Raw genomic sequence first — 72,089 nt, forward strand, 5'->3', positions numbered from 1 at the left:
AACAGATGGTGAGAAATATCTGCAGAAGTTGGTGTCCAGAGCATGTGGCAGTTAACTGGGTTTGGCTTTCACATTGGATTAAATCATCTTGACAATGACTAGGAAATTTTGGCAAACACATCTGAGAAATATCTCATACAATGATGGTCTTTATTCAGTAGACTATCACCAGCTGTTCTTAGAAAGGTATTATTTCAGTTGCTATATTATCATATCAATTATTGTATCAAGGTATTATCAATTGCTGTAGAAGACAATAACTACCAGAATACTAGACTGTGTGCTTACTTTATTTATAGTCCTCCCATCTCACTGAGACTCAATGTGAATTACATACTGTAAACTAATATAATCAACAGCATAGGTAATCCAGTAAACAGTGCAATAGGGTTTTGATTACAGAAATCTGAAAGCAGAACTGAAACAAAGCGGAAACATTTAAACATTACATGTTAAATGATGCAGAAATTACACAGTAGGAGCATACATATAGCCACAGACAGTCAACAGTCCCTATCCTTTTACCAAATCATCTTTCCGGACTCCATTTTATCATAGTACAGACCTATACTGGTACTTTTTTTTTTAAAAGCCTTCCTGAATAATTCAATTTTACATAATTTGCAGAAAGTCAGGAGAGTGGGAGCTTCTTAACTTCAGCCATTGCATAGGCTGGGGGCCACAACAGAGAATGTATATACATGGGTAGCTGCTAAGTTTGCTCATTTAGAGCAGGGGTCCCCAACCCCTGGGCCGGGGCCCAGTACCGGTCCGTGGCCTGTTTGAAACGGGCCACGCAGCCTCGACGTCCTCCCGCAGACTTCCCCCCACCGTGGCGCCTCCTCTTCCCCCTGTTTCCACCATTTTAAGGTTGGGGAAGGGAAGGAGTCAAGGGCAGCATCACTCGCTGCTGCTGCAACAGCGGTTTCCCCCCCCATCAGCTTATCACTCTTCCCCGTCCTTAAAATGGTGAAAATGGGGGGGAGAAGGAGGCGGTGAGGCTGTGCAGGGGGCAAAGGAGGGAGGAACCTTGGGGGGGGGGAGGCCGAATTGGGTTTCCCCACCCTGTCGGCCCTGGGGCCGTGGTTGGCAGGCCGGCCCTAGGGCCGATCCCTGGGTCCAAAAAGGTTGGGGACCACTGATTTAGAGGGTGGTACCTGAAGAAGGCCCTGCTCAGATGAACCAATCTGTCATGGCAGGGCATAAGGAGGGAGGCAGTCCTGCATAAAGGAGAGACCATATGTAAAAAATAATAATAAAGGAGGCGCCTTGTATATGATAGCTAATATCTTGATCTGAGCCCAGTAACAGATGGGCAACCAACACAGTGACTGTAGAGTGGGACTAATATGCATGTTCCATCTAACTCCTGATATTAACCAAGCTGTGGTGTTCTGCAAGAACTTGGGTCTCTGAGCTGTCTGAGCATTGCAGTAATCTACTCTCAAAGTTATTGTGGCGTGGTGTGGATCAGCCATGTCAGGTAGTGAGCCATCTTCTGGGCCAACTGTTTTTTGCAGCTGCATTAACTTGCTACTCACATAGCAATGCTGGATCCAATATAAGGTTCTTAACTGTCAGCAGGTGTCAGCTGAACTCCATCAAAAATTAGAAGCAGTGAAACACAGTGTCCTTCAAGATCTCCAGCTTCCCAATTTCAACTAAATTTCAATTAAAATGCAAGCTTTGTTTGGGTTTTTGCTAATTTGTAGCTGATGATTATATATGGCTATACACAGTGAATTATTTAGCAGATTAAATGCTAAATAGTATCCATTGGGTAATATAATTACATGATGTAATGCCTATAGTATGACTTTGCACAATACTTTATTATTACATTATTGTCTTCATGAACAGAAATTTTCCTAAACTATAATTAGATATATATATATGGCATGGGTTAGAAAAGTCACACCTCATCTAACTATCAATTACTGTGCATAGACTACTATGCTTCTGTATCTCTCACTCATTTTAATGCAGTTATCTATTAAATAAAATTATCATCTGTCAGTACTGCAGGCATCTTTGTAACACATAAGCATTTGCCTAATAAAAAATTTGGTTATACTGTATTTTTAACCACTAAAATTTCAAATGTACTTCCTTTTGATTCCACCACATTAATGCTAAGAGTTTTAAAGGTGCTTATTTAAGTTTATTGTATTGCCAATTTTGCATTAAGTGGATGTGCCGGTGGTGTGTGATTTTGGTTCTTTGGCCCAAGATTAATGCTGGAATAATATGAGGATAAACAGCTATGAAAAAATGTAGGTAGCCATGGAAAAATGTAGCCTATAAACCCAAAGTATGACCTCAAACAAAATCCATAAACTGCCATCAACATCATCTCTTTTAAAAATGAATGCTTCTTTACCTTGTTACTTTGAACTTGAAGCGAAAATATTGGTGTAGTTTCTTCTCAAGGCCTAGCAACCAAAGAATATGAAAAACAAGTTGGATTCTGTTTTTATATCATTTTACAAACTTGAATCAGGTTCTTCAATGTTGGAATAAAGATATTCATATTGAGAAATGAATCCAGCAGTTGTTTCATAAGAACATAAGAACCCTGCTGGATCAGACCAATGATCTATCTAGTCCAGCATCCTGTCTCACAAAGTGGTCAGTCAGTTCCTCTGGAGGGCCAATAAGAGGACACAGAGGTTGAGACCATCTCCTGATGTTGCTTTCTGGCTCTAGGATCCAGATGTTTAGTGCCTTTGAATGTGGAGGTTCCTCTCAGTCACCATGGCTAGTAGCCATTAATAGGCCTATCCTACATGAATCTTTCTATTCCCTTTTTAAAGCTGTTTATTCCTGTGGCCATGACTATGTCCTCTGGCAGTGAATTGCACATTTTAATCTCTCTGTGTTAAAAAGTCTTTCCTTTTGTCCATCAGCTTCATTGGATGCCCTTGAGTTTTAGCATTTCAGGAGAGGGAGAAAAATATTTCTGTCAACTCACTCCATGCCATGCATAATTTTATAAACCTCTAGCATGTCCTCCCTTAGTCGTCTCTTTTCTAAACTGAAAAGTCCCAGTTCTTCAGCCACTCCTCATAGAGAAGGTGCTCTAGGGTTTCCAGGTTGTTGTCTCTCACCAGCCGGGGGGGGGTGGTGGTGTTAGAGCTGTTTAAATCAATGGTGCAGCTTCATATAGAGTACTGTGTACAATTCTGGTCACCACACCTCAAAAAAAAAAGATATTGCATTGGAAAAAGTGCAGAAAAGGACAACTAGAATGATTAAAGGGTTGGAACACTTTGCCTGTGACGAAAGGTTAAAACGCTTGGGGCTCTTTAGCTTGAAGAAGTGACGACTGAGGGGTGACATGATAAAGGTTTACAAGACTATGCATGGGATAGAGAAGGTAGAGAAAGAAGTAGTTTTCTCCCTTTCTCACAATACAAGAACTCTTGGACGCTCAATGAAATTGCTGAGCAGTCGGGTTAGAATAGATAAAAGGAAGTACTTCTCAGCCAATGAGTGATTAACACATGGAATTCACTGTCATAGGAGGTGGTGGCGGCTATAGCATAGACGGCTTTTAGAGGGGATTGAATAAACATATGGAGCAGAGTTCCATCAGGCTGGAAAACTGGGCTACAACCAATAAAATGCATTTTAACAGGGATAAATGTAAAATTCTGCATTTAGGTAGGAAAAATCCCATGCATAGTTATAGGATGGGGGAGATTTGTCTTAGCAGTAGTATGTGTGAAAAGGATCTAGGGGTCTTAGTGGATCATACACTGAACATGAGTCAACAGTGTGATGCGGTGGATAAAAAGGCAAATGCAATTTGGGGCTGTATCAACAGAAGTATAGTGTCCAGATCACATGATGTGATAGTATCGCTTTACTCTGCTCTGATAAGACCTTACCTGGAGTATTGTGTTCAGTTTTGGGCACCACATTTTAAGAAGGATATAGACAAGCCGGAACGGGCCCAGAGGAGGGTGACGAAGATGGTGAGAGGTCTGGAGACCAAGTCCTATGAGGAAAGGTTGAAGGAGCTGGGGATGTTTAGCCTGGAGAGGAGGTGGCTGAGAGGTGATATGATCACCATCTTCAACTACTTGAAGGGCTGTCATATAAAGGATGGTGTGGAATTGTTTTCTGTGGCCCCAGAAGGTAGGACCAGAACCAGTGGGTTGAAATTAAGTCAAAAGAGTTTCCGGCTCAACATTAGGAAGAACTTCCTGACCGTTAGAGCAATTCCTCAGTGGAACAGGCTTCCTCGAGAGGTGGTGGGCTCTCCTTCCTTGGAGGTTTTTAAACAGCGGCTAGATGGCCATCTGACAGCGATGAAGATCCTCTGGATTTGGGGTAGGTATTTGTGGGTTTCCTGCATTGTGCAGGGGGTTGGACTAGATGATCCTGGAGGTCCCTGGAGGTCCCTTCCAACTCTGGAGGTCCCTTCCAACTCTATGATTCTATGATTCCAGTAGTTATCAGCCATAAGGTATAGATGGAACTCTCTATCTGGGGCTAGTGATGCTCTGTATTCTTGGTGCTTGGTGGGGGGTGGAAACAGTGGGAGGGCTTCTACCCCACTGGTCCTGACCCCACTGGTGGACCTCCTGATGGCACTTTGTTTTTTGATCACTGTGTGATAGAGTGTTGGACTGGATGACCCATTGGCCTGTTCCAACATGGCTTCTCTTATGTTCTTATGTCAATATTCTAAAAATATTAAAATACTCACCTGCAGAGTAGAAACAGGGTAGGGTTACCAAACTCCAGGTGAGCCTGAAAGTTCTTCAGAAATTCCAATTGATCTCTAGAATACAGAATACAGAGACTTCATCTATAAATATGAAGTATGTGGGTGAATGCAAGGGATCAGATCCCTTCCTCCTTTCATCCCTATGTTGCTACACTCCATTTGTTATCAGCATCATGCCACAGGTGATTTCTATAGTATGATTAGCATATCTAGGAATATTATTAATCTCTGATTGCTCTGGAAACTTAGAAGCATGTTCACCTTCTAACAGGAGAGTACTATCAAAAGAGTACGCCTCTGAGTCAATTGACTTCAGTGGACTTGGGAAAGTTGAAAATCTTCTTAGAATAGCATTTACAGTGTCATTTTCAGAACATTTTCCTGGGAGTAAACCCCACTGTTTAGAGTTGTTCTCTCATTTTCCTGTGCAATCTAATATGGATTTAAATAATAGAGGTGTGCCAGTTCGTATTATAGAAGCAGTCATCACATGTAGTATCAGGGATAAGCATGAAATATAGTGGTTGCCACAAATAGATGGTTCACACTGTCGTTTTAAAATTGTAGGTCAGTTCAGGAGAATCAGATGTGTGTTGTTATCCATCAGAAGAATACACCACTACTATCAGTTTGGTATGGGATTGTATGGACATTAACTAATTTTTATCATAAGCAGTAAAAACATCAGTTCCTTTTCTGTATCCACCGGGTCTGCAAAGTAGACCATTTCAATGTGGGGAACTGAGGAGAACTGAGGAAGGGGAGCTGCAGCCTTTGCCCAATCTGCCCTCCCTGTCTGCTGGCTTAGAGTCCAATGGCAACTTTAAGACCAACACAGTTTTATTCAGGGTTTGAGCTTTTGTGTGCACACACACTTCGTCAGACAGAATGGAATGAGACTTACCAGTCTAACATCTAATTAGCATGCAAGCATATAATAACAAGCTACATTTATAAGGTCATCATTATTTCGATTTCATTCTGGGGAAAAACAGACAAATAAATGTGTCAGATGTGTTAATTATGGAGTGTTAAGAGTAATCATCTGAGCCTGTTGTCATGCTCCATTTGGATTTAGATCATTTACTTTATGTATGAATGGATGTGATTGTTATTTGATTGTTCCAACTATACACACCAACCAAAAAGGATATAGATTGGGCTCTCAGTCATTAGATTGAGAGATACATTCCTTCAATATAGTCACATATGAACATATATATGAAGTGTCTTATACTGAATCAGATCCTTGGTCCATCAAAGTCAGTATCTACTCAGACTGGCAGTGGATCCCCAGGGTCTCAAGCTGAGGTTTTTCACACCTATTTGCCTGGACCCTTTTTAGTTGGTGATGCCGGGAATTGAACCTGGGACCTTCTGCTTACCAAGTAGATGCTCTACCACTAAGCCACCATCCTTCCCCAATCAGAAATAATGTGCTCTGCTTTGGCCTTTGAAATCAGGGCCAGTACTGGCAGCAACCTCTGGTTGACTTGATACCACCAGACTTGCATGACTCCGCTAGATCTAGCTACTTTCTACTGTTCAGCAGCAGCTACCCTATGAAAGCCAGTGGCCGTTTTCGCACTCACGTTTTACTGGCGCCACAACCCTCCTCACGCCGGCGAATCTGCATGGATTTCGCACCAGAAGCGCCGGCGCACCCAGAAGCGCCGGCTACTTCCGTCGCTAAGCCAGCGCAAACGGAAATCGCAAAGATGCAGGAAAACGTTTGCGCTGGCTTAGCGACGGAAGTAGCCGGCGCTTCTGGGTGCGCCGGCGCTTCTGGTGCGAAATCCATGCAGATTCGCCGGCGTGAGGAGGGTCGTGGCGCCAGTAAAACGTGAGTGCGAAAACACCCAGTGTGATGTAGTGACTAGAGTTTCAGAGTAGTGTCTAGAAGACTCAGGTTTGAATCACCAGTCTGCCATGGAAATTCACTAGGTGTAGTTGTGCCAGGCACATATGTTCAGCCTAACCTATCTCACATGTTGCTGTGAGGATAAAAAGCAGGAGAGAAGAATGATATAAGCTGCTTTGATTCCCCATTATGGAGAAGGGTGGGGTATAATTGAAATAAATAATAAATATAGCTGAAGACAGGAGGAAGAAAAAAGATAGGTTGGTGCATGGCTGAGACTGAGGCAGGAAAAGGGGAGATAATATGAGGGTTCTCAGGAGGAGAGAGGGGGGGAAATAATATGTGGAAGGCAACACAGAGGAAAGTGATGCACCTCCACAAAACTTTGAGTGTTATCTATTATGCAAGTGGGCCAGGCCTAGCAGTCAGCATAGGGTTCCCAAGTCCATCCCCAGAAATATCTGGGGACTTTGGGGGTGGAACCAGGAGACTTTGGGGGTGGAGCCAGGAGACACTGGGGTGGAGCTAGGGGGAGGGGGGGAAACGGCGAGCCCCGGCCGGCCTCCATGTCCCCGGCCCGCCTTCACCCCCCCTCCGCTTCCACCCCAGAAGCGGAGTGGGCGAGGCGGCAGCGGCACGGCGGCCTTTTCTCCGCTCGCCGTGGCTGCTCCTTGCGCACGTCGAGGCCTTGGGGGCGCAGCTGGGGCTCCAGCGCCTCCAGGGCCAGGCTCAGGGCGGGTTGGACGCGCGGCCAGGCCCAGGGGTAGCCAATGTTGCGCTCCGGCAGCAGCACCCCCACCGTCACCTCCACCGTCGGGGCGGCGCTGGCTTTGGCAGCCACGGAGGAGGGCACCCCCAGCAGGGTTACCAGCAGGGCCCCGAAAAGCAGCGGCCTCCGCGGCGCCATGGACGGGGCAGGCGAGGAGCTCTCGGAGACAGCAGCTGCAGAAGCCAGAGAGAGCTCGTCTGTGGGGGAAAGGCACCCCCCCTCCCGCCAGATGTCTGGGCAGGGGCGGGGCGAAGTTGGACGTGGCCACCCCTCTGCGCCCTCGGGCGCAGCCATCCCGGACCCAGGACTGGCTGAGGCAGGCAGGACCCAGAGCTGAAGGCCGAGCAGCGCTCAGCCTTCTGAGCCCCCCCCCCTGCCCACTGAGCTGTCGAGGATTGTTAATAGATCCGCCCAGGGTAGCAGCCACGGCGAGCGGAGAAGAGGCCGCCGCGCCGCTGCCGCCTCTCCCGCTCCACTTCTGGGGTGGAAGTGGAGGGGGGAGTGGAGGCGGGCTGGGGGCGTGGGGAGCCGCAAGTCTGGGTTGTAGAAGGGCCCGGATTCGCGGCTCGCCATGCTCCTGGCCTGCCTCACCCTCCCCTGTGCTGCTGCCGCCTCTTGGCTGCTCCTCTGAGATGGGCTCAGCCTGGGCTCATCTCGGAGGAGCAGCTGCGGTGGGAGGGGAGAGGGCAGCAGCGGCGCAATGGCCTCGCCGGCTCCGGGATGCGGCGGCTCGCCATGCTCCCTGGCACCATTTCCACCCCCTCCCCCCGCTTCCGTTTTTTGGGGGAGCGGGGGAAGAGGGTGGAAATCCTGGGGTCCCCCGCCAGGGCGGGAGGGTTGGGAAGCCTAAGTCAGCACCTCACAACTGTGCCACAATTTTCCTATGTAAAGGCTGCTGTGGGAAGGGGGGGAGATGGAGACAGAAGGGCAAATAAAGATAGGTTGGCTATTGGGTGGGAAAGTGAAAAGGAAGCAGGAAAAGAGGAGAGGCTGTGGGGGCTTTCAGGGAAGGGAAATAGGAAATAGTGGAGGAGGTGGAAATAAGACCCCACCCTGAAAGTTCTTTCGGGTTCCTGTTTGTTTTTTTGTGATAAAAGTCTAGTATAGAGAAGCATAACTGGCTTCAGAATGTGGCATTGTGGACCCTTCCATATGTCTTATTTGCAGGACAAAAATCCAAGGGACAGTTTTCCTCTTGCCAAACTTAAGCTAATCATTAAAACAAGCAACCACTTTTCACTTATACAATCAACAAATATTTTAAAAATCATGGCAAAAGTCTCATGAAAAGGTTTAAAGCATATTTCAAAATGTAATTGGTCAGGCAGTGAGTAAAGTGTCCAGTAGGTGGCTGGCATTCTCCAGCTAAAGCCAACACTTCCCTATAACTAACAGCAGCCTTCATTTAAGGAAGCTTGTGTTGTGAGAAGCAGGGAGAGAGCTGACGTCCCAAAGATACTGCTTCTAGGATATGTGTGCTTAAAAGAGCAGCTTTTTACTTTTGCTGAAAACGGAGCTTATTCCAAGTGCAGAAGCTGAAAACTGGAACAAAACTAAAAAAGAGCAGCAACTACTAAAAGTTCTTACAGGATGTAATCTACTTGTTTAATCCCTGAAATCACCAGCGTGTCAAACTTGATACTGGACTATGGACTCCATCTCTCAGTTGGAAAGATCAGTTCTGCAAAGTAAGGGCATCCTTATTCCAAGACCTATTAAATAGGCAAGAGACCAAAGTTTTGGAACTGGACTAATGCTGAAGCTTTCTTGTGTGAATGGACGGGATTTATTTTGTATGTGGCATTTCTATCAGATATTCCAGTTGACAGCCTCCAAGGCGGCACAAAATCAACTGAAGAGAATTGATGTGGGAATTTAAAATCAAGCTGTCATTATCCAGTTACACCAAAAACTGGCAATGGCTTCTGAGGAATGCATTTTACTAGATGTGGAATTGGATGACTTCATTCTTTGTAACAGCTCTGCTATTCAACATGCGAATCTCTCCCTCTTGAATGAAGACTTCTTTTACTATAGATTCTTGTATGCAATTCCAACGATTTATGGGATCATCATTTTGATAGGGCTTGTTGGCAACATAACACTGATAAAAATCTTCTGTACAGTGAAGTCCATGAGGAATGTCCCCAACTTGTTCATTTCCAGTTTGGCCATTGGTGACTTGCTTCTCTTGCTCACCTGTGTTCCTGTGGATGCCAGCAGATACCTGTCTCCTGAGTGGCTGTTTGGTCGGGTTGGATGCAAACTGATCCCTTTCATTCAGCTCACCTCAGTGGGGGTGTCAGTCTTCACACTCATGGCTCTGTCTGCAGACAGGTAAGCATCCCTTGAACTACAGTGTCATTTATATAGACCCAGAACATGGGATATGATGAAAAGCAGTTGCTTCTAAATACTTAGTGTTTTTCCAGTGCTTCATTGTTCTGACAGATTTACAGAGAAGGATAAAGATACTTATCTGGAACTGTTTAAATCAATATCGAAAGCTGTATGTGTGCCATTACAAAATAGCCACTTGCTATAATTTTCACCTTTAGTAGGAGTTATGATATAACTTTCTAATGTTCTTGATTTTGTAAAAAACTGTTAAAATAAACTTTAACAATTCATTTTACTTCTAGAAATTAAAATAAGTCAAAAGAGCCAAAACTTTATTATTCAGGACCTAATAGATCTATTTTTAAATGCATTGACAATACAATCTAAAAACATTGACAATTGCTTTGGAAGCAGGGAGATTTCATTCCATTAAAAATGGTGAAATATAGTTAATCTGCACCCTTTATAAAGAACTGAAGATACAGTTAACAGTTCATTCATTTATCATTCTCCTAACTTTTTTCCTTTCAAATTTACCTGATGAGAGATTCTAGGTAGCCACATGAGATTTATGCAAGAAAAAAATTCATTCTGAAAACATCAGAAAGCTTCAGTACCTGGCTAAAGCTATTTAAAACATTCAGAATATAGGGTATGAACATAAGATATCAGATTTTATGTTTTCTTGGTTTTGCAAAGTTCAGTATCTGTGAATGCCTTTTGTACAGAGGGTTTACACATTTTTCCTATATATACTTGCTGCCTCTAGGGGAAAAAACAAACTACTGAACTTTGTGAATACTGTATTTGCACTAGCAGCAATTCTGTAGTTAACAAGGTCCTTAGACAACAAGAAAAGTAATGGACTAGTAAGAAGTGGGATAATTAGACATAATAGCTGTGAATCATCTCACTGAATTCCATTCTAGAAAAGGAAATAAAAATGTCACAATTTTGCATCATTCCTTTATATACAGCTGATTTCTTTGCCATGCATATTAATTACATTTTTTCAATAATCTGTCATTATAAAACTGGATTCTCTTTAAAACGTTTTTTTAAAAATTATGTCCTTTCTATTATATGTATGTAAGTGCCGTTAAGTTGCAAACAATTTATGGTGACTCAAGCAAGGTGTTTCAAGGCAAGAGAAAGCAGAGCCTTCCTATGTGGTCTTCCATTCAAGTACCAGTGCTTTGTATTAGAATACTAGAATATTCTGTAAACTAGAGTTTATTGTCCAGAACAAATGGGATCAAGAAAAGGATAGGTTGTGAGCTATGATATATCATATGCTAGTAAAAAACCCAACAGTGCGGGGGGAGGGGGGGCGGTTAGGCTGAGCAGTTGTGAACAAGCACTTATACTAAAATGATGTGACATGGCAAAAAAAGGTAGCCACAACTATTTCCTAGAAACTCCTAGAAGCACCAGCCCCAGATGAATGCCAAGGTTATTTGTAAAAGTCAGATAATCACCAGTGCTGCAGTTTCTTGGATGGGGGTTAAAAGTGGCTCAAAACATATACGGACTCATTGACAACAAAAGAAAGAATCACCAGGCCATGAATATGATTTAATGTCTGCTTAGCTTCACTTTGGCAAAGCTGATTCCTCAGGAAAAGTCACAGACAAAGCATGATGGTGACTGGATTCCAACATCTGTAGTCATAACATGCAAGTTGTGCTTGGCTAAAGCTAACATCACTAGCTGAAGATACCTTCTGTACTTACCATTAAAAAAGCGTGTCTGGTCACCAGCATCACATCTTTATGCAATCAATTCTGTGAACTGATTGTGTGCCATCTGAAGAAACACTCTTGGCCACTCTACAGATTATACAGAATGAAGTGATAGAATACCATGCTGCACCAGTTTAGACTACACATTTGAATATACATATAAATCTCCCTGGACATAATAAGACTGTACACCAGGAAGGAGGCTACATAAATCTATTTTCCCTCACTCACTCTGTCCACACTACTTATATTATAAATGGCTATCATTTACAGCTCCCATTTTCTTTTTGGTAAGCCAAGATATCTCAGGTTCTGCAGCTTTTCACCATAAAGCAGATGAATGCCAATAGAGATTTTACTGGGAAGACCCAGGATTAGGATTTTTCCATAGTTTTTTTAAGGCTAAAAGTGTCCACGAAAGAGTCAAGATTCACAGGTCTCAATGGAGGAATGGAGATTAATCTTTTCCTGTGAAACATTAAATTGGGTCCGCATGAATGCAACTTAACCCTGTGTAGGGCTGCCAGCTCCAGGTTGGGAAAGTCCTGGAGATTTGAGAATGGAGCCAGGGGAGGACAGGGACCTCAATGGGGCACACTGCCATACTTTGTTTATGATTTTTTTATCCCTGCCTCCAGGGAGCTCAGGGCTTCATATATGGTTCTGCTCTCCTCTATTTTATCATCACAACAACCCTATGAGGTAGATCAGGCTGAGAGAGAAGCACAACTCAAATTCACCCAGGAAGCTTCATAGCGAGTGCTGATTTGAACACCAGGCATCCCAGTCCTCATCAGGCATTCCACTCAGGCTTAATCCTGAATGTGGCAATACTGCAGTTGGCTGGGGAGGGTCAGTGGTCTGAAGAGCAATTTCTACATCCTTATTCATCCCAGACAGACAACAAGTCATACATTATCAAAGATTTCAGGTTTTCACGGCTGGTAACATCATTAGGGTTTGTAGAATCTTTCGGGATCAAGTGCCGTGTTCTACTGGAGAAAGTTTTCCTTCCAGACGTTTTGTTCTCAGCTGCTCCGGCTGCAACGCCACTGAGGATGTTCTCCGCAGCTGAGAACGAAACATCTGGAAGGAAAACTTTCTCCAGTAGAACACGGCACTTGATCCCGAAAGATTCTACAAACCCTAATGAAGTCATACATTATTACATATTAATATTATTAGGGGAGGCGTAACCTTCCTAAAAAATAAATCAAGTGTATGGTAATACTGTCCAAATGGGAAGTGAATAGGGAAAAAAAAAGAAAGGAGCTGAGGTACCTGTACCCTATTTGATAAATTATCTTGGAGACGAAGTGTCTACAGTGAACTAACTTTCCTCAGACAAATCTAGTGAAAGTTAAGGCAAGATTATGAACCCTTACAAAGAATAGCACTGAAACGTACATGCTTCATCTTTTCTGGATTGCTCTTCTGGGATTCCAAATATTAACTGTTTTATGTCTGATTTTTAAAAAATCTCAAAAAAAAAAAAAAAGAGAGAGCAACAATGAAAGCACAGAGTGTGGCGTGGATACATTACCATAGAAAATGACCTTTCTAACCTGGCGGCTGGCTGTTTCTGAATCTTTTGATCCTTCTCAAATGACCTTTGGGCAAAAAGGGATCAAATCATGACAATGATGGAAAATTTGCTTCTGTGGAAAGAAACACTTAATGTTGAGAATGCACATTTATGTCTCCACAACCCAATAAGTGCAGGGAGAAAGAGCAAAAGGAAGGATAGTTAGTCCCATTCATTTAGGGAAACAAAATTAAGTAAAACATAATGGAAATTAATTAACCTCAAAAGTACAAAAATGAAATTAAACAAATAGTTTGCATTTATTTACCTTTGCATGTGCAGAGCATTCCCTTACTCAAGAAAGAAAGCAGGTAAATCCCAGCCATAGAAGACAGGAATATTGAGTTTGGAAGGAACTAATTGGCTACATCCAGGCTGTTTCCACATGAGGATTTTGCCCCATGTGGCTAGTGAAATGGGCCTGCTTTTGGGGAGACCTTCTTCATGATGTTATGCTCCTTTTGAGCACAGCATGACTCCCGTACTTTTCCGTTTTGAGGTCAGATCAAGACACAAACATACAAGCAACCCCCCCCCCCCCATCTATCTCAAAGAGGAAAATGTAAAGTGGCTATGTGTGGCGTGTCCATGAGAATGTTCAGCCAATTCACAGAGGGAGTGGAAAAAGCTTCACATTTTGCTCCCTTAAACCCTTTAATTGGTTTCCCCCCTCAGCTGAGTTGGGACACTTTGAGCCCTGCACCTCAGCTAGGAAGGGGAAAGGGAGGAGGGCTACCCAACTCTTGTGGCCTTGGAGCTTCTATGCTAGTGCAACGGGTTGCAAAGGGCAGGGACAGCAGAGGAAAGGTGGGACAGCAGCAAGCAGTGCAGGAACAGGGTTTGCACCATAATCCCTACCCACATCCATCCTGTTTGCATTCTGCTCCTGTGGGGAAGTGGCCCTGGATAGCCCTATGGTGTCCTACAGGGCAAAGGGGAGGTATGAGATTGTTTCAGTCAAAGACATTCTGATGGTTACTTTTTGGGAAATAAAACCTGACATAAGCCATTGGTAATGTCCAGAAACCTTCTTTCCCATATTTCTCCCATATCTCAAATATGAGGCCAACAATGCATCAGATATAAAAGGGAGAAAATGAATTTATCTGGCAGATAGCTGGCTAAAATAGGACTCCCTGATAGTTTTGGAAGGGTTAAAGCTGTAGGATACCATTCAGAGCTCCTTGTTCAGGCTATTCAAATGCTGATGTGCACAGTGATCCCCCCTCCCATGGTGTGTTCTATAAACTTAAGCAATAACAATTCCCTGTTCAAGAGGGATGGATCAAGAGTGCCTGAAATCAATCAGCTTCATGCCTCTCAAGACACAATCAATGCAGCCAGAGGCAACAACACAGACCATCTGTTCAGTAGTGGCCATGAGGTACAGTATCAATATTGTGAAGCTGTAAAAGTGTCTACAGGTTTGCTTTTTCAAGCATGTACTGATCTGATGACTTCCTGCATTGCTAACGATTAATTTTCAGAATGCTACAGGGTGCTTTTTAGAGTCTCCATTTCAAAGTTATTGGCCACCAAATCTCTGTGCACATGTCACCTAGATTCTCCACCTGTCCTTGCAACAAATGGGCGACCACACAGCTTGTAAATTATACAGTCCAGTTAGTGAAATGGGCTCAGCAGGCCCTTCACCCTGAGCAATTTACATGAAGCTCACCTCAGAAGCAATGGAAGTTTTCTGTGCAGATGCTCCCTTTAACGGGGAGGGGGGGAGGGGGACACAACCACCCTGAAGTCTTCCAAGTAGGTTCAAGGCTGATCACTTCCTCTTTAAAGTGGAGACTTCTCCACTAATTTTATAGGAAGCTAAACAAAGTTTTAGAGGATCCTTTCCTGGCAATTGTTTCTGAATAGGTCTCATTGTCTTATATAGTGCCTAGTGTACGTGCAGCTAGATATGCATATCTGTGCCATTTGCTTTGCAGAAAAGCACATCCTGTGCTACCTACCACTGTGTCAATACAGTATGGGACTTCATAACAATCACAGGTTCAGTTTGCCCTTCTTCACCCGCCTTGCCTATTTGCAAGCAGTCTCAGTGCAAATGCGTGAAGTTTACTGAATTAGTTTCCCAGTGAGATGTTTGAAGCATAACAGGCTCAGAGCTCTGATGAGCAGTGTGTGTACTTAACTCCCCTTTGGCATTTGTGTCGTTTGTGGATGTAAACTGAAAGAGTGCAGTGGTTGCAATGCGCTAGGAAGGATAAATATTTCAGTTAAGAAATAGTAATGGTCATATATTATTGCCTCTGTTTAGTTGCAGTGGCTTTTGATCTCAGTCATGAATCAGAGTTTTACTGCAGTAGATTAAAATAAGTACTGAATGGCATTGCAACAATAGTCCTGCCTCCATAAAATACAAAGCAGGGAAGAACATGAGCTGAGATAGACTATGTCATATTTTAATCTGGAGCACAATTTCAATTGCTAAGGTTCACTGCCAGAACATGCAAATAATATCAATGCCTATCTTTTGAAAATTTCTTGGTGCAGAAGATCTGTCTCCCCACCCCCAAATCCTTTAATTGATATAGTAAAGGGATTTGCAGAGAATCGTGCACAGGGCTTGAGTTAAGATCTGAATAAGACTGATTTGGACCACTTGGGGTCATGAGCCCAAAACTCTTAGCCTTTTTCTAAAGCAGATTCAAGTTCACTTGACTTCTCTGTTCTTGTAGTTCTACTGCTGTAATGGATCATAGAATCTTAGAATCCAGGGCTTTTTTTGTAGAAAAACAACTGCTGTGTCAATTAGCTTACATAGCTTGGCAGGGGGTTGGACTCATCATTATACTGAACAAGGACTTTCTCATATATTGCTTCTGTTGTGATGTAATCATTGGACTGTACAGTATGCAGACAGCAGCATATTCTTGTCCATTTCTTTTATGGATGTGTGTCTGGTATAGAGAAGAAGTATAGTTCATGGGTCAGATACAAGTATTAGCAGTCCTGGCTTCACCTTTGCTGAAATGTCTTCCGATTTTATAATTTTTATTAATTTTAACTACAAAAAAGAAAAAGCATAAACACAAGTACAGAAACATCAAGAGGGAGGGGGAAATACAGAGTGGGAGATCAGAATCAAAGAAAGCTGCAAATATATCAGTTATATTTTACCTTAAAACCAAATACCTAATCCTTTCTACCTGCAAGTATTGAGTTTTCCCCTTATATTCTACCATCTTCATTTTCCATTGTCCACTTTTTACTAAACTATTACTTAAAATACAAGTCGGAACTATTCTTTTTCAGCAAATACAGATATAAAAAAAAAAAAAATCACCAAGGTCTCAACACAGAACTAACTGGATAAGCTTAACCATATTAAAAATACAAACTGACTTTTATTTTAACAATGTCATCATTTAGATAGGCATAAGAAACAAATAAAAACTTATTATAAATATAAATAAAACTTATTATTATTATTATATATTTCTTTATCCTTCTAACTTACATATTTCAAACGGATAGAGAAAAAGACCAAATTTAAAATAACGTAAAAAGTGGAGAGATAAGAAAGAAAAATGGTAAACAAGGAGCATATTTGTTTATCTATCTCAATATAAGCAATTTCTCCAAACAAACATATTAAAAGCATATCTACCAGATTACAAAATAATTGTGTGTGTGTGTGTCCTTAAAAATTAATCCAAGTTAACTGTTTATTTATCTAAATTTCTTTTCAGAACTTTTCAATCCTTTAGCTCTTATGTCCATATTAATCAGAGAGGAGCAAACCTATTATGTCCCAAAGACCTCGCTCTGCCTTTTAAAATTGCATATCTTGCTGAGAATTCCATATTATCCTGTCACCTACAGGGAGGGAAAACAATTTAAAATCCCTTCTTCCTGAAAGTTTTCCACGTTTTGATTTTTTTTTTATGAAATGTGCATCCTCTCTCCTTAATGCAAGCACCCCTTTCAGTAACGATAGTAGAAATCCCACGCCATTAGATCCTCTCAAAAAAACTTCAAACAGCCTTAACTTCCGTTCTTAATAACTGCGCCCTAAGGTTCCATTTTAGTTTTCTTCTTTTTGTTTCCTGACAGATCTTTTTCCATTTCTAACTCCACAGACATCACCAAGATCTCTTTGTCACTCTGCCTATGTAGATTCAAGTTTTCGCTAGCTTTCAACATAAAAGCTCCCATTTGCTTTTTTATCAACTCTGCTAATAAACAAAGGTCCTGCTTTAGAGAAAATATGATATCTATTGTATCTTTTTTATGAAACATTTCGCTTTGTGATGCCATTTTACTTCACAGGATAACTCACTCTAATAATCAAAGTTGAAAAGTAACTCAGACATCCAGTTAGTCTATCCTTCCAAATCTCCACCAGCTGTATATCTTGATTGTTGCCATTTCAGTTGCACTCCGATGACAAATACCAGTCTCTTTGGAATATATTTCATTTGTTCAGACCAAATTATAACCAAATAATAGTCTCTTTATAACTTATTCAATCATAATCCGGGTCGATTTAAGTATCTATATTCAGTCAAATTCAGATTGTTAATGGTATTCAAAGTTGTTCTTTTTATCTTTTGGAAGCCGGATTCATGGGAAAGTGGGGGAGGGGGATTCACCTCTCTCCCTTGCTTTTAACTGACCCGTTTGTTGTTATGTAAAATGACCCATTAGCCAATGGTATGAAAAGCAAACTTACTTGCAGAATAGAATTGCCGTGTTTGAGGCAGGAAAGCAATGCATCAAAGGCTTGTTAGCAGAAAAGAAAGCAAGCGGTCGGGTGTTCACCTCTTTCTGCCGTAATGGTGATCATGGCTGTGGAGCACTGGAGCACACAAGAAGGACAGGAACAGCCGCTGCTGTATCCCTGTCTCCCTGCAAAAGCCACATGCCGAAAGGAAACCGGTCCAGGGTCTCCCCTAGAGATGCCACAAATATAGGTTTTCCACCCATGTAAAATGCTACTGGGAGCTACTGCGTATGGTACAGTGTCAGGAAAAAGTAATATCTTATTTCATTATGTACTCAGATATAGTCATACATTGGAATGTGTGCTAGCAGACCCTATAACCTGAATAAATTGTAAAGGTAAATTCCATTAATTGGCACCAACAATTTAGCTGCTCCTTGAATACACATATATCAAAGATGTAGGCAGCCATCATACACTTTGAGGGCAAATAGGCTTGCCAGTCCCCAGGTCCCAGGGGGGATCTCCTGATTTGGCAGGCTGTTTTCTGCCCCCAGCCAGCTGGCTGGCAGGGGAAAGCCCCACCACCACAGTCTCCATGTGCCTTCAAACCTTGGAAGGCTTAAGAAGATGCTGAGAACAGTTTGCTCTTCGGAAATGTGTGTGCCTTTAAATCTTCAGCTAGGCTGAATGGGGGCAGGGGGAGCCTGCAAAACGACATGGGAAGGAGGAAGGGAAGCAGCCTAATCCCTCCGTTTCTTGTTTACAGAGTAAATTGGTGAGTAAATTGCCCCAGTGAGACCACAAAATGTGTGCTTCCAAACTGCATTTATTTTGCCTGCTTTGTGTGTGTGTGTGTGTGTGTGTGTGTGTGTAAAAGAGAGAGAGAGTGGAAGTGCTGTCAGCTGCTGGGGAAATGTATTCAGGGGAACTGCACTGCTGTATTTTTTATTAATTTATTTTAGGGAATGGGAAAGTCTCCTGGCCTCACCCCCAAAGTCCCCAGGTATTTTGTGAATTAGACTTGACAACCCTAAGGGCAAATATTTTAAACATTTGTGTATGAAACAGGGGACAGCATCAAAAAGGGTGGGCTTGTATTCTGATTGTACCAGGGCACACTTATCAGAGATTTTACATGAACAAATGGAGAGGCAAGGACACTAGAAATGGTGTGCAGTGTTAGTTATGGATAAGCAACTGGGAAAATCCCATCCTCAAAATAAGTGTAGTTGTACAAGACAGATGAGCTCTCAATTTTTAGTTGAGTGGGTTCCTGCTCTGGGCTGCAGTTCTGAGGCCATGTTCTACAGAATCCTATTCAACTCAATCGGACTTACTTCTGAGCATATACACTTGGGATTGCTCAGCTAGCCCTGGACCTCAGCAGTCTTCTACAGTGGTGGTGGGTGGGAAAGAACCATACTGTTGACTTATGGCAACCACTCTAAGGTTTTCAAGGCAAGAGATTAACAGAAGCTGTTTGCCATTGCCAGTCTCTACATATCACCCTTGGAATTCCTTGATGGTCTCCCAGCCAAATACCAACCAGGGCAACCCTGCTTAGTTTCCAAGATCTGATGAGATCAGACTGTTCTGGGCCATCCAGGTCAGGGTATCTTATTCAATACTATAAAGCCATTCTCTTGACTGTTGAAGCTCAAGATTAGATGAGCAAGCGGAAAATGATATTTTTGATTACTTTACTTGTATGCTATACAGGTGAGTTAAGAAGGATGCATATATGCCTTCCAGAATGCCATAAACTGTTAGGCGCCTTCAAAATGCACTTTGTGAGTATTTACTTAGGGCTGTTAGGTCCTGCAATTAGTCTCTATGAGTTGAGATAAAAGAAACGAATAGAACCTTCTGTGGGTTGTATCTAATTAAGCATCTTTGCAGATTGAATTATTTTCTCCCACAGCGTATGACTTTCTCTCTTCACACTGTACTTCAAAATGGTGTTCCTGGGGCCCTTTGTCTCCCTGAATCATTCTTTAGGGAGGTATTTGGGGATGCAGTGAAATGAGGAAGTGAAAAAGTTTCACTTCATGGGCCGAAATCCTTCCACCCACAGAAATATCCAGTTGAATCCCAACCTTTGTATATGTGTCATGTGATCATTTTCCATTGCAGGCTAATTACAATTCCTTAAGGAGATGACCCTACTTTGCAGGAATTATTAGTAAGACAAATGAATAATATGAATCAATTTTGTTTTAAAATTTTGTTGCCTCGTATGTTTAGCTGTTCCCTACAATTTATAGCATTTGTAGGGCAATGAGCATGGAAAGAATTCTTGAATATACAAACATTTTTTCTGTATATCTGGGGAGTCTATAGATGGTCCTGTTTCCCTCTTGTGATGATTGTGATGGGTCCACCAAGCTCTGTATTAGAAGTGAGACTAGTTACTTAAGCTTAAATACTGTGCTGTGCTAAAATTTAAAGGGCGGGGGGGGGGGAGATCTGGAGTATGTTATTTTATTTTTGTTTTTTTCAATATTAATATTATAATATTAATAATATTTAATAATATTTGGGTTTTAGTAATATTAGAAGAAGTGAGACTTAAGATTAAACACTGCACTGTGTTGAAATCTGAAAAGGGGAGAGATTCGAAGTTTGCTTTTATTTTTGGTTTTAACTTGAAAATGTTTTTAACTATTATTGTAAACCTCCTTGAGCCACAAGGAAAGGCAGGATGTAAGAATAAGAATAAAGGATGAAGCAGTTGGTCACATGGTCAGTGCTTGCTGTAAAATTGCTCAAACTGACTATAAAGAATGCCATGATAGAGTCACAGCTATGTTGCACTGGAATCTTTGCAAAAAGTATGGTTTATCTTCAGCCAGAAATTCATGAGAGCACAAACCAGACAAGATCATGGAGAATGATGATTCTTTGGGACTTCTGACTACAAACAGATAAACTTGGAGTGCGCACTTTTTTTAACTGGTATTTTTTCAGTTGAAATATCCTAGATCCCAACACTGGTATGGTATTTGGACCTGACATTTTTTTTTAAAATCCAGATTCCCCACCCCCCACAAGCTTTTCCTGTTTGTAGTCAGAAGAAGAATACCACTTTTTTTTTTTAAAAAAAAAATCAGATTGAAACTGGGGCCTGCTTGCATTCTCCTTCAGCCCATTTTCTATGAAGGTGCAAACCAAAGAAAAGGGGTGGGGAGTCTTCCATTAGAAGCAATGGGAAATAATAATGAAACAGAATTATAAAAGTGAAACAATAACAAAAGAAACAAAGCCATACAAAACCACTCAATAATGAAAAAGTCCCTTTTTAAATTAACAACAAAAATGAAACAAATGAAATAAACTCCTATACACACATTTTTTTTCTGCCACAAGCTGATGGTTTTCAAACCTCCTCCCACCCCCGCAATGTGTGTCTGGTCCTATGAATTGTTCAACATGCTTATATAATCCATGCCAGGTATTTCACCTTGATATTAATAACTGCAATTGCAACATTTGTTTGGTATGTCTATTGTGAAGGCCTCTTACGCCTTTTGAAAGCTCACTGAGAGAGAGTCGGTTTTCCTTTAAAGGACTGATAATGCTACTATATGGGTGATAACTAGGCTTCCCAATCCCCAGGTCCCAGAAGCGGATCCCCCGGTTTTACAGTCTTCCCCCCTCCCCCAGCCAGCTGGCTGGTGGGGGAAGCCCCACCCCCACAGCCATCATGCACCTCCATGAATGATTCCCATAGAGAATGATGGGGAATTGATCTGTTGGTATCAGGGGCTCTGGGGGGGGGGCTGTTTTTTGAGATAGAGGCACCAAATTTTCAGCATAGCATCTAGTGCCTCTCTCCAAAATACCTCCCAAGTTTCAAAAAAATTGGACCACGGGGTCCAATTCTATGAACCTCAAAAGAAGGTGCCCTTATCCTTCATTATTTCCTATGGAAGGAAGGCATTTAAAAAGATGTGCAGTCCCTTTAAATGTGATGGCCAGAACTCCCTTGAAGTTCAATTATGCTTGTCACACCCTTGCTCTTGGCACCACCTCCAATGTCTCCTGGCTCCACCCTCAAAGTCTCCTGGCTCCACCCCCAAAGTTCCCAGATATTTCTTGAATTGGACTTGGCAACCCTAGTGATAACAGAAGGGTATTGGGGGGGTAGATGGGAGGCATCCCAAATCGGGAGGGCTCAAAAAGAGCTGACCTGAAGTCTCCACACACTCCCCCGCAAGCCGTCCCCATCCCATCCATGGGGTGACATGGGCATGTTCAGACAGCTGTTGCATACCATTCCTGTCACTCAGCTTCCACATACATTTTCAGTAGTCATATGCATGCATGTGCATATGCAACTTGGGGCGGCTTGGCAGTTTCATACTACCAAGGCACCTTGCTTGCGCCCTTCCGCTTCCAGACTCCAAGGAGGTGACTGGTGTGTGGCTCAAAAATTTGCTACTACTTTGGAAGTGGTAGCTTTTTGAGTTGCACTGTGGATGCTGGAGGACAGGGTGAGTACAGGATGTGGACGGGTGGCAGATCTTTATCTGTGGAAGGATTTTTTGGGTCTATTTCAGAGCTGTCTCTGAGTTGGCCCAAAGTGCCAGTCTGTAATCATCCTATGACTACTAGCTGCAGTTGGAGAAGCCTAGCACCTTTTCTTATCAAACCCAGATTGATTGTGGCTGCAATCTCACAGAGCAGCAGTGGCAAAAAGTTTGGAATTCTTATGTGTATAAAAGTAAAGTGATCAATAAATGCAGCCAATACTTTAAACCTGTAACACAGTGCTATCTGACTTCAGCCAGGCTTGCACATACTCATCATTCAAACAAACAAATGCTATATGGCATTCATACTAACTACTTTTATTGTTGGTGGTCATGTGCTTACATTCAAGCCTTTGGTCATCAAGTTGAGGATCATATCTTTGTGATCACAGGGCATAGATTACAGCATCGACCAGTGGTGTTATTATTTAATATAGGGTTAGGGCTTGGTATACCATGGTCTACATTGAGTCTTGTAGAATTCTTGTTAGCAGCAGCTAGCATGGCTATATCTTGATGGAAGGCTAAGCATCCACCCACAATTACCTTGTGGTTCAATAAACTATGGAATATTTCTATGAAGATAGTTTATCATAGCAACAGTTGTATAAACTCTTGGGAGGACCATACAGGTTTTGTAGAAATATGGTGGCTGTACCTAAACTATATGGTCTCTAAAGGGAAACTGCCAAATACCTCCTTGCTGGTAGGTGTATTTCTATAGATACAAAAGATAAGCTGTCTTGGTGATGACTCATCTATCCTCCCATTTACTGAATTGCATGTATTCAGCCCCTCAGTTGAATATAATGACATAGAGTCCACCCACCCACCCCCCAAAAAGCAGTTATTTTCTCTGGGATGGGGAGAGAGATCAGTTGTCTGGAGTTCAATTGTGATCCCAGGATATCTTCAGGCTCCACCTGCAGTTTGGCTACCCTAGGCCTGGCAGCATTCTCTGGGTGACTTGTTGCTACCTGACTGGCATGACTTAACTAGGCCTGGCTATTTGCTCCTGTTCAGCAGCCGCCCCCCTATGATAGCCAGTGTGACTTAGCAGTTGCCAATTTCCGGTCAGCAAATTCCTGGAGATTTGAGGAATGGAACCTGGAGAGGGTGGATTTGAGGAGGGGTGGGACCTCAGACAAGTGCAATTTCATAGACTCCACCCTCAAAACCAGCCATTTCCTCCTGGAGAAGTACTGCTGTCAATCTCCAGGTGAGGACTGGAGATAATTCAAAATTACAACTGCTCTCCAAATGGCAGAGGTCAGCTCTCCTTGAGATGGGGGTGGGTGGGAGATGAATGCCTTCACTTGGGCAGGTGGGAAGACAGCAAGGCTGAGGGGGCACTAACCCAGAGTCTCTTTCTAGAGCCCGTTGTATTTTTCTGCACAATGGGCCTTATTCCTTGTGTGTGTGTGTGTGTCTGTTGTCAAGCCCAACATCTGTATATCATTTATTGCCTGTGCTTAGGCTACTAAGTTCTTGGTGTGGAGGGAGGAACTGCATGTGGAGACTGGTGTGAGAGAAATCCACACGGGGTTGGCTTTCAAGTTTTCACGTTGGCTCCATTGAACCTTGGGGATGATTGTGGAAGCGGCACACATGGTAACTGGCTTAAACATTTTATATGTTTACAGTTTTATGTTTTATGTTTACAGTTTTCATTTTCTTTTTGCATGTGTGTTGTATGATGACTTTAACAGCTGTCTACAGGGAAGCTTATTCGCTTCATCCAAGACTTCACTTGGAGGGGCAAGGGAGGACAAGCTGGTCTCCTCCTTCTGAGGAAAATAGTTGGATTGGTACATCAGCGCTGTGGGGTCTGGACCTAGTGGCAAAGGAGAGAGGTTGCTCACAGCCTGTTTCTTTAGCTGTTGTCTTTGGGTCTTTGAAGTGAGAGATGCCATGGCCCTAAAGAAGCAGCATATATATTTTCTGAACAAGTTAATAGTTGTATGGTTGTGTATTGACTGATAAGGGAGTGTATACTGGATAGAATCACTGGATAGAGTGACATCATGAAAGTGCCGTGCCATCACGGTGCCTTGATACATTAAACCTTAGAGTGTGCACTGTTGTGCCAAAGTTAAGCACTTGAAAGTCTCACTGATTTCATTTGGAGACAATTAAGCATCTATCCCACACTGGGATTATCATGATTTAGAATAATCTACCTTTGTTTGCATCAGGGCAAATATTATGATGAAATAGCAGCCTTCTAGAGGAAAGACAGATGAAGTTATGGTTCAAGAATGTTATCTTCAGGATTTATTTAGTGAAGTCTATTCCACATAAGTGTCTTCTGATACCACAGATTAGTTTTGACATAAATAAGCCATTTAAAAATTTTATAGCAAATACAATTTATGACATATTTTACTATGAAATAGCAGGTTACTTAATGAACAGAGCTGATAACATCAGGTGTTCACAGCAGTACTGCCAGAAAATGACCTTTGCTGGAGCTTTTTATCTTTTATTAACAACCAGGAAAATGTCAACAACTCAGCACCTTATCAGATCATACCATACACTGTGAAGACAGGAATTCCAAAACATATGGAATGCAAGAAGTGCTTTTTAAGTGGAAAAAACTGACACAGATCAGTAGAAGTCAGGCATATTTAGGACTTGAGTCCAGTTTATAACTAATTGAGAAGAGCCAGAATCACAAGTTGAAAAGTGATCCAAACCATGTTCTTGGTGATGAAACGTGCAGTCAAGTTGCAGCTGATTTATAGTAACCCCATTTGATTTTCAAGCCCAGAGATATTCAGTTGTGATTTGCCATTACTTGCCTTTGCATAGCAACCCTCAACTTGCATGATGGTCTTCCATCCAGGGCCAGCCCTAGACTGTCTGGCACCATAGGCAAGGCTAACTTCTGGTGCCCCCCCCCCACTAATAACATCACCGAGTCACATGAGGAGAACCCAATTCAGCGCTCCCAGAAGGCTGGTGCCCTAGGCAATTGCCTAGTTTGCCTAGTGGAAGGGCTGGCCCTGCTCCCATCCAAGTACTAACCAGGGCAGACCCTGCTTAACTTCCAAGAGCTAATAAGATAGGGCCAGCCTATCCCATTCAGTTATGGCCCAAACAATATTAGTTTCATGTTTATTAGTAATTTCATAATATATTTGTTGCTATTAGGCTAATTTCACTCTGTATGATATTTTTTATAATTGCTATTGGATTTTTTTTTAATAAATTAGGGCTCAGAAGTCCAGTTTTAAAAAACAACACATATTTAATTCCCAAGTATGGAACACTGAGTTACAGAGCTGAGTTACAGCTGATTATCTAAAAGAACTTTTAGATAACACTTAGAAGCACACTTCCTCAGATAAATTGAAATGGAAGTTCATATATATAGACAGATGCCTCTACAGAAAGTGTGCATGCATACGAAAACTCACGCCTTGAATAAAACTTGGTTGGTCTTAAGATGTCACTGGACTCTAACTTTGTTCTACTGCTTCAGATCAGCATGGCTGCCCACCTGGATCTAATATTCTCCTGTTTATAGCTTTTTGTTTGATCTCTTCAAACTTTGTTAGGTAAGTGTGTGGGGGGGGTGGCGGGGAATGATGGACACTAAACTGTTCAAACAAAGCTGAATCCACACATTTTTGGGGATATGTGGATAACCTTAAAAATAGTACCCTTAGGTGAAAATCTTCACTGCTTATCCCATGATGTGACATAAACAGTGTTCATATTTTCCTTCTCCTTAGCAGAACTACCAAAGACATGAACCAGGAAGGGGTAATAACACGCACCACAATTATGCCATATTGCAGGACAAGTGAAGTATGTTCACTTGCAGGACAAGTGAAGTATGTTCTCCTTCAATGATCCATCACAAGTAAAGAAAGAGCTCAGTAAAGGGATGCTGTGTTTTGGTAGAATCTCCAAGTCTGCTGTGATGTGAAGTTTCAACAATACCCTCATGCAAAATATTGCAATGTTTTAATATATCAGAATTAACAAAATTCATAATGTAGTGTGATCCCTTTGTTACAGTGTGAAGCAATTGAATATTTGTCTAGTAATCTTATTGCTGAAAAGACAGGCATGGGCTTTAAAAATAATTTCTGTGGGGTATTAAGATCCAGGTGGATAGGCATATTGGTCTGAAACAGTAGAACAAAGTTAGAGTCCAGTGGCACCTTTAAGACCAACAAAGTTTTATTCAAGATATGAGCTCTTGTGTGCACACAATGAAATGGAATTTACCAGTCCATATATATAAGGCAGATGCTGAACAGCAAATTAGCATACAACATAAAGTTCTTCTTTATTTGGCACAGTTGGTGCATCTGTGCAGAACTAAGTATGCTAATCAAGGCATACTTAAGAGTCCAAGATGTAATTGACCCCACACTTTCTGAAATGTCCATATCCTGGGACAGAATCCAGCACAGTCATGTGACCCTCTGAGAAAACAACCCAGCAGATAAACATAAAGATCTCCATAACAAATCTTATCTCTCTTTTTAAAAAATAAAAACCAACCTAGTAATAGTTTAGACATCTATGTCCCCAATGTAGTAGGCCAGTCAGATTACTATGAGTCATTATTGACAATAGGCACTAGATTTTGGTAATCTCCACTAATTATCAGTAGTTTTTATCACATAAGTTACATGTTTTCTCTCTCAGAGGGAATGCATGTTCTCCTTCAATGACCCAGTTATTATATATTTGGAGGAAACTGAGTAAGAAAAAAATGACAAAGCATTTGGTCAACAGTTTCATCTATCAATTAAGACTCTTGAGATAAAGTGCCTCCCACAAGAAATCTAGACCTTTTAAATCAAGTAATTATAACTAACAGAAGGCAAGGAAGGAAGGAGCATTCATGACCAAACTTCTTTTTCACAGAAAGAGACAATAGTCAAGTGGGATTTGTTCTAATAAATCTATCCATATGGTTAGTAACAGCATTATTTATCTTGTCTTTAGGTATAAAGCCATAGTGAGACCAATGGACATCCAAGCCTCTCATGCTCTACTGAAGATTTGTTTGAAAGCTGTCATGATCTGGATTTTATCCATGCTGCTGGCAATTCCTGAAGCTGTGTTTTCAGACTTGCGCCCTTTCTATGATAAGGGCACTAATAAAACATTCATTAGTTGTACACCTTACCCGCTTACCAATGAGCTGCATCCAAAAATTCAGTCAATGGCTTCCTTTATGATATTTTATGTCATTCCTCTTTCTGTTATTTCAGTTTACTATTATTTCATTGCTAAAAATCTGATACGGAGTGCTTACAACCTACCAGTGGAAGGAAATGTACATGTTAGAAAACAGGTATGTCTTACGTTTTTTAAAAAAGTAGTAACTGTCATGTTGAGGATAATGACATGATTTGTATGCTGCAGTTACAGTTCCATCCTAAGCAGAAATGGACCTTTCTAAGTCCTGCTTTGTGTTGCTAGAAACCCAGGCTAATTCTCCGAGTGGAGTTCTGAACCTGTTTTCAAAAAAGAAATTATTCCAAAAATAAAAAATGATCTTCCTTTATCAAACTTCATTACAAGTCAATGGAAATGTTTTAAAGGGTTCCATAAATGTAGAAAAAAATGCATTTGAGCTGTTTCTCCAACTAGTTTAAGGCCAATCCCCCAGTCATTTTGTAGCTTATCTTTAAAAGTTGTCTGGCTCTAATGAAATTTTGGAGATCACAGACAGCTTCTGGGTGGGAAGTACCAGTTAACTGCACAAATATATTAAAATGAAAGTATGATCCCACAGTTATTCATCAATGTAACATTTCTGGCCATGATCTTATAAGCAGAACCTTTGATTTTTGTCAGGCTGATGGACTCATGTCACAAAAATTAGTGCAGTGGAGAAAATGGTAGCAGACTGATAAAAATATCTCTGCTTCAAGTTCAGTTCTCAAGTGTGTTTTTTTTAAGTAGCATTGTTTCATTTCATAGCTCCAGTTATTTTGGTTTAGTAGGCTTGGTTAGCAATATGAAATGCAGGCTGCTGTATGAAAGGCTACATGCATAAGCCATCTCTGACCTTATTATGACAATGAATGCAAATTTAATTGCAAGTCTTTCACCCATAACTACTGTTGTAAAGTGAGTTCAGCCAGCTCTTTATTAAGAAGAAACAGTCACAAGAACAATAGGCAACAACAAGGAACTATATGCAGTTTGAGCAGGCCAAAGTACACCCAGTAGGCAAGCACCCACCAATCTTTTAATTGCATTTTCTGGTGAAATGCCCTACACCCTGAATGGCTGGTTCCAAGTATCAGACCCAGAGGCAAGGAACAGACAAGTAAAATTCAAGAACTTTATTCCAGCATCATAGGCAGGTACAGATGTTGTCGAAACTGGCTCTTTCGCCAGTTCCCCGCTCTTATAATCCCTTGTCTTGACCGTTACAATTCAAGCCAAGCGCACCAAGCTACAGCAGGGATTTTGCGTGGGTTCCCTCCTACTCTATCATCACCCCAGGTGCCTGTTATCTACCCCCTCGACCACATCTCCACCAGCTCCCTTGACCTTGGTTGCATAGTAACGTGCAAGTTCCCAGATATGCCACCCTCCCTCTAGATAAGCAGTGAGGATGCTTCAAAGCAATCAGCCAGCATAGCAAGCACAAACGTTAGCATTGTATAACTGTTAGCCATTTGGATACATATGGCAAGAGGAACAAAATAGAGTGCCTCTTGACATGCTGCCCTCCCTAAGATCCCCTTCCCCCAGGCTTGTCGGGATGTTTGTTGTTGCAAAAGTCCTTGATCAAAGCCTTGCAGTTCATATCTGTGGCTTTGACCCATTCTGCTTGACTCAGCGGAAAATGAGTCCATTTGATAAGGTAAAAGAGTTCACCATGTTTGAACTTGGCGTCAAGGATTTCCTGCACCTCATGATGAATCTGACCACAAACCAGGGCCAGGGGCGGTGGTTCCGTCTGGGGGTGCCATGACGAGGGTCCAGCATCCTTCTTCAGATAACTGGTGTGGAAACAAGGGTGCACATGTTTAAGATTTTTTGAGTTCTACAGTCACTTTATTTATAATCCTATTAATTGGAAAAGGCCCCAAATACTTCATTCCAAGTTTTTTACAGTTTTTGGCGTTAGGTAAATGCTTAGTTGAAATGTATACTTTATCCCCAACCGCCAAGTCCCACAGTTCAGAGTGTTTCTTGTCATATTTGGCTTTATAGGCCTCTTGCGCCCTCTGGAGTTGTTGCTTGATAACTGTCCATCCCCTCGCTATCCCTTTCCACCATTCTGCGAAGTCTACCAGAGATGATGGGGGGGGGGCGAGCTCGGGGAAAGGTTTGCCTTCGTAGCCATGCACTGCTTGGAATGGGCTTATTTTGGTGGCACTATGCACGCTATTATTGTAAGCATATACCGCAAAAGGCAACAGAGCCACCCAATTGTCCTGCTGAAAGGATGTGTAACAACATAAACATTGCTCCAGCACCACGTTGGTGCGTTCCGTTTGTCCGTCTGTTTGAGGGTAGTAAGCAAAGCTGATTCCTTGCTCCATTCCAGCCAATTCGCACAGGTCTGACCAGAATTTGGTGACAAATTGTGGTCCGCGGTTGGAAATCACCTTGCTGGGGAAGGCATGCAGCCAAAAGTTGTGCTGGATAAACATTTGGACTAACTGCTTGGCCATGGGTAGTTGTTTACAGGGTATGAAGTGGGCTTGCTTGGAAAATGTGTCTACCACCACCCAGACTATGGTTTCCCCCATAGACAGGGGAAGGTCAGTTATAAAGTCCATTGATATACATTTCCAGGGGCGCGAGGCAGGGGGGAGGGGTTGTAGGTGCCCGGTGGGAAGACCCGACCTCTTCTTTGCCATGATGCAAGTAGGGCACCCCGTCATGTATTCCCCAACACCAACATTGCCTTTGGACTAAATGTACTGTTTTGACGAACCCAAAGTCCCCCCCCCTCAGCTTGGAGTCATGCGACCTCTGAATCACTTGTTTGTGTAAGAAAGGCGGTATGTAGACTTTCTCCCCCTTCTACCAAAGCCCATCTTCTGATTTCTCTAATTGGAGTCCCCCTCCTGGTGGATTATCCAATGCAGCTTGTTTTAGTTCCATTAGGAATTCCTCCAGGGACTCAGTGCCCTTCCTGCTCTCCGCATGCGTGGTCACTAAGGCACTTAGTTGGGAGGGCGTGAATAGCGAGTCTACAACTTCCTCTCTCTTGCTGTCATGTTGAGGGAGGCGGGACAGCGTGTTGGCTAGGAAGTTCAGTTTCCCCGGGATGTGGCCCAACTTAAAATTAAATAGCCGGAACAAGCCCGCCCACCTCACTTGTTTGTTGTTGAAGTTACGGGTGGCAATAAGAGTGGCTAGGTTTTTGTGGTCTGTTCACAGCTCAAAAGGTTCCCTTGCCCCCTCTAGATAGTACCTCCATTTTTCTAGGGCGAGTTTAATGGCGGAGGCTTCTTTGTCCCATACAGACCAATTGCGTTCAGCTGGGCTAAATTTCTGGGACAAGTATGCGCAGGGGTGCAATTGGCCGTTCGACCCTTCCTGGAGCAATACGACTGCGTGAGTGATGTTGCTTGCATTACATTGAACCATGAATCTCTCAGGGTGTATTCGGCAGGGTTCAGATGTAAACCATGCCTTCAGTTCATCAAATGCTTTTTGGCACTCCCCTGTCCACTGGAGGGTGGAACTACCTTTTAGGGCTTGCGGTCCCTTCCCTTTTGTTTTTAACAGTTCGGTGAGGGGTAGGGTAACTTCAGCAAAGTTATTGATGAACCCCCTGTAAAAACTGGCAACCCCAGGAAGCTCTGGAGCTGTTTGCAGGTGCGGGGAGGCTCCCAGTCGATCACTGCTTGTACCTTGATAGGGTCCATCCCCAAACCCCACGTGGATATGCAATACCCCAGGAAAGCGATTTCGTTTTATGGAATTTGCACTTGGACAGTTTGGCAATTAGTGCTCATATAAGGTCTGGAGTACTTCTCTCACCAACTGGACATGTAAGTGTAGGTTCTGGGAGTATATTAACACATCATCCAGGTAGCAAACCACACCCTTACAAAGGTACTTGTGCAACACTTAATTGATTAAGTTCATAAATACCCCCGAAGCCCCCTTGAGTCCGAACAGCATGACCAAGTATTCATATTGTCTGAGCAGGGTGCTATATGCTGTTTTCCACTCTTCCCCCTCCTTGATGCGCACTCGGAAGTACGCATCCTGGAGATCGAGCTTGGTAAAAATTTTCCCTTGAGACACCTCCCCCAAGAGGTCCTGAATGAGCAGGAGAGTGTATGCATTACTTATACAAATCTTATTCAACCTGCAAAAATCAATACAAAGTCATAAACTGCCATCCTTTTTTTCTTTCTGAAGAGTACGGGGGCAGCATGGGGGGGGGGACTTGGTAGGTCGTATGAAACCCCTGTGTAGGTTCAGCTCAAGAAACTTTTGTAGTTCCTCTGGCTCCCCTCGGCTCATTGAGTACAGTTTGGCTTTGGGCAGTGGCTCCCCCTCTACCAGCTCAATGGCACAGTCCATATCTCAGTGCGGGGATAGCTCATCCACCTCTTGGGCATTGAACACCTTATGTAGATCTTGGTATTCAGGGAGTAGGGTGGGTGCCTCGACTTTGGTAACACATAACTTTTCCAGTTGGGGGGGATGTGGGCCCCACTTTTTGTCCCAACAGTGACTTTTGCACACTGGGTCTAGGAAGTATATTGCATTCCCGCTCCATTGGACTAGTGGGTCAGGATCGGCCAGTCACTCTAGACTTTGGACGGCTTCGAACTTGGCGGCTGGGGCTATGATGAAGGTGTGGGACTCCCAGTGCTCTCCCATCCCTAGGGCACACACTTCTGTCCCGGTACTACATGGTTCCCCCTTCATCAGACTCCCGTCCATCTGCTCAAATACATAAGATTCCTTAAGGAGCACAGTTTTCAGTCCTAACGCCTCTACTAAACTGGGCGATAATAAGTCTTTTGAGCACCCCAAGTCCAGTAGGGCCCTGATGCAGGAAAACCGTTTTGTAATTGGGTTCACTAGGGTTATGGGCACATAATACAAAGTCCCGAATAATCTCACCCTTAGCGGCACAGCCATGGCTTGGACCTGCTGTAGCGCACTTCTCACAGCAGGTCATTGTCATTTCCCGTCAGCTGGCCCTCTCCATCCTCCCCCTTGGACTCTTCCAGAATCGGTTACATTATTTGATCCTGGCCCCTTCATCCCATTGGTAGACCTTTGAATTCAGCACCATCACACACCAACCCTGCGCCCTGTTTCAGGTCTTGTAGGGCCAATATGGTTTTGGTCTCTTGCAGGGGGTCCTCGAAGTGGTAGAGTAGAGCCCTCAGGAGGCCTGTGGCCGAGTTTAGGGCTGGGGATCGACTTTTGAACAGGGTGACATACCACTGGGTGGCTGCCCCGTGGAGGTAGCTCCTGATGTAAGCCACCCGTGACTGCTCCATCGGAAAGCTGCATGCCCACATGCTGAGATGGCCCTGCACTGACACAATGAAGTAGGCAAGGTCTGTGGGATCCCCATTGAACTTCGCCTCACTCACTCGAGGCCTGCCTGGCATCGGGGCAGGTTCCTCCCATCTAGGTTGGGGCTGGGGGGCCAGTTCGCCCCCTGCGGGCAGCTCTCCTCCTGCTGGTGGCTCTCCTCCCACAGGGGCCCCTGGCTGGTCATCCTCCCACTTGTGGGGGCACAGCCATGACCCGCTCCACCACCATCTATAACTGCCGGGCAAGGTTGCACATCTCTTGGATTAAGAAGACATGCATGGCCTGCATCTCCTCGCGTAGTTGGCTGCTCTGGCTGGCAAGAGCTTCTTGCACCCACTCGTTAGCGCCATTCCCCATGCCGCTCGCACAGGGGTAGTCCCCTCCACTTTCATCCATGGAACCCCACTCTCTCTTCCTTCAGGCTTTGGTTCCTCCTCATTGGGCGTAGTGGTTAAAGTTGTCCCCATACCTTGCTCCTGTTCACCAGCCATCGTAGTCTGGGTTCATGCCACTCAGGGATGGGTAGAGTTCCGACAAAATGTCAGACCCAGAGGCAAGGAACAGACAAGTAAAATTCAAGATCTTTATTCCAGCATCATAGGCAGGTACAGGCATTGTCAGAACTGGCTCTTCCACCAGTTCCCCGCTCTTATAACCCCTTGTCTTGACCGTTACAAATCAAGCCAAGCGTGCGAAGCTGCAGCGGGGATTTTGCGTGGGTTCCCTCCTACTCTATCATCATCCCAGGTGCCTGTTATCTATCCCCTCGGCCACATCTCCACCGGCTCCTTTGACCTTGGTTGCAAGTTCCCAGACATGCCACTCTCCCTCTAGATAAGCAGTGAGGATGCTTCAAAGCAATTAGCCAGCATAGGAAGCACAAGCATTAGCATTGTATAACTGTTAGCCATTTGGATACATGTGGCAAGAGGAACAAAATGGAGTCACTCTTGACACCAAGTGAATGACCACTCAGAATGTAGGCATCAGGATCCTGGTTAGCAATAGGTGCCTAACTTAAGTTCAGACAACACATAACACCTACAAAAAGCAAAAGTTAGAGTAGTAGAATCAAAACGTTGTACTTAATAACTCCAGGATGACTCTCAAAAGTCATTCTTAACCTTTAATTCATTACCTTTAATTTATAATATATACAACATTACTGAATGTTCCCCAAGCCACAAATTAAAAAATTAGGACATAAAAAAACAACCCAGATAAGACTTTATTTATATAGCTATATTTATGATATATGTATACAATACAGATCTTAGGCAAACATCCAATCAGATCCTTGTGCCTGATGACATTCAATCAACTCTTTGTTATGTTTCATTCTAGTTTGCTTGGTTCCACTTTTCATGGTTCTTGGCAGAAAGCTATGGCCTGGGATTTTGTCCTCCCAGTATTGGGCAGCATACAACAACTCTCCTTTGCTGTTGGAAGCCAATAGTGGGGAGAAGGCACTGCCTAAACCTCTTATTTCCTACCACCACCACCACCACACAAAAAAAGTTCTGAATGGCTCCCCCAGATTTGTAAATCATTAGGAATAACTATTACATTCTAATAGTGAAATCAGGATATCTTTGGGTACTTAAAGTGAATGGACAAGACAGATCTTTCTGCAAACCTGAAAAGAGGTCTAGAATTGCAGAAAAGTGTAAAATCTAAAAAAAAAAAAAAAAAACAACCACAAAAAAACACTGGGCAACTTAAAAATCCTGTTTATGATAAAAAAAGAGGACCTGTAGTTTCAATCAACAGATTTCCTCAGTGGTTGTTACTAAGCAACCACAATATTCCAGACTTAAGTTTCAGTCAATAAAATGGCAGGGAGAGGAGTCAGGGCCCTTTCAAGGTTTATTTTGGCCCTGGAAGGAAAAGTCATTGAGGCCAGGCCTGGCTAGCACTACCACTCCAGGTTGAAAAATTCCAGGATATTTTGGGGTAGAGTCTGAGGATTTGAGGAGGGGAGAGGCCTCAACTGAATATGATACCATAGAGTCCACCATTAAAAGCAGTCATTTTCTCCAGGGGGTCAGATCTCTGTTGTCTGAAGTTCAGTGTAATTCTGGGATATTTCCACATACCATCTGGAAGCAACCTCTGGGTGATGATGCTATCTGATTTTCATGACTGAACTACTCCTGGCTGCTTGCTACTGTTCAACAGCAGCAACACTATGAAAGCCAGTGTGGTGTAGCAGTTACAGCTTCAGAGTAAGGTATGTGAGACCCAGGTTCAGATCCTGTGGAAGTTCACTGGGTATTTTTGGATCAGTCACATGCTTTCAGCCTAAGCTACCTAACAAGGTTTTTGTTTGGATAAAAAGGAGAAGCAAATAATGTAACCTGCTTTGGTGCCTAGTGTGGAGAAATGTGGGGAATAAGTGAAGTAAATAAATAATAAATATAGCTGAAGATGGGAGGCAGTTAAAAGGTTGGTGAATAGCTGAAAAGGAGAGAATGAGGCAGGAAAAGGATATGGGGATTGCCAAAAGGAGGGAAAGAGGTTCGGAAATTCCTGGAATGTAATGCCATAGACTTCATTCTCCAAAGCAGCCATTTCCTCCAGGGGAACTAGGATTACTAACCTCCAGGTGAGGGCTGGAGGTCACCCAGAATTACAGCTACTTTCCAGATGACAGAGATGAGTTCCCTTGGAGAAAACGGTTGCTTTGGAAGGTGGACTTTAAGGCATTATATCCTGCTGAGGCTGCTTCCCTTCCAAAACCTTGCCCTCCCAATGCGCCACTCCCAAATCTCCAGGGTTTTCCCAACTTTGATCTGGCAACCCTAGAACTGATCTCTGTAGTTGGGAGATCTGTTGTGATCCCAGGAGATCTCCAGTTCCCACCTGGAGGTTGGTAACATGAGAAGAAGAAAAGGAAGCAAAAAATTGAGAGATTATGGGGGTTTATAAGGAAAGAGGAAATAGTGGGAGAGGGGAAGGTGAAATGCCTTCTGCAAGTCCTTGCAGGTTGCTACTTCTTAATGGTTTTACTAAACATTTTACTAAGCGTTTCCTTTCTTCAGCCTTTTCCTTCCTCTCTATATCTTACATTTGAATTGATAGGAAGTTAAATAGGATTTCTCACCAGTCAGGAGGAATGGGAGTGAAATTTAACCCTGCCAATTCATGATTTCATTTATTAGATTTATACACAAGGCTTATTGGTCTGTTTCAGACATAAATACTATTGGCATTTATTGTATTACCTTCTGGCTTTATACCTGAAATGCAGATGTCAAAGCAATAGTATTTATTGAAGATCACACTTCTGAAGGTGTATTTAATTTACTAAATAGTATTTAGCATTTAGTTCACAGCAAGTTTCATTTGCAGAGTTTAATTTTCATTTAGCATTTTGATAAAACTTGCTTCTCAGCAAGCCCAGGTTACCCATCCTTTGTCATGGCAGCTCTTACTTTTCAATTGATTCAGTTGAAAGGAACAGAGGATTTAAAGCATCCATGATATATTGAATTGGTTGTACAGTTGCTGGTTACCAACTTGTTTCCTTCGGGGCAGAATGAACACTTTCCTGAGGAGCTGAGCTATTAATTCATTCAAGCTTCTCTCTTCACCCATGTATTGCAAATTGTGTTCTACCATCTAGGTTTGGCAATAGACTGTCAGTGCTGAGCTGCAGGGAAATGAAGTTAGACATCTGGCAGGATTACTGCCTACCTTGGACAGAATTCTTGTATCAGAGGCAGGTTGAGGTTTTAGCTGAGTAAGCTATATGAAAGGCACACAGAAAAGCAGAGAAACGACAGGCACAGAAGCTGTAAGGAGCCAACATGTGAAGCAAGATTAGAAAAGCCACAGTCTGGTGTTGCCTAGGCCTGACCTGAAAATATTTATCAAGTAATATTGCCTCCCAAGTCAGAATGAAAAGTCGGACACAATGCATTGGTATAAATAATGGGCCACTTTATTAATCATCATAATAAAACGCCAAGGGCACCCAAACTGCGGCTTGGTCAGGGCTAGGGGTCTCAACAGACCGCTCCCCTGCCATTCACAAGTGAAAGACCCAGCCCCCAGCCGGCGCTATGTGACGCAGCTACCACCAGGCCGGCCCAGCTGGGAGGCACGCCCCAGAGGGCCCAACCACCAGATGCACGTCTCAATGGAAGGCACCCTCTAGTCGAGCCTCTGGGACAGTCTGCATTCTCCCCACCCCGGGTCATCAAACCCCAAGGTTGATCCTGCCAGACCCCAAATTCCCCAAAAGGGGGATGCTTCATGGTCCTCCCCTAGCCGCATAGTACTGTAATCCAGAAAAACCTGCCACCACTAAGGCCAAGTCTCTACTTAGGGCTTAACACCTGTCGCTACCCACAGCCCTTGCCGGAGATCTCTCAAGAAAAGCATATTATCCTTTTCTGAGAGATGTACCCCATCCCCTCTGTAGAGGTCAGGAAATTCCATAGAAATATCCAGATGGGGCAGATAGTGGCCCAACCCCCCTTCAAATGCCTTCCTAATTATTTTATTACCTTTGTAGCGTGCCCTCTCAATAGCTGCAGGGTCCCACGCACTGGGCGTGGAAACATGGCTGACCAAATTATAGTGGTCCCAGGCCATTGCTCCCAAATGTACTGAAAATCCTCATGGGCCTACAAGACAACACCTTGCCTTGCACTAGCCCGAGATCATTCCCGCCTAGGTGAATAATTAAAACCCGAGGAGGAAGGCCCATGCTCCCTTGGACTAACAAAAGCAGCAGGCCCAGCCACTGAAGGCCCCAGTGCCCCTGCCACTCGACACAAACATACTGGCTGAGTCCCAGCTGAGAGCTGAACAAAGTTCTCCAAGCCTGATGAGTGGCCCAAAACACATGGCTATGGCCACAGATGAGAACTTGGGTCCTCTGGCCAGGAACAACAGCATCTAAAAAGAAAAAACAGTCAAACAAGAACTTAAACCAGTAACATTACAGTCAAACAAGCAAAGCTAGGGACTGAGCAACGGTTGAACATAAGATTTGTAATCCGATGAGCACCAACGTCCAAAGGAGGAGGAAAGATACCCCAGGTTAGCAGCTGTTGAAGCTGCCCCAATTCTAAAGGAGTAGGTCCCAAACCGCACCCCAGACAACCCCAGCTCACCTAAAGCCCGTGACGTCACAGCCCAAAACTGATGCTTTGACAGCGAGCTACTCTTATTGCGACAAAACAAAAACCCTTCCTTGGGCCCCCGAACTACCAAATAAGCAGCCAAGGCAGAACTGGACACAGCTCAAACTCAGAGCAGGTGCCAAGCTCCAGCACAGTACCTCTTTGACACTGGTCCATCTTAGAGCGACAGACAGTAATTACCGCCTTACCCTCAGTTAACCTTAGGTCCCGTCGCAACAAAGCATTACCATAAACATCGTTTCTGGACCATGCCACTAGCTCACTGACTCTTAAGAGCCCCGAAAAAAGGCTACCAAGGACGCAGCATGAAACAAAATGGCCTCAAAATATGAAGCACACACCGTGCCCCAAACCCCCTTCAGGCCCCTAAGAATCAGAGAGGAAATAGGTTTCTGTGCGTCCAGCCTAGGACCAGCCTCTCTGGCCCACCCCTCCAGCATTTTTTGGAGATGAAAAACAGCTGTTTCCTCCTTATAACCCAGTGCCTTACTGGCAAAATCCAATGCAGACAGGCGCCCCCTAATGGATCGCATGTAGAGAAACACAGTAGTGGAGAAACTGCTCCACCAGGAGGAGCCAAACAATGCGATACCCCACCTCAGCCCTAAAACTGCCACACAGCACATTCGTAAGACTTCCTGGTGCTAGGCGCAAAGGCTAGGTCTATTGCTCTGCAGGCCTCGGCTTGCCAATCAGCCATAGCTCCTGGGGCATTGACACCGCCTCTCAATCAGCATCTGGGGCCAGCTGACAAAACCTCTCCATCTGTTTATGAGAGAGAGTGTCAGCCACCTCGTTATTCACCCCAGGAACATGCTTGACTAAAAACAGTATGTAAAGCCGCAGACAACGCAGAGTGAAGGCCCGCAGCAACCTCATGACCCACTAGGATTTGGATGAAAAGGAATTAATGACATGGACTACCGCCATATTATCACACCAAAAATGAACTATGCGATTGGCCATATCCTTCCCCCACAACCAAACTGCAGCTAGAATGGGAAAAAACTCGAGAAACGTAAGATCTTGGTTCACTCCCACCTGCCTCCAGGAGTCTGGCCAACCGTCCACGCACCAATGTCTGCAGAAATAGACTCCAAAACCCAGAGATCCAGCAGCATCAGACATGACCTGAAGCTTAGCTTCAAGCCTCATGTCTTCGCTCCAAAAGGAGATCCCATTAAAGGACTTTAAAAATTCTTGCCAAACCCCCAAATCTTCCCTCATGCTGCTGGTAACCCGTGTTCTATGCTGCGGCAAGCGTAGACCTGCCATTGCTTTAACTACCTGCTCTAAACCCTTAACAGAACTAAGGTTCCCAGACAAAAATGGAACCCGGGCCCCCTGAAAAGGGATCCTAAAACCAAACTTGAAACCATTTAACAGGTAAACGCTGTCAGGTCTCTATGGATACCTGGACAGCCAGCGCTCGAGAGGACCCACCTTTATCGGACTGGGCCCCTTTCCAGCCTGATAACTTTCCCCTCCTGGCATCTTTTGATTCTTACGCACCCGGGCTTTAGGGCAGTTATTGAAGGAGTGAGGCCCGCCACACATGGGGCATTCATGCCTGAACTGACAAGCCTTTCTGCTACACACTCCCTGAGAACCAAACTCCCAACAAAGCAGGCGGGGTTGAATCCCCTGCCCCACAGAACTGCAGAAAGAGGCTGCAGAAGCCGAGGAGGTAGGACCCGACCTGGCCACCAAATGACCGCTATCAGAGCAGTCACCTAAATTTGGCCGGGCAGGAGACATGACCTGCAGTCACAGCTGCTGGTGAATACGGTCCCACTGGAGGGAAGGCCCCAATGTGGCCCTCATCCTGAATTCCTCGTCATATTGAATCCAGGCAGGCCCACTAAACATAGTGTACCCTTTATAAATTATATCCAAGTACTGGATGAGTGCAGCCGCCCTCCAAGACTGGGCATGTGCAATCACTCCAGCATAGATAAAAAAAACCCTGGCAGCCAATTCACCCAAGTCCAACCCACCTTGTGCTTCTTCAATTTTTCCTTCTCCTTGTCGTCCAGATCCTCCTTATCCTTCTTTTCCAACTCACGAAACAGAAGGAAGAAGATATTGACATACTCCCCCTTTAAGATCTTATCTTTTGTTGCTGGCAACAAATGATCCCCTAAAGGCAAAGCAACCTCCCCAAAAGGTAAGGCGGTAAAAGGAACCATCCCATAAGGAGAAGGGACGCCCCAATTCCCGATGAAAGAACCTGCACTACCTTGCTGTCCCACACCTGGCCAAACTACACCGGGGCAACATTGCCCAGTAGGCCAAGCCCAATTTGATAATGGCCCCACCCCTGCAGGGGAAACAAACCCTGTACTCACAGCAGGGATGCCCTGCCCTGCAGGTGAAGCCGGACCCCAAGACCCCCAAGGCCAAGCCAGCCCTGCATATGCTTGCGAATGTCCCCAGCCTTACCGACGGATCCAGCTGGCACCACCATTGACCCAGCTCCCGCAGCTCCAGCTGATGACACCGATCTTGCATCTGGACCGCCAAGGCCCATGGCGCTGCCAGTGAAGAATGCACCAGATCTGCCCTCAAAAATAGACAACCTGGTTAGTACATTCGCTTGGAGCTCCCTCTTTGAAGCCCTTTCCCCTCCTGCCGCTTCAGAAGGAGAAATGCCCGATGCCTGTTCCAGCACCCGCAGCCTTTGCATAATGTTCACATTAACAGCCTCGTCACCCTCCTCAGAAGATGGCAGCTGGGGTGGAGGCCTTTTAGCAGGGGCCTTAGGGGCCTTTAGCGTTGGCTGCTTCCCTTTTGGCTTCCCCGACCCCTTTCCTCCAGGCATCTCTATAACTAAAGCGGACCCTCAAAATGGCTTCCGCACAATACCAACAAAAATGGCCGCCCTCCCTTAACTAAGAAGAAGGGTACCCAATATGGCCACCAACTAAAATGGCTGCCCTCCCTTAACTAAGAAGAAGGGGACCCAATATGGCCGACCTACAAAATATCAGGGAAGCAAAATGGCGATGCAGCTAAAATAGTAATCCTTCCCCTGCCTGCCTGAAGTAAAACCACCAAACCCAACCACTTCCCTGTCAAAGGAGGGAGGAGACTGGGCACCCCAACAATAAGAAGAGAAAAAAGCAGCCTTGTGTGATGCTGGCTCCAAACAGCCGACAACCCTCAGTGTTCGTCCTCACCGCCCCAAAACAACAAGAGAGCGCACAGTTCACAGGAGAGGCCCTTCGCCCATCAAGACGGCCGCCACCGCCAAAGACGCAGCCTCTGAGCCTGGGGAGCGCCCAGCTCCCAAAAGACTTCCCTCGCCTGCAAAGACGGCTGCCGCCGCCACAGACACAGCCTCTAAGCCTGGGGAGCACCGAGCTCCGAAGAGACTTCCTTTGCCTGCAAAGACGTCTGCCGCCGCCACAGACACAATTGCCGAGCCTGGGGAGTGCCCAGCTGCCAAGAGACTTCCTTCACCTGCAAAGATAGCTGCCACCACCACAAACATGGCCTCCGAGCCTGGGGAGTGCCCAGCTCCCAAGAGACTTCCCTCGCCTGCAAAGGTGACCGCCACCTCCACAGACATGGCCTCCGAGCCTGGGGAGCACCCAGCTCCCAAGAGACTTCCCTCGCCTGCAAAGTCGGCCGCTGCCCCACAGACGCAGCCTCCAAGCCTCAGGCTCCTGAATCCCCGCAAGACCGCGCTAACCCCGACGAAGAGGCAAGACCTTCTCCCTGTCAGCACTCCAAGCTTACGAAGATTGACCCTTCAAAGCCGATTGTCGTCGAGACTGAAGCAGAGACCGGAGGTCTGGCCGTTACAACGACCTCGCCTCACCCCCTCAAATACATGCCCAAGTGGGCTGTAGATCCTCCCTTCCCTCCCAGGGAGGCAAACCTTGCTACTGCAGCCTAGCAGCGTTGCTGCAGGCTGCAAGCATCGAATTGCCTCACTAGACCCCATGCTGGAACTGTTCTTCCTCTTCTCCTTTCACTGTACACCCTCAAGTGTCTCACTCCACTGACGTTCAGCACACCAAATGGCAGTGTCCCAGTTTGAACCCCATGTGATACAGCCTGCCTATTTATTTTTTACCATATTTATAGTCCAACATGGTGTGGAATTATACAACATGAAAATTAGGGGAGCACAATGGACACTGCAATCCTGTATTGGAGATTCTCTCCAGGACAACAGAAAATCATAGCATGGCCTTTGGCTAGAATGCACAGTATTTTAGCCGATTAGTTGCTTTTAGGCAAGATGGCCAGACTAATGCATGGCAAACAAAGATGGTTGAGCCACCTGGAAGCAGCAGCAATGGATAGTGGGCAGGGCCAAGAAGTAGAAGGCAGGCAAGCAAGGACAACAGCCCACTTGATTGTTCAGAACAAAAGAGGGGTATAGATTGAAAGAAGTCAAATGCTGCTTGCTAGCTATTAGTGAAAGTATAGTGATCAATTGTTCCAGTATAAGAGAAGGTCAAATGAATACAAGAATCCTTTATATCTCTTGACATTCTTCACTGTATCTTTATAGCCCAGGCTATAAAAACATAGGCACAGAATCCATAGAATCCCCTGCACTGCCAAGTTCACAGCATATATTACCAATCGTGCCTGGCCAGCATGTTTTGTGCCAAATTTTTTTTGGGGGGGTGGACTGTTGGTAGCAGGGCTGGCTGAACTCAGTAGGCAAATGAGGTGGAGATGGATTTCCCAAATCAAACTGAAAACAAAGAGCCATGTGTTACTCTAGTACTTCTGTCTCTACTTATTCCCATACTTTGCACCTGAATCCTGTCCCAAACCTCAAAGCCATACCTCATTGGCAGTAACCAAGTCAGTAAGTGTAGCCATTGTTACCTCTGTCTAAAGGACCCCATATCCAACTTTTTTTTCTGAGCAAAAATGCTGCAGAAAGTTTTCTGGTGCACCATCAGCTTAAGTGGACACCCAATACCCAAATGTCAGTATGACAAGGGATCAGTATTAACCTGTAAAGCCCCAGATGCAATGGCACATTTTCTTTTCACATGCATCCAAGGTGTGGCTTCTTGACATAGGGATCAGATATGTGATCTGTTCCAACATAATTCCAATATTTTTATACATGGTTGACTAATAGCCATGATCCTTCTCACTCCCCAAAGGGATGAAAAGGATTGCATGTGTCTCGGATACCATATTTACAGCATTTGTATGTGATTGCCGAGCTAACAGATGACGTGTAATGCCAGGCACAAATGATTTCTGAACCCCACAATGTGAAGCACAACATCACAGAGGTCAGTATTTGAAGAAGATCACAGGTTGCTTTCAAGTATCTAAGTAAAAAATGATGTTTGCTATGGCTTGAGTGGAAGAATTTTTCATGTTACTAAGTGTTAGAGGAAACGAAAACAGACTGCATTACTACATAACCATCCCAATAATCTACTGGAATGGAAACCACATGGAGAAATGGGATGCTCTGCACAGAATCCCAAAGGTAGATTCTGGCATCAAACATGTAGGGCTTCTTGATTGGCTCAGTTCTTGGCATTAGACTGGAAAACAAATGTCTGTCTCCAAAAAGTTGGCCATTGCTGTCTGCTCTGCAACACTGTCTGTCTCAGAGGAATTGGGGAATGAAACTGGACTCCACTTAGGGAGGTGAGAAGTTGGGCCAGTCCAGGATTCAGACTTTTATTTCCAAATAGGTAATGAGGGCTGTCAAAGCTGATAGTGATGACCATCTGCTGGGCAGTAAGGCAGGTGCAGTAGGCTGAGTGCAATTACCTGAAGATTTGGGCCATTAAATGAGAGTGTCTGTAGGGATTTTGTAGTGGATGATGGGATGATACAAGCCACATCTGGCCCCTACTGTCCAAGGTGGTCTGGACAGCTTGTCTACTGCAGAGCAAATGGCAGAAATTTAAAGGCCAGCATTTGCCATTGGATCGGCAGTTTAAGACCCATATATTTGGCATGGGATGGGAAAGTACTGCGTTTTCCCATATTTTGGTTTTGATCTCTTTTGTTTCCCAGATTTTGCATCTAATATGCTAAGCTGGGTAGCGTGGAAACTGAAATTACAATAGGATAAACAATTCCTCAATGGAATTAAACAGAAATAAAGTATATCTTGTTCATGTAATACTTTGCAATACATTTGATCATGAATATTGGGTGACAGGTCTAATGTAATGGTGGCATTAAGAAAAGTCACTCAGAAATCATGGTCCAGATGCAGCCTAGACTGGCTCCTCAACACACTGTTTTATCTGCGGGCAAACATCAATCAAGGGAGTGATTCCTGATTTTCACACAGTGCCATTAGAGCTGTATCATATATGAAGGTCTTTATATATGCATTCCTGTCTGATAAGTGTCATCAAATTGCAGTTGACATATGGCAACCCTGTAGGATTTTCAAGGCAAGAGACATTCAGAGGTAGTTTGCTATTACCTGGCCCTGCACAGCAACTCTGGACTTCATTGGAGGTCTCCAACCCAAGTACTAACCAGGGCTGACCCTATTTAGTTTCCAAGATCTGATGAGATCAGGCTAGTCCAGGTCAGGGGATGCTTAGAAGAGCATAGATCTCATTGCACTGAGTAGGATATATTTCTCAGTAAAACTATGCAAAGAATGAACCTATAAACTTATTTAGAAGGGTCAATTTCCATTTTCTAGCAAAGCACTGCATTGTTTACAGGATGGGAAACCCAGCTCAGAGTGGTCCCTTGCAGTCTTCTGGCAAAAACACAAGTGTTTGCTTCTTCCATTAAATTCAAAATTGCTGATGTACAATTCCCTTTGTTCTTTTCAGATGGAATCCCGAAAACGTCTCGCCAAAACAGTGCTGGTTTTTGTTTGCATCTTTGCTTTCTGTTGGCTGCCCAACCATATCATCTACTTGTATCGGTCATACCATTATTCAGAGGTGGACACTTCCGTTCTGCACTTTATCACCTCTCTCTGTGCTCGAATCCTGGCTTTTGCTAACTCTTGCATAAACCCTTTTGCACTCTACCTACTCAGCAAAAGTTTTAGGAAACAGTTTCATCATCAGCTGACATGTTGCAAAGCCCGTGTTCTCATTAGGTCCCAGAGCATGGGCAGAAGCACCACACGAATGACGTCTCTCAAGAGCACCAACCAATCAATGGTCACTTTCAGTTTCATCAATGGCAACCACCATGGCCATGAGGGCTACGTATAGCAGGCACACCACACATTGAAAGCTATCACAATGTCTGTTTAGCCATTGATGTCTGCTTTATCCCAGTACGGATCAAATGTACATACAAAGAGAGTTGGATAACAGCCTGAGAACCTGCAGCATGTGAGCAAGGTTCAATACAGAGCTGAAGGGCTGCCCCACAGCTGTGCATGCTTTTAGAACCTTGTCTTGTAATATTCTGGTTTATAATGTGTTTAAACACCCATCAGCTAAACGTGGGCATTGAAGGCATTCAGAATGTTTGAAACATGTTATCTTGTTCTTTTGGGATGGCTATATCACAAAATCTTGTGGTAGCCTTGGCAAGAGGTGGGGAATGCTGCATTTGGCTACTTTCCCACAAAGACCTTACTGTTGTACAAAAGCAGTCACAAGAACCAGTGTAAAGTAATATCCTGGGTCCTACTCGGTTAAAACTCTTCCCTGCGCACTGGTAGCATATGTTGTCTGCATGTATATCCTTGTGAAACACTTGCATGGACTGAAAAGTGCTCGGGGATGAGTTATGCAACATTTAAGTATATATCCATACACAGAGAAAATTAACATGACCATTTTCAAAGAAACAGTATGTTCTTTTCTACCTTTGGTTGAAATATTTGCATAAAATTTTCATGCAGTTTTGCCTGCCCCTTCCCCCCAATGAATCTGGTTCCTACTGATAACATGATGCCCACTCCACATTCTTGAGAAAACACCTTGTTGCACTAATATAAGACAGCAACCTAGGCCTAGAGCAACCTAGAGCATTCCAATGAATTCAGTGGGGACATATTTCTGAGTAAACATGCTCTGAATTGTCCTGTATGTGGGAGGCTTTTCTGAATTAAAAAGAAATTCAAAGCAGATACTATTTCAACTTGTCAGAAATCTCAAAGGGTTTTTTCCCCCCAGTACAGTATTAATTTCACATTGCTAAAGGTGTAAAGAGACTTGATGTTTACTGGGGCTTGGTAACCCCCATTGAAATAAGCAGTATGTTGTACACAATCTAAATGTGAAAGTGTGCAGTTGTTTTAATAAAAGTGAGGTTGTTGATGTTTACAGTTTAAGTGTGTGCATTTGGCCATATTTTGGAGGATTAAGCACAGCACTTTCTAAATGTTACTAGTGTTCATATCATTCCCTTCAGGGCAGATGTAAATTTATGTCAAAATATACCATGCAGAGCTTTAGATGTTCAAGCTTGAGAAACAAATATAAATTGAAACATAAAATTCTCATTGTAGTTTTCAGAGATGTAATGTAATAACAGTATGTGCTGATAGCCATTAAAACATCAACCTTTACATTCCCAGCACAGTACATCAGATTAATCCATTAATTTACTCGAAATGGTATATCATATTAGTGGGTGGACACAATGAGATTAGAAATTCTTTCTTTTCCAGTGTGCAGTCATTTTCAGGGATGCAGCTTCAGAGATGAGAAAAATGATGTAAGCCATTTTGAGTCCATATAAGTGAGCAGGGTGGGATATAAATGAAGTAAATAAACATTAACTAATCAAAACCTGAAATTATTTGAAGTATAGTTACTATAATTTATATTGAAAAATTGATGATGGTCAGATACAGGGAGTAGTGGCTCAGCTAACATGTAAGTGACAGGGATATTTTCCACTCAACAGTTACAGAGCCTCAACAGCAAAGAGGATTGTGTTGATAGGTCTTTCCAAAGTAATTCCAATCCCATTACTCCAACTGATTTGAGAAGGGCTTTTGCTTGATTCTTTCTGTGCACTGGATGCTGTTTGTTTGCTGTTGTGGTCTTCCTGGGACTGAAGAGACTGGGTGCACCCATTTTAATTGTGTGTGCCTGTGAGCACATCTTGTTGGAGTGACTGGGTGCACTTGCCTTAATTATGTACCAATTGATTAGTTCCTGTGGGCACATCTTGTGACTTCTAAACTGCTTGTTCAGCTCATGAAGTTTCTCTGTCATTGATTATGTTATTGGATATATAGAGATTGCATTACAAAAGACTCAGAAACTTGGTTAGCATTAACATTGTATTTTATTTTATGACATATAGATAGTCCTAAGAGTTATTGAATATTTGGTCTTGGCATTCTCCTCACTGGTCACCACCTGGAGGCTGGCAATCCTATTACAGGAACTAAAAGGTGGTATTAGGAATCAGGAACATCCTGAATCAAGCCTTATCCTTGCTGTGAACTAACTAGATAGTTGTAGGTAGACCATTTCCTTTCAGCCTTTGCTGGCTTTGATATAACTGTGCTAATCCACTTTACAGGTAAAGTAATTTGGCATATGTCCTGCTTGGAATAAAGAGGTAGATGATATTAAGTTTTGATTAATTTTCATACAGTATAAATCATAGACAAGCTATGGAGTCAGCTGAGAGACATCCTAAAATCCAGGGGCGGTTTTTGTTTTGTAAGTGTTAAGAAATCAATTCTTTCGAGTCCCGGAGCTGAATTTTTAATTTGAAATGGAATTGCTGTAGATACCTACATTTTGTTTGAGCTCAAATTCTAATGAAGTAAATGGCAGGGTAAGGTTCTTTAGAATAATCAGCATTGAGGTTTTAATGGCCAACATTTTTTTTAACTTTCTTTGCTGCAACAAGATGGAATAAAGTGAGCAGAATTCTATTCTACCCTTGTACTGTAATGACATCAAAATGTTGTAGGTTCTGGGGCAATTTTTCAATATGGCTTTGCCGTATCTTACAATTTAAAATGGCAGGAGCTTTCCTTTCTTTCCTGCCTTCTTAAACTTCTCTCACATACAAAATCAATGCAGCCATTAACAACATGTGGCAGAAAGATCAAGCTACAGAAAGAAGATGACTGAAGATTTATACCCCGCCCTTCTCTCTGAATCAGAGACTCAGAGCGGCTTACAATCTCCTATATCATCTCCCCCCACAACAGACACCATGTGAGGTGGGTGGGGATGAGAGGGCTCTCACAGTAGCTGCCCTTTCAAGGACAACTCCTGCAATAGCTATGGCTAACCCAAGGCCATTCCAGCAGTTGCAAGTGGAGGAGTGGGGAATAAAATCCAGTTCTCCCAGATAAGAGTCTGCACACTTAACCACTACACGAAACTGGCTCTCAGGATGTTGATATAACCTGGTGAAGGAGGCAGATGTTGATATAACCTGATGAAATTAAACAGGTATGACCATATGAACAGCCTGGATGAGAGACTACCTGGGAACCATGTATGAACTGTTCTCATAGGGTTATATTTATTTATTTACTTTAAACTTATATCCTGTCCTCACTGCGAATGGACTCAGGGTGGCTAACAGGGCATGCTCAGGGCTGGTTGCCAGATCCAGCTCAAGAACTTTGAGGACTTTTGAGGGTGGAGTCAGGAGACTCTGAGGATGGAGCCAGGAGCAAGGGTATGACAAGCATAACTGAACTCCAAAGGTTTTTAAATACCTTCCCTTCATTTGGAAATAATGAAGGATAGGGGCACCGTCTTTTGGACCTCATAGAATTGGACCCTCTGGTCCAATCTCTTTGAGACTTAGGGGTGTTTGAGGAGAGGCACAGCATGCTATGCTGATACTTTGTTGCCTCTACCGCAAAAAAACACATAGAGCCCAAAATACCTACAGATCAATTCTTCATTATACCCTATGGAAATCAGTCTCCATAGGGTAATGGAGTGCCCAGCAGACATTTCCCTCCCCACCCTGAAGTGGGGGAGGGCCTCCAAACTGGTGGATCCCCTGCTCCCAACTGGGAATTTGGTAAATAAGAAAACTTGCGATGTGGAGTTTAGGCAAAGCAAGAAAAACACCGTGCACCAAATGTTGCAATATAAGTGCAAAACACTCTTTTACTCAACCACTTTATCACTGTAATTCTTAAATGTCCTTCAAAGCAAGTAAATGGTCCTTAGTAGAAACTCAAACTTTAAATGTTGCCAGGTATGAAATTCTGCTATCTTCTTGTCTTTCTGTTAAGAGACGCAGATAGCCCAGCTGTTCCTGTTTGAAGAGTAATTTGTTAAAAAACAAAACTGTTCAGAGTGCATGTGCACGTTAGCATTTACATGCATATGACTACTGAAAATGTATGGGGACAAAACCCAAGCTGAGTGATGGTGTGCATCAGCCATCTGAACACGCCCATGTCACCCCATGGACAGGATGGGGACGGCTTGTGGGAAAGCATGTGGAGGCTTCAGGATGGCTCTTTTTGAGCTGTCCCAATTTAGGATGCCTCCCATCCCCCCCCCCCAAATGCCCATGTGTTATCACCCTGTGGGACAGAAAGAACTTTAATAAGCACAGAATGTGCCACCTAGTATTGCTCCCACAACCATCTCTGCAATGTAGGCACATGACAGGCAGAGCTGCACACTGACGCAATGAGCGCTGAAAACTGCACAGACGGGGGTGGGGGTGGGGACTTGCTGTACAACAGGAGGACGCAAACTTTTTGAGCCTTTGGAGTTTTGACATAGGCACAGCCCCAAAATGTCTGCAGGAAGCGGAGTCAGCCACAAAATCACACTGTTCATTTGGAGGCTTTTGGCCAGTGGTTGGCTTTTAGCATCTTTGCCCCGGCCAAAGCATGATATTTTTTGCTTGTATAAAACAATGAAGACAAATAGGATGGCTGGGGGCACCTTGATCTAGAGCTTGTAGAATTGGATCCTTAGTCCAATGGTTTGGAACATGTTGGGTGGGATCTTTAAGAACAGGCAAGTCTAGATTATCTGCAATTGTGCTGTCATTTGGTTGAAAACAGCCACTTTAGCCTCCTCAGAAACATAGGGAATAATGGACCTGAAAATTTTCAGAGCTCTGTGGGGGGTAAGGAGTCAAATCCTAATCTCAGAACAGCATTGTAGACCTGAAAAATCCATCATACTAGTATGGAAACCATTCCCAAAATTGAAATCTAAAACATACCACTTTTTTTCCAAGCCTACATTCCTAATACCAGTACTGGTTGTTATTGTATTCTTTCTGTCTTTATATGAAACATGTAATTATGGAATATTAAATGTCTATAATCACATTGCAGTGGGGTTGATGCAGACAAAGTGAAGCATTTTTAAGTCCCACAGACTGCAATGGGAATCAAGCATGAGCTTCATCATTTCCCATTGGGAGCTGAAGCTGTCATGATCATTGTCTCTGTGCAAGGCAGTTACAAATACCGGATGTTCTATATTTCACAAAGGATCAAAGGTAGTCACCTAACAGACTGGAATGCTGAATGCTTTTACTTTTGCCAGAGAAACTATCATTATATTTTGTCAGATCATTAGAGCAGTTTAATAATGCCCACCATGAAATTTGTAGACCAGAGTACTCTGTTTTGGTGTGGACCCAGCAATAAATGGAAATCTAGCTGCTGCATAATAATTCAAATGGTTCCATGAGGTTATTTATAACTAGCAGATTCATTTGGACAGGTTAACTGAAGATAGCTGCAGTATACACAAATAATTTATTTCATATTAAAGCTGTAAAGCAAGATGGTGTTCTTTTTCATTCTTGATTTGGCAAGTATAAAGCCATTTACTGCTGGCACCTCTCTGACATACTGAAAAATGTCGATTTCAAGAGAGAGAGAGAAATCCTGTCATAGAGAGAGCTGTAGGAAGCTGTCAATCTAGGTTGGTGGAATGCTCAGTTTGTAGTTATCCCTAAGAATTCTCACACCGCATCAGTATCTGGATTATTGCAAAACTACATATAATTTCTGAATTAAATGTGAAACTGATCTACATAATCTTCATTGTGCATAAAAGCATATCAGAGATGCATAAGAGTCTTGCATCTTCTGCCTTGCTGAAAGCTTGTACCTCTAATAGATATCAATGTTCATTTTCACTTAACTTGTGTTTTAGTGAATGCTGTGTCGTCTACGGAAATTAATTATTAATTCAATAAAGTGAAAACTGTCAAGTTCTCTGAAAATCAGTTCAGAAATCAATTTTGAAAGAGAGCTGTAGTGATCTCACCTTCTTCCCTCCCTCACACATAGGATTTTCCCCATGTTTCTTCCTTCTTTCTTTCTGAGCAGCTCCTACATCTATTCGCTTATTTGTTGGTCTTTGGTCTATTGTTCATTTAGCAAGGTTTGTTTGCCTGGGGCTGATTCCAGGCCACACCCTCTGCTGTTGCTGCTGGGAGGTGGGGGTTGTACTGAACTGTAAGGCTTCTCCTAGGCAGAGGCTGGAGCCTTTGCCATGAGCCTGGGAATCAGGCTTGAAGATCCTTCATCACTCTAAATCAGGGGAAGGGGAACTTTGCTGGAGTGGGGGGCTCTGGTGGGCATTCCAGTGGTGGACAGGGATGTTGTGAAATGTCCCCAGTGTGATGACATCACCCAAAAGTGATGCCAGAGCACTGGGGATGTCATGCTGGGGAAGCATTGGCATGTGGGCAAACTCAATGGTTTTTTGGTCTCAGAACCATAGAGTATGCCCAGATACCAGAGCATCTCCATGCAATGTCCATGGTGCAATGATGTCACTTCTGGGATGTTGAGTCAGGGATGGTGGTTTCCCTGGCACTGCTGTGGTGGGGGGAATGGCAACCCTAATCAGGGGCATCAAACATAAAGCCCATGGGCTGGAACTGACCCCTGCAGAGCTTGTATCCATCCCACAAAGAGCTGGCTCTCTCCTGCTTCCTTCTCTGGGGCTGCTGCTGCCATCACAGCTCACTTTCATCCAACAATCACTCCCTTCTGCTTCCTTCTCTGCAGCTGCTGGTGTATCACAGCTTGCTTTTACCCAGCTCCCTCAATTGCATGGGAGAGATACAAAGCCAAGTCTCCCTTCACTCCAGTGGCTGAGATCTCCCCCCACCTCAATTGGGGAGGAAGAGAGGGGGAGGGAAAGAGCAAGAAAGATACAAAGCCAAGCCTCCCTTCCTTCCATTGGATGAGGTCTCACCCCTCCCTCCTCCTTTGGGTGAGTGAGAGAGAGTGCATGCGAGAGACAGCAAAGTTAGAGTCACTTGGCAAGTTTAAGATCAACATTTCTATTTCATGTATAAGTTTTCACGCGTATGTACACTTCTTCAAAGAGAGGCAGGGAGGGGGGATTCTCCTGACAAGCACAGTTTACATTGAGGTCACCCTACTCTCCTCTTTACTTTGAGACTTGATCTCTCTCTCTCTCACTCTCTCTCGTGCACACACACACACACACACACCAAAGAGATGAGTTGGGATAAGGGGAAAGAAGAATTTAAAGGAAATTATTTAGAATTATTCTAAAAAGTTTTATTTTTTTTAATCTCTGTTTTTATTTTCTTTATATATATAAAAGACCCTGATTAGGAATTGTAACATTTGGATTGGATTCCATTGTTTAATGACTGGAAGTATTTAAAAATACATTTATGATTCCACATGCTCCAGCTCAAGTATTTAAAAATACATTTATGATTCCACATGCTCCAGCTCAACTCATCTTCCTCTCTCCCCTCCCACCTCACTGGATGCCTTGTTTATATTAACTCCCCCCCCACACACACACATACATACACCCCTTGCTTTGTTTAATTGTTTCATTATCATCACTAGCACTGAGTGGATTTTGCCCAGTCTGCAATCAACACATTATTCCACTTGGTGAGATGTGCCTCTCCAGTTCTAACAAGAAATCTAACAGCAAAGTCTGCAATCTTTATTAATAGAAAGGAGCAAAAGTCCAGCAGCACCTTAATGACCAACAAAATTTGTGGCAGAGCATAAGCTTTCATGAGTCACTACTCACTTCTTCAGATACAGCTAGACTATGAGTCCATCGGTCCTTACATCTTGGAGAGTGGAATGATTTCAGGTGCCAAATGACAATAGCAGACAGTAATGAGACAGGAAACCCAGGTCTCAATTCAGTCCTGAAAGATCCATTGTCTTCATTATCAGTTGCACTCAGCAGTCTCTCTCTAATTTCCCTTTGAAATTCCTTTGCGAGAGAACTGATACACTTAGGTTAGTAACTGAATGTCCTGGAAGGTTAAATATCCCCCACTGGTTTTTGAATGTTGTGGTTTCTAATATCAAACTTATGCCATCTACTCTTTGCATTCTCCTGTATCCAACTGAGACCTGGGTTTCCTGTCTCATTACCAATGCTAGTATCTCCACACCTACTACCCCTCTGCATATCACACCTAATCTGCACAAGCCTGTTATTGTCATTCACCTGCTGTTGCCATTCAGCATCTGACAGAATCTTAATAAAGTTTATATTTCTAATACCTCATGTTATCTTTTATGGCATGCATGGCCCAAACTGTCAAATTTATGTCAGATCCAGCACCACTAGTTTACCTGTATGTCTTGTTGGCTGCTAAAGTACTACTGGACTCAATCTAGCTCCCCTTTTGCATGTACACTGTGCTTTTATAAGAAAATAATTGTGTCCAGCTGCTGGTGGTAGACAGAACTAGCCTCTTGGTATGAACAAAACAGGAGTCAAGTTGCACCTTTAAGACCAACCAATTTTTATTTAGAACGTAAGCTTTCGTGATTATCGTGATTAAAGCTTACGTTCTAAATAAAAATTGGTTGGTCTTAAAGGTGCAACTTGACTCCTGCTTTGTTCAACTGCTTCAGACCAACACGGTTGCCCGCTTGAGCCTCTTGGTATGAGGACTGAGTGTGGATGACAGGGAGATGAGACCACCATAAATTAATAGTCCATCTTGTAGAGTCAGGAGAAAACTCTTTGAAGGAGGAAGAAGAGTCCTGGAAGAAAGAGGAGCTCCTATTACACCCAAATTGCATTGACACTTCCTAATCTCCAAGAAATGTCTTCCTACTCTCTCTGCTCCAGCCAACTCCCATTTGAAAGCCAGCGACACAGAGGGGTCAGGAGCCCACCACGAGCTTCTAGTCCCCCCTCCATGGTCATGGAAGAAGGTGAGAGCCTGAACCAGGTAAAGAAGCTTCTGCCTGGTGGTTTAGAGCCTTCCATATGCCAGTCAGGAGCCCTCAACCTTTTTGAGCCTGCAGACACCTTTGGAATTCTGACACAACATGGTGGACACTGAGCACAGTCACAAAATGGCTTCCATAGCTGACAGAATCAGCCACAAAATGGTTGCTGCTGTTTTTCTTCAGTGGTGGCGTCTACAACATTTTAAAAAAATCCACACAACAGTCAAATTTCCAATAGCCAATCAGAAGCCTTGCTGGGCAAAATCCTCACCAGGGTCCACCTACTTTCTAGATACATGTCAGGTGCATTGTACCCACAAGCACAAGCTTGGGATCCCCTGCTCTAGCCTGATCTTAGTATATCAAGATCACCTTGGCATCCGGTCTTAATAATTCAAACAACATTCATATAAAAGTTCTTGTGTGAGACAAGCAAGCGCCTTTCATTGTACTCACCTATTGTTTAATAATGATGCCTCTTTCAATTAATTTGGTTAAGAACGTAATTTATTATTACAGATCTTCCCTGCATCTGGTCATAGTACTATAGTACAGTGGCAGCTTTAGGCAATTTACTTACATTTTAATTAGTGCCCTGCAAAGACTCAAGCCTTTCTGGCTAGGGCAGAGACTCATATGGAAGTGATTCATTCATGCAAATGTCACCTCAATGAGGCTGAGATCATCTTTTCCATTCATAACATATGACCTTTAAAAGATGTAGCACCCTCCCAGCTTTCCAGTTCATGAAAACAAGTCTACATTATGTATTTTGGCTCAGACTTTATCAACTGGATGCCACAGGGTCTTGACTTTCTTAACTATGAAAGCTGTATGAATTCTTCCTCTTGTTGGGTGGATGGTTGCACCAGAAAGGATAGGAGGAGATACTCCTCTGCCCCAGCAGCATACACAGATACACTGACACACAGAGAGAGAACACTTAACATAAGCTCACAGATATCTTTGTGCTAGATTTTGGCTTCCATGGAAATGAACAGAACATCACTATTACCATGCTATGGGGATCCAGGGGATGGCATATGCTTTGTTCTCTGGCCCTGCCTCCATGGTCTTAGTCAGGCCTTTGGAACCAGCAAGAGGCCTCAGATGCTGGGACGGAGAGGAGGAGGTATGTTTCTTCACTTTCCAAGCCTCTCCTCCAGAGCCTGAAAAGAATGTAAAGCCTTCTCATGACCTGCTTCATATATCGACCCATGTTTAATCATGTGCAAGCCCAATAGCGTGTGCTGCTGTGCTGACACTCCCACACCTATCACTCTTTTGCCTGATGTCCTGGCAGGCCAGGCTTGACTGTAGCTGCCGCTCAGTGATATGGAGGTGCTGCACTTCACCCAGCCAGGTGGCAGCAGTCCATGAGGAGCTGGATGGGTCACTGGAGCAGAAATCAGCCCAAAGTTTGGAGCCTATTGGCCTGTGACAGCCTGGGTGAGCCTAGAGGTGGCACAGGAACCAAGAGAAGGTCCTATCTTGGACACATGCAACTGTTTAGGATGGGTGGTTAGAGCAGAGTTATTCACACTGATTGATTATTGTGGATTATCTCCATCATGCTGAGATAGGCTTCCTGCAATAAGCCACGTTCATGATCTGTTGTTCAATGTATAAAACAGAAACAGATCTGATCATAAAGAACTAACAACTGACAGTTATTTTGAACTCTCTGATACAGTTGTGTATCACATTAGATTTCAAACTTTATAGCTGCATAAAGGCTCTTTGAGATCAAATTGTCACTCCAGATCATGGAAAATTGGCCAAGGATCACATGTGCACTGTAGAAGATTTCAGGTTATGGTGCAGCTGCAGAATGAAGTCCTCATAGAGGGCTGACCAGATCCAAAGGAGTGGTAGTTCATCCCTAGATAATGTGCAACAGCCATTCCTTGCAGACGGTCATGGTGGGAAAGCCCATCCACCTCAATCTGAAACCTCAAGTAAGCTGAAGAAACCCCAGATCCCTTAAAACAGAACTGGAAAACCACTGTATATTATAAGCCCACTAGGATACAGAGGTGTTTTTAATTTTATTTTTTCCAGTGTATATTGTATAGGATGCAGGAAGGACTATTTCCACTAGCACTTCCTCATTGCTTCACATCAAACACAGTCATTCACATGCTGGTGAGAAACTCAAATCAATGACATTTTCCTTCTTCTTGGTAATGGTAATGGCTTTCAGGCACACTCAGCCACTCTTCTCTAGCCAACTGCATTGTGGTCAGCCTTGCACTGAGTTGGCCGAGAATCAAGGGAGTGTTTAAAAACTGCTTTCTACTACCACCCCATAAAACAAGGAACTCCCTCCACTATGTCCACCAGCAAAAGGAATTGTTTTGATTCCTGCCTCTTCTGAAAGCCAGAATCTCTGTGCATGGATATGTGAAAACAGACCAGTTTGCTTCTCTCCCTCCATTTTCTTTCCTAAGTGTTTCTGCACATGTTTTCTTTGCTGGAACTGTCCATCAGCACCAAGTCCATTGAGGAGCAAGACATAGCAAGGTATGGTGAAACATGGGTGAAATTCCTTCCAAGTAGTCTTCAGTAAATATCCAAATATCATGATTCATGGGTATAATAAAAATACATCCTTGAAAGCACACTTGAGAATAATAAATAGGTACACAAATTTTAGGCAAAATACTATGAAAGGAACAGTAAATCATTTTGCAGTCTAATCCTATACTTACAAGAACATCTACATTCCTTTCCTGGGAATAGCTCCAAAGACTGTGAACCTTGACACAGTTTGTCAGATCCTGTCTTCCTGATTTCCAAGTCTTGATACAGAACTGCAATGCAGGATAACGTATTTATGTATTTTCCTGAACCTGGGTGTTCCTTTCTGGAGCAAACCAAAATAGCAGGCTCAAAGTTTTTTCCAACTCTTGACCAATAACTGCCAAAATCTGAATTAAGGGAATTTAGCCCACCAAATGGGGAACCAGTAATAACCAATCAAGATGCTTTGGAAGCTTAGCCAAATTGTTAAATTGTCACTGGGATTCCATTTCCTTCTCCAGATTAATCCCATCATATATCTGTGTGTCCCCCCCCCCCTTCCTGGAATGGAACTTTAGGATTTAATTGCCTCTTTCCAGTAGATAAGCTTGCGTTATTATAAAAACACACTTACCCTTTCCTAACAGGCACAACACCATTTTTACACTTAAGAGTAACAATTGGCAAAATAACGTTGCCAATTAGTTAAGGATCAGTTCTGTGGTCTGTTATCACTAAAGTTGTTCAAAATCTGAATACAGATTTTGGTTAGCAATGATGGCAACATATTATTGACTATGAATAGAAAATGAAAACAAGGCACGGCAACAGTTCATTTATGCAAAACACAGCTATTGGTTGCAATCATAAACATAGCTACCATATTGACAAAGGCATTTGATTCTCTCACAAAATAGTTAATTTAGTGAAAATAATTTTAAGGGTTAGATTTTTAGCAGTGCAGTTCTAAGCAGAGTTTCACCCTTGTGTATCCATTGAAGATAATGGATTTTGGAAAGGAGGACTCTTCTAAGGTTTGCCTGTAAATCTGGTTTTTTGGGGGGTGGGGGGTGGGAGGAGGGTTCTATGTCCAGTTCCCATTATATTTAATTGTGTAATTAATTATAGTGGGAACAGAACACTTGTATTTGGCTGTTTTATGTATTTCAGTTAAAATCTTTATTTCGAAAGGACAGAGCAATTACTATGTAGAACAAAATGACTCCCTGCCGTACAAGAACTAATTTCTGGATATGAGAAAACACACTTGCTGTATATAGCACTTAGAAATATGAGAAAATTATGGCCAGCAGTGCAAATGAACCCTCTGTCTGGTAAATTGCCTAAACATACAAATCCTTGCTTAATTTATAGCACTATTGCTGTGTCCAAAAAACATACACAAATACAGCAGAGTACAGAGAAAAAACAGGTTGGCAGTGACTGAATGGGCAAAGAGCCATTTCCGCTGGGAAATGAGATACTGCATCAAAGAGCAGAACATACGAATAGCCATGTATGCCCCATGGAATTTAGAAAGGTGTCACTCATCAAACAGCTCCTTTTTGGAATATGATGTCATCTGCTTGATCTTACTGAATATTTCACAATACTCTGGAATTCCCTGTGTACAGAAAATTCCTTTTGCTAGATGGTTTGTACATTTATGCATATTTAATCCATTGCTTGACCCAGGGCAGCACAGGGCCAGCCAGTCCTGTAGCCAAAGGGTAATCACTAGGGATGTGCAAAAAAAAAAAAAATTCGGAATTACACGGATTCGGAAGTATACTGGGGGGGGGGGAATTCGGAATCCCATATTTTTCTGAATTCCATAGTCGGAATAGCCGCATATACGGTAGATGTGCGGCTATTTCCGAATATATGGCCCCATTATTCCCTATGGGCCATTGAAATCAATGGCAAATAGGGTGTGTTTGAAGCCACCTGGAGGAAAGGGGGTTTGAGGGAGAGCCCCCAAATTTGCAGGGGACCTGCAGAAGACTCTCCCCTACAAAGCCCCCAAGTCCCAAAAAGATTGGGCCAGGGGATCCCATTCCAAGGGCACCCAAAGAGGGTGCCCCTATTCCACCATTATACCCTATGGGCCATTGAAGTCAATGGCAACATAGGGCATAATTAGAGGTTACTGGGGGGCAGGGGGGTTGAGGGAGAGCCCCAAAAACTGCAGGGAACCAGCAGGGGACTCTCCCCTACAAACCCCCCAAGTCCCAAAAAAATTGGACCGGGGGTCCAATTCCTGGGGCACCTCGCCAAATTAAAATCCAACTATCAGGTTTTAAAGAATAAATTTTGCTTTTTCTAATAAGCCCAAAATTGCCGTCCCTGGAGCCTCCTAAGCTCAGATATAAATTTTTTAAGTTTATATTTTTTTTTCCAAAATGGCAGTCACGACTTTTATGTCCCTTTTAAACTTTTTTCCACTTTTTTCTGGAGGCTTCCAAAGTAGTTTTTAACAATAATGTCCAATTGCATTTACCTTACAATGTTCAAATTCACCGGTTCCACTAATTTTTGATGTCTCAGATCCTTTTAAATAACTTTTAAATTTTGACCTTGTAATGGCCACCAAGGTTTTTCTATGATTTCTCAGTCCTAGAGTAGGCTGGCTGACTCCCAATTTTCCCTTCTTCACTGAATACTTCCTGCTTTTCTTGCCATCAAATCCCGTTCTCGCTGGTAGAAAGATCTCATGATGCTTGTAACGTACTTCCTGCTTTTTTTTGCCACCAAATCCCATTCTCGCTGGTAGAGAGATCTTGTGATATTTGTGACGTACTTCCTGTGTCATCTGTTAAAACTGCAGCTCTGTGACGATGGGGCTTTCCAACCAAAACCACAAGTATTCCAAACAATTATTTTCTTTTCTCTTTTTGACACTGTCTTTTAGGATTTTACAGTCCCAATTTCACCCTTTCTTCCCTTCTTTGTCAATAGCTTCTATATTCAATCTTCCATCTTTTAAATTTTAATTTTTACAGTTCTTATTAGTCCCAGAATGAAAGATAACGATCTGTACCTTTTGCTGTGGTTATCCAAAACGGCTCCAGTCTTGCATAAATTTAGATGTTCAGTAGAATCAAAGAAGGTTTGGATCTTGATGAGCTTAAGTCAATTGAATGACTCTGGAAACCTCTGTAGATGCTGGAATACAACTCATCTCCGGAGACCCTTCAAAGCCTCAAAGGAGCCTCCCTGGGACTCCCTTTAAGTCAAAGTAAATCTCCTCAGAATTTTCCGAGCATGTCTTGGACTAATCTCTGACTGAGAAAAGTAGGCAGTAGGCATTAGATTGCCTTTTTCTACCCCGAATAGAAGTTCCAGTCTGCTCCCCTACAGAGAAGCAATTCAGCTCGCCATTCTCCAACCCCCGGAAGCTGTTTCCACGATGTTTACCTTAGCTTGTTACCCCAAATGTGTATTCCAGGAAGGAGGTGAAAAGGGCAGCACATTCTGAGGCCCTCAGCATTCTTGCATAGGGCAAAGTACAGGAAGGCTTAAGTCTGCCTTCTAAGTCTGTAGATGAAGTCAGGACAAGGTTGGCCAGGCCATTGACCTTCCTTCACAGTGAAAATACGGGCCCTACTGGATTTGTTACCTTTCCGTAAGGCATGTAAGACGGAACTGTTCCGCCAGGCATTTGGTTGAGGCAGGCGAACGCCCTCTGCTTTTTTGCCTATACCGTCGGCTATCCTCCCCCACAGTGATCTGTTATTGAACTATTGTATCTGGGCCACTGATTATACTCCAGCCTGCACTATGAGCACACTCTCCTTTGTATACTGTACTGTGTTGTGTTATTATTTTAATTGTATTTTATTGGCTTTATTGGTTTTATTGTATTGTATTTGCTTGGTTTTATTTGAATGTAATCCGCCCTGGGAAAGGGCAGAATATAAATTAACCAAATAAATAAATACCTGAGTGAGGTCATCCCCTGCTGGTGTCTCCTCTGGAGCAGAAGAGTGAAAGGGTGGGATCACTACCCCCAGACAGCTGGGCACTCTGTCAGCCTAACTTAATTCACAGGGTTGTTGTAAGGAGAAAATGAAGGAGAGAAAACAACTACATATGCCATCCTGATCTCCTTGGAGGTAGGGAAGGGTAAAACAGTACTGAATAAATAAAATAGATAAATACCAGTCTAGCAGTGAAATACTTGAATAGGGCTGCTCATAGACCAGGCCACAATTCCTGCATGCTCAGGAGATTTCCTAGTTATGCAGAGAAACATTACTTTCAAAAAATTAAAAATGGCTTGAAAAGGACTGAATGTTCTCTAGGAGGCACAGAATGCCGAGAGCAGTTGACAGTAAATTAAATTTGGGGGGGGGGGGGGGCTGGAAAGAAATGAGATAATTTGATTGCTTGCACCTCTAAGTGCTCACAGAAAATCTGAGACGGGGGTTGGGATATAGGGAAAATTCAAATCACATGTTTAGGAGTGCATTTCTATTAAAGAATAATGATGCAGTGTTGTCTGCAAAAAAGTCGGCAATTGTTTTCATATTGCATTGTTTATTGGATGCATTATGCATCTTTTATTTCTTTGTTCTCTAATTGTGTGATCCAGTTATATGAATGTAGCATACTGTTTTTAGTTCACTGTTACCCAGCTTTATTGCACTGCATCTTGTATCTGTTATTCTGCTATGGCACTTCTCCTTCCTTGAGCCCACTGGCCATCTCTTGGTCAGCTTGCTATGTGCTGAAGACAGGCCTCCCTAGGCCTCAGAATGGGAAGTAAAGAAGAAGACGACCATAGATTTATACCCCTCCCTTCTCTCTGAATAAGAGTCTAGAGAGGCTTACAATTTCCTTTATCTTCTCCTTCACAACAGACACCCTGTGAGGTGGGTGGGGCTGAGAGAGCTCCCACAGCAGCTACCCTTTCAAGGACAACCTCTGTGAGAGCTATGGCTGACCCAAGGCCATTTCAGCAGCTTCAAGTGAAGAAGTGGAGAATCAAACCCAGTTCTCCCAGAAAAGAGTCTGCACATTTAACCATTACACCAAATTAGTGACAGTAAAGCCACCTGTAGTACTGTTTCAAATTTCTTTGTCTAAGAGCCACCTCCCACATTCCATCATACAATGAAACACTTCTTACAGCACTAGCTCTGGAGAAAACTCTCTAGGAGAGTTAGTGCTGGAAGAAGCTAGTGCTGTAAGAAGCGTTTCGTTGTATGATGGAATGTGGGAGGTGTCTCTTAGAAAAGGAAATTGAAACAGTTCTACAGGTGGCTTTACTGTCAGAGGCTTATCATGATCCGCTGTTTTCAGAACTTCTACAAGTAATGAAAGTTTCAATATAACATCTGCAAAATTGAAGAAATGATTTGAAAAACCAAAATCGTCTGCATTCGAAATTCGGACAGCACTAGCACTTTATTCTTCCCGCAGAGTCGGGTGAACATCTTTGAGTGCTTTAAAGTCAAGAAATTGACACATAGGAACTGAGAGTCTTCTATAAACTGTATTTCTATTTCTTGCACATTGAACTTGAGATTTATGAACTTTTGTACAGTGAAATGAGATGTATTGTGATATTGGTAAATTAATTGTTGAATAATAATTATTATACTTGTTAAGTATTTTCAGGATGCATTTGTTATTTTTCCACTGTATTTTTGTTGTGTTTTCATTTCTTTAACACCCAGTTGGGTTCAGGGGAACCCCTGGTTTGGAGCTCCTCCCACTTCAGGTTATCAGAAAGTGAGGGTGGGGGTTGAACCTCCTCTGGGCACTCCATTATACCTTATGAAGACTGATCCCCATAGGGTATAATAAATAGATCTGTAGGTATCTGGGGCTTGGGGGGGGGTCTGTTTTTTGGGGTACCAAATTTTCACCATAGTATCAGATGTCTCTCCTCAAAAAAGTCCAAGTTTCCAAAAGATCGGCCTGGAGGTCCAATTCTATGACCCCCAAAAGAAGGTGCCCCATCCTACATTATTTCCAGTGAAGTGAAGGCAATTAAACGGAGCGTAGTTCCTTTAAATGTGATGGCCAGAACTCCCTTCAGAATTCAATTTGTGCTTGTCAGAATCTTGCTCCTGTCTGTACCCCCAAAGCCTCCTGGCTCCACCCCCAAAGTCCCCAGATATTTCCTAAATTGGACCTGGCAACCCTCCCATACAGAAGGCTTTCTTTCACCCTTTCCTCCACTGTGGCTGCCACCCAAACTCTCTCAACCTCTGGTTTCTCCCCATTGTCAGAGTGGGGTGACCACCTGGAGGCGGTTACTGACTTCCTGGCCTGCCTTGTATACACTCTTCTGTTTGCCACTGGCCTGCCTTGCATACACTCTTTCCCATCCCTGGGATATGGCTGGGCTGCTTAATTTTGGGGCCATCTTCACTGGCCCCATCTCAGCCTTCTTCAGACCCAGAGTGACTGCATATCAGCCTGTGGCTGGTTGCTGGTTCTACCAGGTACTGCTCCTGCCTTGCCTCCAGGCCCTTTCTACTTGGGAGGTGACAGGATGTGGAGCCACAGGTAAGAGACTGGTTGGATGGCTTTCCCACAATTCCCTGGGCCCTGACTGAATTGTCTCTATATGCCGCAGCATCAGCAGCAGTCTCTCCACAATGGGCAGCTGTAGTCATCATGGCAGAGTAAGTACTGTCACTTGAGGACCTGAGGGAACTGCATGTGAACCTCAGGTCCAGCACCCCTGTTCTCAGCCAACATGGGGCCAATGGTGCCCTGAGTATCTCAGTCAGGAACAGCTATTGTAGTGGTGTCAGTGGAGGAGCACCTATTGGTAGAACTCATGGGGGGTGCTCAAGTCTGATGCTGTTCCTGAGCATCTGTTTTGTTTCTTCATTGCTTTAATTCTGTAATCCACCTTGATAAATGAAGTAAATTAATAAATGATTAATTCTGAGCCCTGTATCTAGCTCTAGTTAATGGTTAATGGCCTGTTAGAAAGTGAAAAGGGGCCACGAACAGACAAAGTTTCTGCCTATAGAAGAACACTTTGAAGTTTTTTAAAAAATCTACAAATGATAAATCCATCCCCCATAATAAAAATATATATATATAAGGACTGGGCATGCTGCAGAAGGCATGAAATGATACAGGTGACTGAACATCGATTAAAAGGGAAGGAAGGAAAACAGGGAGCAGTGGAGAAATCATCCTGGTTAAGTTACTAAAGTAAAGGCTTGTATAGAAGGGGAAATTTAGGTCAAGGGGTTATTTCCCAATTCTGTATCTTAGAATCATAGAGTTGGAAGGGACCTCTAGGGTCATCTAGTCCAACCCCCTGCCCAATGCAGGAAACCCACAAATACCTACCCCAAATTCATAGGATCTTCATCGCTGTCAGATGGCCATCTGGCCTCTGTTTGAAAACATCCAAGGAAGGAGAGCCCACCACCTCCCAAGGAAGCCTGTTCCACTGAGGAGTTGCTCTAATGGTCAGGAAGTTCTTCCTAATGTTGAGCTGGAAACTCTTTTGATTTAATTTCAACCCATTGGTTCTGGTCCTATCTTCTGGGGCCACAGAAAACAATTCCACACCATCCTCTGTATGACAGCCCTTCAAGTACTTGAAGATGGTGATCATATCACCTCTCAGCCACCTCCTCTCCAGGCTAAACATCCCCAGCTCCTTCAACCTTTCCTCATAGGACTTGGTCTCCAGACCTCTCACCATCTTTGTCACCCTCCTTTGGGCCCGTTCCAGCTTGTCTATATCCTTCTTAAAATGTGGTGCCCAAAACTGAACACAATACTCCAGGTGAGGTCTTATCAGAGCAGAGTAAAGTGATACTATCACATCATGTGATCTGGACACTATACTTCTGTTGATACAGCCCAAAATTGCATTTGCCTTTTTAGCCACCACATCACACTGTTGACTCATGTTCAGCATATGATCCACTAAGACTCCTAGATCCTTTTTGCATATACTGCTGCTAAGACAAGTCTCCCCCATCCTATAACCATGCATTGAATTTTTCCTACCTAAATGCAGAACTTTACATTTATCCCTGTTAAAATTCATTTTTTTGGTTTTAGCCCAGTTTTCCAGTCTGTCAAGGTCATCCTGTATCCTGTTTCTGTCTTCTACTGTATTTGCAACCCCTCCCAATTTAGTATCATCAGCAAATTTAATAAGCATTCCCTCTATTCCTTCATCCAAATCATTTATAAAAATGTTGAACAAAACAGGTCCCAGGACAGATCCTTGAGGCACTCCACTTGTCACTCCTCTCCAGGAGGATGAGGAACCATTCACAAGCATTCTTTGGGTGCAATCTGTCAACCAGTTACAGATCCACCTAACGGTAACACCTAATATTCCACCCGCCATACTACTCCCACTGGATATTTGTGCCTTTAAATTCCCATTTTTTGCCCAGAAAGTATCCAAATCCCATGATGCCATATATTTATACCCCATTCTTTAGTATTCTTTGAAATTGGTTATGTTGGAATCATGTTAGGAGTTCTTCCAGAAGGAGCCAAATTGCTTAAAGAAAGATTATGCAGAGCTGCAGAGATTTGTGGTTCCTGGTGCCAAGATCCAGAACTGCTAATTCAGCTGCTGGCCTGTGTTTGCCATGACTCATAATTATAAATGACTGTAATGGTAATTCCACTCCTTAAATGGTTGATTTGGTCCCATGTGCTCCATAAGCACAGCACTGTTTCTTAATTCCCACTGTGTCAGTAAAAGGGTATAGAATACCGTTTTCCTCTGCTGCTGTGGTGTGTGAGAGACCTCTAGGCAACCAGATCAAATTGGCATATCCCCAGCCTTCACAAAACTTTCCCAGCACAAACCCTAGCAGCAATATTAGGCAATGCATATTTGTTATCTCTGCCCTTTTCTACCACTGTTTCCACATATACAAGACACTAGGTATAAATCAAGATATCTTCATAGTTGCAATCCAAAAATCACTTCATTCACACACTGCCACCATTTATCCAAATAATTATATATTCATATACAGGTTAAGATCTCAGCTTGTCCATGTATGTTTCTTTCCCTGAGACCATATGCAATCAGCTCACAGGCTAAACAAACAAAATGTTAACTTTTATTTGCAGTTTGAACATAACATTGGAGAAAATCAGATAGATGTAACAAAGTTTAATTTCAGTTGAGCATTCAAATTATTTCCTGTTCAGGCATTTTGGATTCTTTGTTATAAGTTTATCTTTTCCCAGTCAGCATTAAGCTACATTTCTCCCATAACTTCACTCAGCCTGATTCACTGGTAACTTAACTAATGATTTTCAACAGTCCCTTTCAGTAGCATTGTCAGCTCTCATTGGTTGTTCTTAGGGAAAGGCAGAAACTAACCTGTCCATCATAATTACATTTGTAATTAATCTCTCCCTTGTGGTTCAAGGTAGTTTAAAATCCCAAATTAAAATCATATGTAATAGAATAAAATGTAATTACTCTCTACAGCTCAAAACCCAACTTCTAGATTACATGAATATTTTATTACACAAATTTTCTGAAACAATGGGAATGTCATTTCAATGTTCTTATTTTGAATGGCTTTATGAATTGTTGGTGTTCTTATTTGTATTGTTAATCCATTTTAGATCTGTTCTATTAGTGGGATAGGTATCAATCAAATAAAATAAATATGCCTCACTGGCTGTATAGAACTGGTTACAAATTTACCTGAATTGGGCTTATATCTTTTTCTTTGGATATCTTAGCAAGTATAAGCAAACAAGATAAAATAGCTTTCATATTATATTCAGTCTATATTTGCATAGGATGTTGCTAACTCATAATATACTTTCTAACATTACTCATTGGTCCCAGAATCTCTGCTTATTGCTTGGTCCCTCAAAACTGTTCTACCTTAGTGGAATAAATTGTGAGGAAAATATCCCTATTTCCAGAATATCGTAGTCACCCACTGGGTTGCCAGGATGCCTGGAGATTCAACTCACACACATCTGCCAGGAGAACGTAGATTTTGTCTACCACACTGGAAGGGACTTATGAATACTAACAGCCACACCATTGCATCAGCACTCCGTGCCTCTGGAGAAGTGCTATCCAGGAGAACCGATGGTTTCTAGTCGCTCCGTGAGAACTCCATCTCGGCCATAAGAGTGGAAGAAGTTGTGCAGCCAGGAACTGTGCAGGCAAGCAGTTTTCAGCCTTGACCATAGAATCCACTTTGGGAGGCTAACACCACAAGCAACTATCTTCCTGTCGTGCTAGACTTCATTACAGCAAAGCGGGAGGCCCACGTACTCAACAGATGTCACCTATGCATAAGAGCCATCAAGCTTATCTTAGGCGTGGACCCTGTCAGACCACCTAAGCTTTGTCCAATGGAACTCAAGACAAAGACTGGTGCCAGTAGTAGATCGAAGAGGAGGAAGAACATCTTCACCCAGAGCCAAGTTCCATTGTATAGACCAGGTGTTACCTAGGTAGCGATTTGGCCATCTATTGTCATCTTTTTAGATAAGTTTGATAGACTTAAGTACCCCCCCACCTTAACAATTTTTCCCATTCTTTCCCTTAACGGTCATCCTGGAGCCTCCCACCCTGGCCCATTGTTACCTGGAAGTCCAATCAGGTAACCAGGGCCCAAGCTTGTTCGTTGGTCAGTTATGGGCACCCAATTAGGTGCCACCAATTAACTTGCTATTGGCTACTACAGAAGTCCAGCCTTTATGGTCACTGCAGAGCCTTCCCTTTTTCTGAGGTCATGTACCACCTGACCACTGTCATCCACCCCTGTACCTCCCATTCCCTGAGGGCTCAAGTAGTCCTTATAACCTGTGACCCAGCTCCTCACAGGTGTGCATCTAGCAGTACCCCAGTTCCGCTGTCTAGATACATCCCCAATTCCTGATCAGTTGAGGGTCCCATCCCCCTAGTCCTCGTTCATCGCCATTGAAGCCTTCCTTGAAGACTACGATCGGTAATTATCACCCTGTCCTTGTGTTGTCTCTGAATATCTCTCTATTTTTCTTAGGACTGTATGTGTGTTTTATGAGTTATTTGTCTTGTACGTATGCCTATATTTTTCTGGAATAAATTTTAATTGTTTTTACTTAATTAGTGTCCCTGGTAATTTAAGCAATAATTTCTGGACATGTGTCCTGTATACATAGGTTAAAAGATCCTGTTTAAGTCAGGTGCCCACCTGTCAATCCCCAACCTCGTTTTGAGGGCATTTTGGCTTACAATCTCCATGTGAAAAATCACAGATAAAGGTTAAATGGCCTCCTAATAAGAACAGGTATGACACCTCTATCCTCTTCCCTCCCACAGTGGCAAAACTTTCCCTCTGTTTTCCTATCCCTTTTGTGACTAAGCTGCCATACCTGTCTGTTTTTCTTTTCTTTTCTGAAGAATTCTGGCTGTCCCATTCTGACACAGCATACTGACACATGTTTGCTCAGCCCGGGAACCTGAGGGAAGGAATGGGAGCCCCTTTAACTTATGTGGCTTAAATGGCACTCAAGAAGTTTTATATTCTAAATTAAAAATATATATTTTATTCAACATATTGGGGAAAGATCAAGTGAAATCAGAGGCAAAATTCCTAAGGTAACTCAATATAGATAACTCTGATGTAAAAATCAGTACATGCACAGACTTTAGTTTTTATGTTTAAGTTTAAGTTTAAGTTTCTTAAGCTCTTCACAGTTAGTCATATCTTTATGTTGAGAGGCTTTTGGTCTAGTGTTTTCCCCAGACACTTCTTTATACTTTCTTTAAGTATTCTTTAACTGTTTTGGTTTTCAGAAGGCTAATACACTCTTTCCAGTACCCAAATTCCTTCTCTTTAAACCAGTCTTAAATTTTTAATTGATTCTTAAGGTCTTTGAAGGCAGTTTCTAAGTGCACCAGAGCAGGGATCTCTGCACTCTTCAGAGCTAACTCTCTGTTTACTGGGTAGGGAATTTTCTTCTCTCTCTAGAAGATCTATCCCCTTTCCTTGGCCAGAATGGAAGTCTTTACCTACTTTCCAAACGTCCTTGCCAACTTTCCCCCAGTTCTCCTATCTACGTTAAACTGCTCTCTGTCAGGGCTGAATTCCAATGAATTCTCCTCTTCAGCATCCAGTTCAGAAGTTTTTCTCTACTCAGTTGATACTATCCAATCAGATCTCTTGGAACAGCCTATAACTCAAGGCTCTCTGGCACTGTGAAATGCCATCACAATTCTTTATCTATTTACATGGCATTTCTAAGCTTTTAAAAGTGCACTCCATCACATTGTCATGGTAATAGGTTCTAGTGATGTTGTAATTGGAATTGCCAGCACAGTCCAGGAAAATGCTTGGAGATTTTGAGGGCAGTGCCTGTGAAGGGTGCAGTTTGAGGAAGATGTGTCGTTTACTTTTGGATGATGCTCTAGGAATTGTCCCTGATTTCTTTGGGAAAGACCATACAAAAATGAGGAAATTCCAAGAGCATCATTTTGGAGGCATTTTTCTCTGGCATTTTTTTCTCTTGCTCTTCAATTTCTCAAATGTGGGAGATTGGGCCCAAGTGTAGAGTTTGCTCACTATGGGTGGGCAAGTGGCAAGCCCAGCTATAATCTGATATTTGGCCCTGTACTTTCCATAAAAGCTTTGTCGATCTAGTTGGGGAAAATGGATGCTCATTCTGCTGAATGACCCAATTTTTAGTGGAACAGAACCTTTAATTCCAATTTCAGGTTTACAATATGAGGGGCTTTCATATTTAGCATTGTTTAGTGACATTTGTGGCATCTGTGGCACTTGTAACTCAGAGTGCATTTCTTTGATTCTGATCAGCTTAATTTAATTTAATTTATTTTTTTATTTCTGAGGATTTATATTCTGCCCTTTCCCAAAATGGGCTCAGCAGAATTTGGTGCAGTGCAGTAGGGCCCAAGAGAGTGGTTCTGTCCACCTGAAATATTGTTATATTAGTCTTTCATATGTTTAAACATTATTCCACTTAATTGTCACTCACTAACAGTGCCATCTTGAGCTTAGAAGGATGTGGCTATGTTTCTGATGGCATTGTCACTTACCCAGGGGCAATTGCTATGTCCTTCTGGAAAACAAGCAAGATTGCAACTCTGTATTAACTATACTGGAAGACATATAACTAACCTTTTAGTCCATTAGTATAAGTTGGGAATAACATTCTTTGCATACGCTATTGGAAAGGAATGGTCTGCCACAGTTGTTCATGCTTCAGTAATGTGCAGTCTAGATTACTTTAATGCTCTATATGCAGGACTGCCTTTGAAAGTCTTTGGAAACTTCAATTAGTCCACAAATGGCTACCACATTGTTAATAGGAATATGCACTTTTTCATTTTCAGTTTATTTTTGTTCCAAGAATTTCTATTTTGTTCCAAGAATTTTTGTTATTACACATGTTCATTTTCTTTATAATGTTCAATTTTGTCTGCATTTATTTCCTTTGGAAACACTTTCCCTGAAGTAACTTAATGTATAATAACTCTGAAGATAATACAATACTCCAAAGAGGAGAAATGCAATCAGTCCAACTGTACATTATGACAGGAAAATAGTCCTATCAAATTTTACAAAATCTGGATAAACGCTCCAAATAATGAAACTTTATCATTCCAAAATCATCAATGGCACTCTGCAAAATGATCAGTTTGAAATATGCTGGCCATGCTAGCCTATGGTTGTGTGTCAAGTGCTGAATTACTTGGGGACTTGTAGAAAGGATAGTTCAGCACATTATGACTAACATTCATGATGAGTCAGAAACTCTGCACTTTGTAAATTTAATTCAAATGCCATTGTTTTAAATGGGTTCTTTGCAGGTTGTGATGATGCACTACTGTTTGAAGAAGTAGTTTGAAGTATCCATAAACTTTGACAGACAATGCATTTTTAGGCCTCTTTATGACGCTGACAATGCATCATTAGGCCTCTATATGACATCACTTTTTTTTTAAAAAAAAATAATTGTACCAAAATTAGTTGATATTATAATAATTGAGGGGGTGGATCTAATGGCCAGAGATTATTTAACATAAAATTAACACTGTCATTGAAATCTGCCTCCGTTCCTGAGGACTGGAAGGTAGCAAATGTCACCCCCATCTTTAAAAAGGGTTCCAGAGGAGATCCGGGAAATTACAGGCCAGTAAGTCTGACTTCAATACCGGGAAAGTTGGTAGAAACCATTATCAAGGACAGAATGAATAGGCACATTGATGAACACAAATTATTGAGGAAGAATATTTCAGGTTTTCACGGCTGGTAACATCATTAGGGTTTGTAGAATCTTTCGGGATCAAGTGCCGTGTTCTACTGGAGAAAGTTTTCCTTCCAGACGTTTCGTTCTCAGCTGCGGAGAACATCCTCAGTGGCGTTGCAGCCGGAGCAGGCGCTCAGACCTTCTTGGCTGCTGTGCATTGATGCAACGCCACTGAGGATGTTCTCCGCAGCTGAGAACGAAACGTCTGGAAGGAAAACTTTCTCCAGTAGAACACGGCATTTGATCCCGAAAGATTCTACAAACCCTAATACTGAGGAAGACTCAGCATGGATTCTGTAAGGGAAGATCTTGCCTCACTAACCTGTTACAGATCTTTGAGGGGGTGAACAAGCATGTGGACAAAGGGGACCCAATAGATGTTGTTTACTTTGACTTCCAGAAAGCATTTGATAAAGTTCCTCATCAAAAGCTCCTTAGTAAGCTCGAGAGTCATGGAGTAAAAGGACAGGTCCTCTTGTGGATCAAAAACTGGCTAATTAATAGGAAGCAGAGAGTGAGTATAAATGGGCAGTCTTCGCAGTGGAAGACAGTAAGCAGTGGGGTACTGCAGGGCTCGGTACTGGGTCCTATGCTATTTAACTTGTTCATTAATGATCTGGAGTTGGGAGTAAGCAGTGAAGTGGCCAAGTTTGTAGATGACACTAAATTGTTCAGGGTGGTGAGAACCGGAGAGGATTGTGAGGCACTCCAAAGGAATCTGTTGAGGCTGGGTGAGTGGGTGTCAATGTGGCAAATGAGGTTCAATGTGGCCAAGTGCAAAGTAATGCACATTGGGGTCAAGAATCCCAGCTACAAATACAAGTTGATGGGTTGTGAACTGGCAGAGACTGACCAAGAGAGAGATCTTGGGGTCATGGTAGATAACTCATTGAAAATGTCAAGACAGTGTGTGATTGCAATAAAAAAGGCCAACACCATGCTGGGAATTATTAGGAAGGGAACTGAAAACAAATCAGCCAGTATCATAATGTCCCTGTATAAATCGATGGTGTGGTCTCATGTGGAGTACTGTGTGCAATTCTGGTTACCACACATCAAAAAGGATATTATAGCATTGGAAAAAGTGCAGAAAAGGGCAACTAAAATAATTAAAGATTTGGAACACTTTCCTTATGAAGAAAGGTTAAAACGCTTGGGGCTCTTTAGCTTGGAGAAACGTCGACATGATAGAGGTTTACAAGATTATGCATGGGATGGAGATAGCAGAGAAAGATGTCCTTTTCTCCCTTTCTCACAATACAAGAACTCGTGGGCATTCAATG

At 43.0% G+C, this 72,089-nt stretch overlaps 1 protein-coding gene across 1 annotated transcript; it reads left to right on the plus strand.

Moving 5' to 3' along the window:
- Positions 1–9,159: 9,159 nt before the first annotated feature.
- GRPR (gastrin releasing peptide receptor) lies at positions 9,160–45,383 on the plus strand. The gene is made up of 3 exons (XM_060235118.1): positions 9,160–9,702; positions 27,226–27,577; positions 44,723–45,383. The coding sequence occupies exons 1-3, from the start codon at positions 9,284–9,286 to the stop codon at positions 45,113–45,115; spliced, it is 1,164 nt and encodes a 387-aa protein (XP_060091101.1). The 5' UTR covers positions 9,160–9,283; the 3' UTR covers positions 45,116–45,383.
- The last annotated feature ends 26,706 nt before the right edge of the window (positions 45,384–72,089 follow it).

Source organism: Heteronotia binoei, chromosome 3 (genome assembly GCF_032191835.1).
Source record: "Heteronotia binoei isolate CCM8104 ecotype False Entrance Well chromosome 3, APGP_CSIRO_Hbin_v1, whole genome shotgun sequence".
NCBI lineage: Eukaryota > Metazoa > Chordata > Lepidosauria > Squamata > Gekkonidae > Heteronotia > Heteronotia binoei.

Bases quoted from the DNA above. Each gene is read 5' to 3' on its own strand.
- GRPR (XM_060235118.1), top strand. From the start codon at position 9,284: ATGGCTTCTGAGGAATGCATTTTACTAGATGTGGAATTGGATGACTTC. The intron at 9,703-27,225 runs GTAAGCATCCCT...TCTTGTCTTTAG, and splicing joins ATGGCTCTGTCTGCAGACAG to GTATAAAGCCATAGTGAGAC. The intron at 27,578-44,722 runs GTATGTCTTACG...TGTTCTTTTCAG, and splicing joins ATGTACATGTTAGAAAACAG to ATGGAATCCCGAAAACGTCT.